This window comes from Pollicipes pollicipes, unplaced genomic scaffold, assembly GCF_011947565.3.
Source record: "Pollicipes pollicipes isolate AB1234 unplaced genomic scaffold, Ppol_2.1 Scaffold_1600;HRSCAF=1878_pilon_pilon_pilon, whole genome shotgun sequence".
NCBI classification, from domain to species: domain Eukaryota; kingdom Metazoa; phylum Arthropoda; class Thecostraca; order Pollicipedomorpha; family Pollicipedidae; genus Pollicipes; species Pollicipes pollicipes.
The window spans coordinates 21,475,400-21,529,790 of record NW_023595962.1 but is presented as its reverse complement, the minus strand read 5'-3'; the positions used below and the strand labels follow the sequence as shown (position 1 = coordinate 21,529,790).

General features: G+C 52.9%; 1 protein-coding gene and 1 non-coding gene across 3 annotated transcripts; both read right to left on the bottom strand.

Moving 5' to 3' along the window:
- Positions 1–2,574: 2,574 nt before the first annotated feature.
- On the bottom strand, positions 2,575–25,435 carry Cds (CDP-diacylglycerol synthase). 2 transcript variants are annotated; one of them, XM_037213634.1, is made up of 11 exons: positions 25,206–25,435; positions 19,886–19,906; positions 16,652–16,779; positions 15,863–15,959; positions 15,099–15,275; positions 13,567–13,769; positions 12,543–12,699; positions 7,365–7,517; positions 6,537–6,668; positions 4,596–4,730; positions 2,575–3,901 (listed from the first exon to the last, which is right to left on the bottom strand). In XM_037213634.1, the coding sequence occupies exons 1-11, from the start codon at positions 25,263–25,265 to the stop codon at positions 3,818–3,820; spliced, it is 1,347 nt and encodes a 448-aa protein (XP_037069529.1). In that variant the 5' UTR covers positions 25,266–25,435; the 3' UTR covers positions 2,575–3,817. The 2 variants fall into 2 exon arrangements, with proteins under 2 accessions (XP_037069529.1, XP_037069536.1); XM_037213641.1 differs by lacking the exon at positions 19,886–19,906.
- Positions 8,144–8,356, bottom strand: LOC119095027 (small nucleolar RNA U3). The gene has a single exon (XR_005093849.1). It is a non-coding gene; the product is annotated as a small nucleolar RNA U3 (small nucleolar RNA).
- Positions 25,436–54,391: the final 28,956 nt, after the last annotated feature.

Sequence of the window (54,391 nt, the reverse complement as noted above, 5' to 3'; positions counted from 1 at the left end):
GATACATATAAGTATAGTATATAAGTATATATACTTTCATAAATGTCTATACTCTATACCTATATTTATGTATATATAGGTTGTATAGGTATAGATATAAACATATATATATATATGTATATATATATATATATATATATATATATATATATATATATATATATATATATATATATATATATATATATATATATATATATATATATATATATATATATATATATATATATTCATATATATTCAGATATATTCATATATATTCATACATACACTTATGATTAGGAGCTTGAAATCGGCTCGTAAATTTTTGATGATAAATTGTTGACGTGGAATTCCCCGTCATCTGAGCCTGAGTCTGACCTTAAAGGATGTCCTTGAAAATATTCTGACGCTTGGGAATTTGAAGTCGGCCGGTAAGTTTGTTGGTAAGGATTTTTCCCTTTTGACCTTGAAGGTCACATGACATTGCAATATAATCATCATTTGTTATGTTCTCGTGCGATAATTGACCGTCTGCCTGAATTTTCTGAAAGAAAATTCAGATCTCGTCGCTGAGTAAGCCGATGAATAGATCACCAACTTTACGGACATCGTCACCCCTCCCCTATGCCAATTTCTCAGGTTTCTTAATCACGGGGACAAATCCAGTGAACTTCGAGAACTAAGTTCCCGAAGTCTTCAGACAAGTAAATGTCGGACAAAGTCTGCATCATAAAGAATGACGGCATACAAATACACGAGCTGGTAGCCTGGATGTGCTTGCACAGCTGGTCCAGACGTGGGGTGTTTGAGCCTTGCGTCTTACGTGACGCGGTCGCTAGGCGATCAGAAGTGGTCAACGGGTCAAGATCCAGCGCTTACGCACGGGCCAACTTGAGTAAGTATATCAGAAAGGAATTAAAATAACCTTGCAACGATTGCATACGTGATATTCGTTAATCAAGTTGTAGTTTTGTTGAATTTTCGGTGACTGGATTGCTCACTGTCAAAAATTGAAATACATTATTTTTCTACATTATTGCCATATTTTTACCCATTTTTATACTTGCCATGCCTCACATTGCACAAGCACCGCACCATATTCGAAATAAATGATGATAACTTTAACGGACATCCAGCTGCGAACTTTCATTTAAACATCAATCCTAACAACGTGCTCCTGCTCCTTCGAGCCCAAAACCCACCGTCTCGAAGATTTCTTTGGACTCAAGTGATGATAAATGACTTCTGTCCTTGTTCCAATTGGAACATATAAAGCTACGGCGGACACGGTGAGCATCACAGACATCGCAAACAAGTTTTGCGACGAGGGGCTAAAAAAGGCATGCTCAGCACTTGGCGGACATCCTCGGTCCAGAAACCGCATCAGATCGTTTTCAATCCTTCACCAGTGGGAACATGGGTGATTTTGTGACATAGTCCAAGATCAGACACTTTACACACGGCGAGAAAAAAGAAATAGGCGCAAAGGCAGGCAATTTAGATATCGGAACATGTGGCATCAATCGACGCGAAGCCTTCATGATTCTATGCGCTATACCCGATTCTCTCTTGCAGTTGCCAAAATAGTGAAACTGGATCATTAAGTAATCAGTTTTCACAAACGTCGAAATTCTTCCTCGTCGATAAATGTTGACAAAATACCAACAAGGCTTTAGAATCTATTGGTAACCTGACCTAAGGTCACCGTATTCGCATCTGCGACAGAAAATCGCCTACGGTGCATTAAATACTGAAGGTTCGGAAACAATCCAAACAATAGGCCCAAAGATGTGAGTTGTCTGCGAACAAAAATTGTATGACTTGCGATTACTTATGACTCTTTACCTGACCCGGTTACCGGATTCCCAACTGCAAGAAGAAACCACGTATAAGACTTCAAATGGCGAAAGGTCTGGCGGCGGTCGGAGCAATGACTTCCGAAGTCCGAGTTGTCTGCAACCCATATTATGTGGGAAAATTTGTAACTTCACCTGACCTGGGCTCACTGCACTCGGCACCGCGACAGGGGATAATGTGCGACAACAGGGGGATAATGGATAATGGATAATCAGATAATCAAGCCCCGTGCCGATCGGCAAACGCAGCATGTAGAGCGCCCGTCCGGTGCGACCGTGCATTGTTTGCCAGCCTCTTTCAGCAGGCGCCCAGTCCTTTTCACCGCGCCCAGTATCCTCACACGCCGTTTTGTCCCGAATTTCCGCAAAGTGTAGGCAACACGCCCCGACTGCCATTCGTGAGTCGGTCGCGCGGCCACCCAGGTCGGACTGGGGCGGTCGCGCGCTCACCAGTCGGGTCCCCGAGAATGTGGGCCTCGCCACAACACGTCCACGTAAACCCGAAGGCCACCAGAGGTGACTCGGTATGACGTCATCTCTTGCTTACCTCGCAGCGCCGAGGCTGTGAAGCAATCAATCATGGGCGAGATGGTTCTAAGGCAATGAAACTGACATTCACGCGCAATGCGTAAGCGTTGCGCTCGAATTTCAAGTTCGAAGAAAGGTTCGCACACTGCGTGTTCCGCACCGGCTTGCAGACCGAAGTCGAGCATCCCCGAATCCACCCAGACGGGGACGCCTCAAACAACTGTATTTCCACATAAAACACAGGGCCGCGGCCGCGCCAGCAGCCTCGCCGACAGTGCCATCCACCGCCTCAGTACCCACGGGTGACCTGGGCATACCGAGCTCCCTGGCGGCCACGCCGCTGCGGCGACGAACGGGCTCCCGGAGGTGAACATGCAGCAGCCCGCCCGGCGACGGCACGGCGAGGCCGATCGAGCCGCACGACATTGACGACCAATCAGGGACCCACGAACGCCGCGCGGCTGGGGACAACCGATGCGGCGGACAACGAATTACAGAGCCATCTAGTGAGGGAGCGAAGCACTGAAGCTTTGGACGGGCGTCCGACCTGTGGCTCCCCGGCCACGGATGGTTGTTCGGAAGCGGCTGGCCAGCAGAACAGGCATGGTGCGGCATGGATCCGAATGCGCAATCTGAGTGCGGTGTAATGACGTGTCGGCCATCGGACGAATTAAGAATCTTAATCTCACTGGCCTGACGCTTGCACTACGGAGAAATGAATTGAGCACAACAATGCGCACTGGCGTCTAAACTGATAAAATATTGCATTGCTTGTCAAGTGCTAACAAAGCAGCTAAGAGTTGGCCCGAGCATTCCGTGGCTGTGAATTGACACATCGCTTGCGCACGAACACAATATGAATGACATGAAGCTAGTCTAGAAACCGCTGCTGTCGGCGTCCAACAACATACACTACCGACCTGCAGAACTGATCTAGGGCCGTGACCACGGGCGGTGAACGCCACCTTCTTTGGACACGCACAACATCGATTGCTTGTTCGCTCGACAGATGGCTCTGGGGCCAGCCGATCTACCCTGATGTTCTGATTGCGCCCTCCCACGCGCCTGTACCCATCATTCCGTGGTCCACAGTCGCACAGCGCATAGGGAACAACGAACACGGCGCCGTCCTAAGCTACATACACGCGCGCGCGCTCGCGGCGGCCCAACAACCAACTATTATGAATTCTTCGCTTAAAACACAACGACAACCGGAGAGCGCGACCTTCGGCTTAGCGACGGCCCACCCTAGGAGCATCGGCCGGCGCTCGCTTCCTCGGCTGACCCGTGAGTGACGTCCTGTGGCCGCGGCGTCGGGCTGACTCTGCGCCGGACGTGCCCGGCATCCGCTGAGAGGCTCTGGCAGGGAGGGTCGCGCCCGGGCCCGGGCATCTGGCAGGCGGCGGTCGGCTGGGCGGCGCAGCCAGATGGGCGCTGGGCGAGGCGGGCGCTCAGCCGAGCAGCCCCCGCGCCGTCAGGCCGTCCCGCAGCATCGCGTACAGGTGCACCTGCTGGTCCGGCTTTAGCGTGTACACCTGGCGGCGGACGGTCAAAACTGAGGTTCCACTCGCGGCTGATAGATGATGTAGGGAGGGTTTGCGCATAACATACACCGCCTTAGCCCTTGTACACATTGTTAGGCTGCTTGATTCTTTCCCGCCGTTATGATGCCAGACAGATGCGTAGTTTCACAAAATGAGTGTGGGAGGGGGGCTGGGCAATGAAAACTGACTCAACCCCCCCCCCCCCGTCATATGCCAACCAACAGGTTTCTCGCCAAATCCAGATTTGGCCCGCTTTCTTCCCAAAGCCAAGGGCTGGAGCCCAAGTTGCATGAGGGGGAAGGGGGGGGGGGGGGAGGCGGGAAATCCAGCAAACTGAACAGGACGTCACATCCCTCATGCCTGATGTCAACAGCGGTGTGGATAAAAAACGGGGCATTGACGTTCAACGCAGCAACCGCAGCGTATACTAGGTGCAAACGCGCTAGCGTGTGATGTTTGCAAGCAAGCTGAACCTTCAACTACGTTATCTGACGCGCAGATTAAATCAAAGCACCACATTAATGACATTCCTAACATGTAATGACCCCACCTCCGCATAATCACACCACATGTCTCGCCTCAAGCCCTCGAATCGCACGTCTGCCTTTCCCACCTAAACAACGCGTCAACGCACAACGGCGCAGCTCCCTGTTCAACTGGGAGCGACGGTGGCGGCCCGACCAACCTGCTGCAGGATCTTATGAGCGGAGGGCGAGCGGACGAAGGTGGAGATGTAGACGTTGACGAAGGTGGCCATCAGGAACTGGCAGTCGAAGCGGTCCATGATGCCGCCATGACCCGGGATCAGGTCACCGAAGTCCTGCCAGAGGACGGTCGGCACGCGTCACCCCACCCGTGGACACGACACGCCGAGGCCCTCACTGGCGGCGCTACGCAGACAGCGTGCGGCACCACTGGACACGGTGTCGAGGCCCTCAGACTGGCGGCGCCACGCGGACGGCGTGCGGCACCACTGGACACGGAGCCGAGGCCCTCAGACTGGTGGCGCCACGCAGACGGCGTGCGGCACCACTGGACACGGCGCCCAGGCCCTCAGACTGGCGGCGCCACGCAGACGGCGTGCGGCACTACTGGACGCGGCGCCGAGGCCCTGGATTCGCGGTCCTAGAACACACCGCACTTTTCGTCTCACTTAGTCGACATTTGGTGCTTTTAGTATTTAGTATTTGTATTAATACGTTTTATGTACGCATGATCGTGATGTAATCTTTTAATGATTCTGCTAGCTCCTTTTTTAGTAGTAAGACTTGAGTCGAATTTCGTCCTTTAGGACACTGCAACATCGTCCAGGTCTTGCCCAAGTCCACGTCAACACATGCCAGCGTCACCATACACTCCACGTTCAGACTGAGCTCCCCCCCCCCTCATCTGCGCTTGTGACCTCTGGAGCGACGCAGATGAGCAGTCGTTCGAGCATCCAGGGCCATCACCGGGTCACCAGCCTCCGGAGACACAGTGGCGGCCCGACAGCTGTCTCTCTCCTTTGATCTTAATAGCGTCACTGATCTCCGTAGCAAAGGGTGGAGCAGCGCTCTTGAAGTTGGTGTGGACTGGTAACTGACACCACAAGTTGGTGTGGACCGGTAGTTGACACCACAAGTTGATGTGGACTGGTAACTGACACCACAAATTGGTGTGGACTGGTAGCTGACACCACAAGTTGGTGTGGACTGGTAAATGACACCACAAATTGGTGTGGACTGGTAACTGACACCATAAGTTGGTGTGGACTGGTAGCTGACACCACAAGTTGGTGTGGACTGCTGACACCATAAGTTGGTGTTGACTGGCAGCTGACACCACAAGTTGGTGTGGTTAGCTACCTGACGCCATAAGTTGGTGTGGACTGGTAACTGACACCACAATTTGGTGTGGACTGGTAACTGACACCATAAGTTGGTGTGGACCGGTAACTGACACCACAAGTTGGTGTGGACTGGCAGCTGAGGCCACAAGTTGGTGTGAACTGGTAACTGACAACACAAGTTGGTGTGGACTGCTTGCTGACACCATAAGTTGGTGGGACTGGTAACCGACACCACATGCTGGTGTGGACTGGTCACTGAGACCACAAGTTGGTGTGTGGAAAATCATCGTCAATCCCTTGAGGCTTTCATTGATTCTTAATGCCTTCTGTACGTGATTTGCACCCAAAATATGGTGCGATTTCACTACAAATATTTGGTTATTTCCACAATAAACATGCTGTTATTTTCCACAGAATGTGTAGGCATGACCACGACATGCCGTCTTAGTTGTGACCTGACATGCCGTGCACAATAGGGTACCTCCAAATGTTCCTTGCAACTGGTTATTTTACGTCAAAAGCAAGCAACAGGACAAACGCAATCAATAAAATGTACCAATATACTTCGACGTCTCTTGCAACTCATGGTATATTGTAGAATGTGACAGCTATTGCACTGGAGATATTGAAAAGCAAGTCATTAACAATCAACAACAGGTACATCCAAAGATTGGGATGGATTTCATACGCCAACTTAAGCCAGTGTAGAACTCTCTGCACCCACCCCACACAAAGTGGCGCCGATGTTCCCAGCGGCGTTAGCCTGATCGTCTCAAACGCGACGTGCGCAACTCTGACCTTGATCTTGAAGGCTCGCTTGAATCCGCTGGCGAAGAAGCCTCCGAACGGTCCGATGATGGAGCTGAAGAGGCCCATGACGAAGGCGTGGATCAGGAACGGCGAGAAGCGCAGAATCGGTGACACGCCCACCTGGGAGTCGGAGTCGAACGCCCCTGAGTCACTGTGACCCTCGAGCCAGAGTCGCACCCCGACTCTGAATCAGCCACGCCTGAGCGAGGATCGGACCCCTGCCTTGGTCGCGGGAGTTTGCCGACGAATAGTCACCCCGAGTCTGAGTCGTATCGGTCAGAGCATCTGTACCTGTCAGCGTAGCGTATCGGTGGTGTCTGTATGTCAGAGCGTCCGTTGCACCTGTATCGGTCGGAGGCTCAGCTGGCTCGGTCTGGGAACGCGCGGCCAGTGACCGCGCCTGGAGCCTGGCGGAGTCCTCGCCGGTGTGCGTGCGTGCGTGCGTGCGTGCGTGCGTGTGTGTGCACCGTTCATGGGTCAACCTCAAGTGGACTGCGAAGTGACAGACGGACTGCAAGGTGACATGACGCTGGGTCCACCAATAGCGCACCTATGCATGCACTCGTAAATACCTGCAAGGAGTCAATGTCGGCTTGTAAGGAGCCAATCATAACATACATTTCAACTGCGATTGAAACAGGCTGACAAGCAGCCATAACAATGTTGACGTCCGGAAATCTCGGCAGGGGTTGGCAGCCGCCTTGGCGGTCTTCTCCGAAAATGCCCTCGCGGTGATCGGATTCTAGACACCTTCCACACACCCACCTTCTGACTACCTGTCAATCTAGTGTCTACCAGCACGCGTTTAGTACCTACCAGGCGGCAGAGTGTTGCCAGGCAGGCTGGCAGCGCAAAGTCCTGCGATACGAACTGGGGCGGCTGCTCACACTGGAAACTGATGCCGTCCAAGGATTCGTTGTACTCCAGCGGACACGTGAAGTACGGGTAGCGCGCCAGCTGCTGCGACATCTGGAAACGACGACTGACGTCAGCAATGCCACAAATAACGTCACGGAGGACAAACATGGTAAATCGGCCCGCGAAGACGGCGATGTGTTGTAGCCCGCTCTTCGCACGCTTTTTTGGTAGCAAACACGCACAAGAATGACTGAATTATTAATACAGATGTACGTCCTCAAAGGGCGCTGAACAACAGCGATGCAACGGCAAGAAGACTACCTAGTAACACTCATTCGCAAAAAACCTCCACCAAACAGAACAATGTGAAGTCGCTGCTGGTACTTCCAGTTGCCCCAGTCAGGCAATGGCTGGGACAACTAGAAACTATGTCGAGATTTCAACCAACTAACAAAATCCTCCTAACCGAAGACAACTGACGCGTACCAGCTGTCGGCCAAATTATTTCTTCGGAACAAACCAACAGCTAATATTAGTTTCGTCACCCGCAGACACTACTAAAATCGCCAAGGCAGAGCTCTCAAACGCGTAGATGAGGCAAAACTAGAAATGAACCGTACGGAGATCACCGAAAAAAAGCGCCACGGGCGCCCGTCGCCGCTGCCAATACCCCACCGTGCACCCAAGCGCCGACCCCACCCGCGCTCTCTCGTTTTCAGTTCCGCATTTCAATTCAGACCACTCAGAACGTGATCTCTCCCCCGCTCCCTGCCTAGACAGGTAACGGAACGGTCTTCAACGGCTGGAACTCCTCGGTGAGGAGGAACTCCAGCCCACTTCCCGCTCAAGAGAGATCACCACAACTCCTCATCGTGGCTTGAGACACGCGAAAATTCGGGAGAATGATCGCGATAAGACCTATAGAAATGATCCTGTAGAAGTAAGGTCTTGCGCACGCGAATGATTGAGACAAGTATATGAATTCAATGCTTATACCACAGAGCGAGACACCTAACAGAATTTGCTCCATCCGAGCCTTGCCACGAATGTTCGCCACCAAAAGCAAACAGTAAATTAAGTGATTTTACGGCCAAAGACTTCCGTCAAACCATCGACTTAAAAACGACTCAAAAGGCCAAAAATTGAGCCAAATCGCACGCATTTTGTGGCGTTCACATCAGCGGCCTCTGTGAACACCAGTCCTCACCACTGGTTTCCTGGGCAGCACGTCCCGCACGCCACGGCCGTAGCCGCCGGCTTATCGGATAGACAGGGGCGCACTCAGGCAACTAGGAAATATGGACCGACCACTCGATAAGAGCAAAACATACTTTACACAATTTCCTTGCTGATGACAATCACAGGCTCGTGCGCACGTGTTCGACCTGCACAAGCCAGCACGCCACGCTCCAAACCCCGAACCCCCCCACCTGCCCGTCCCTGGCACCGCCGCTGCCACGCGGCTTAATCGATCCGTGACGTCACAGCGGCGGCGCGCCAGCTGTTGCCGGCCGGCCGGGGAGCGTCCAGTCACTCACTGGCGGACGCCCGGCGCGGCCGGCCTACATGGGGAGACGGGCGCGCGGCGGCGTAAAACCATGCAGTATGATATCGCACGACTTGTTTGATCGGTGTGCCTTTGAGCTCATTCGGCCAGCAAACGCATTGTCCTTGGAACTGGCACTATGTGATTTAACATGTGACAAACAGGGCTCAGAGAGGAGGCAAGACAGCGGCCACTGCGGGAGGTCTTCACAGACGCGCTCGGCGTGAGGCCCTTCTCTGGGGTCAGGGGAGGCCGCCGTGGGGAGGGGGGGGAGGGGGAGTCCTAACCGGGCGGCCGTCCAGCCGGCTGGCAGCTGACGGCCGCAGCTGACGCCAGCCAGACGGCCGTGTTGTCAGGAGATATCGGGTGGGAGTTATCTGGTGTTGTAAGGAGTTGTGATATGGGGAATCACATGGTGTTGTAAGGAGTTTCGTGTGGGAGTTTTATGGTGTGTCAGGACTTATGGTGCGGGAGTTCTCTTTGTCAGGAGTTATGATGTCGGAATTGTAGGGTGTTTAAGGAGTTTGGTGTGGGAGTTATATGGTGTGTCAGGACTTATGGTGCGGGCGTTGTCTTTGTCAGGAGTTGTGATGCCGGAATTATATGGTGTTTAAGGAGTTTGGTGTGGCATTTATATGGTCTCAGGACTTATAGTGCAGGAGTGATATGGTGTTGCCAGGGGTTATGCCATGGGATTTTATGGTGTTGTCAGGAGTTATAGCGTGTGGTTCATATGGTGTTGAAAGGAGTTACGGTGTGGGACTTGTGTGGTGTTGTAAGGAGTTATGTTTAGGCGAGGAGTGGGGGCAACGGGACGGGTGACGGCTCGGCAGTGCTTCATTGTGTAATGATAGTTTATGGTACCTGGCTTCCAACTGGAGATGATGGGAAAACTGACGAATATTGTGTCGGTATTCTAAGCAGGTTTTAGCTGGGAGACTGTCACTAAGTGTTCGTCTTATGCGGTACCGGGTAACCCCTCGCGAACGTCGACAAGACAGGTATCGAGCCAGGCCAGGCAGAGAGGTGCCAAAGCTGCCACAACACCTTGAGTACACAAGCTGCTCACCTGGAGTTCTACCAAAGAACTGGTGTCTCTAATAACTTCACTCGCCTTGCATCAGCAACCCCCCCCCCCGCCGTTCCCCAGCCAATCACTGTCTCTGCCGCAAGAGCAGCACGCGAAACGCTATCAGCTCACCCCATCCCCACATTGCCAAGCATGGCAGCCGTTCTAAGCGTGCACACGAGCATCGGCAGGCGAACCGAGGGTTTGAGCAGCCGCTGCCATCGACGAGAGAGATGTCCGTGACCTGTCCCGCGGGCCGGCGGCGGTGCTGCCAGACCGGCGCCACCGCGGGCACCGGCAGCAGGCTGCCACTCACTCAACAATCTACCACCACTCACGCCGGCACCACGCTGCCACTCACTCAGCAATCTACCACCACTCACGCCGGCACCACGCTGCCACTCACTCAACAATCTACCACCACTCACGCCGGCACCACGCTGCCACTCACTCAACAATCTACCACCACTCACGCCGGCACCACGCTGCCACTCACGCAACAATCTACCACCATTCTCTAATAGGAAGAACCGCCATTGTTCTCTGCCTATATACCGCCCCGTCCTCACGACCGCCCGTGCCATCGTGACGTCGCATCGCGTCGGCCGGTAGCCCAGTGTGCCAGCGCCCATGCGCCCTCCGCTCCGACCGTGCCCGCTCCGCAGCCCCGCCACGACACCTTCGCTCCGACCGTGCCCGCTCCGCAGCCCCGCCACGACGTCTCCGCTCCGACCGTGCCCGCTCCGCAGCCCCGCCACGACATCCCCGCTCCGACCGTGCCCACTCCGCAGCCCCGCCGCGACACCTTCGCTCCGACCGTGCCCGCTCCGCAGCCCCGCCACGACACCTTCGCTCCGACCGTGCCCGCTCCGCAGCCCCGCCACGACGTCTCCGCTCCGACCGTGCCCGCTCCGCAGCCCCGCCACGACATCCCCGCTCCGACCGTGCCCACTCCGCAGCCCCGCCGCGACACCTTCGCTCCGACCGTGCCCGCTCCGCAGCCCCGCCACGACGTCTCCGCTCCGACCGTGCCCGCTCCGCAGCCCCGCCACGACATCCCCGCTCCGACCGTGCCCACTCCGCAGCCCCGCCGCGACACCTTCGCTCCGACCGTGCCCGCTCCGCAGCCCCGCCACGACACCTTCGCTCCGACCGTGCCCGCTCCGCAGCCCCGCCGCGACACCTTCGCTCCGACCGTGCCCGCTCCGCAGCCCCGCCACGACACCTTCGCTCCGACCGTGCCCGCTCCGCAGCCCCGCCACGACGTCTCCGCTCCGACCGTGCCCGCTCCGCAGCCCCGCCACGACATCCCCGCTCCGACCGTGCCCACTCCGCAGCCCCGCCGCGACACCTTCGCTCCGACCGTGCCCGCTCCGCAGCCCCGCCACGACACCTTCGCTCCGACCGTGCCCGCTCCGCAGCCCCGCCACGACGTCTCCGCTCCGACCGTGCCCGCTCCGCAGCCCCGCCACGACATCCCCGCTCCGACCGTGCCCACTCCGCAGCCCCGCCGCGACACCCTTCGCTCCGACCGTGCCCGCTCCGCAGCCCCGCCACGACGTCTCCGCTCCGACCGTGCCCGCTCCGCAGCCCCGCCACGACATCCCCGCTCCGACCGTGCCCACTCCGCAGCCCCGCCGCGACACCTTCGCTCCGACCGTGCCCGCTCCGCAGCCCCGCCACGACATCCCCGCTCCGACCGTGCCCGCTCCGCAGCCCCGCCGCGACACCTTCGCTCCGACCGTGCCCGCTCCGCAGCCCCGCCACGACATCCCCGCTCCGACCGTGCCCGCTCCGCAGCCCCGCCACGACACCTCCGCTCCGACCGTGCCCGCTCCGCAGCCCCGCCACGACATCTCCGCTCCGACCGTGCCCGCTCCGCAGCCCCGCCACGACGTCTCCGCTCCGACCGTGCCCGCTCCGCAGCCCCGCCACGACATCTCCGCTCCGACCGTGCCCGCTCCGCAGCCCCGCCACGACATCCCCGCTCCGACCGTGCCCGCTCCGCAGCCCCGCCACGACATCCCCGCTCCGACCGTGCCCGCTCCGCAGCCCCGCCACGACATCTCCGCTCCGACCGTGCCCGCTCCGCAGCCCCGCCACGACATCTCCGCTCCGACCGTGCCCGCTCCGCAGCCCCGCCACGACATCTCCGCTCCGACCGTGCCCGCTCCGCAGCCCCGCCACGACATCTCCGCTCCGACCGTGCCCGCTCCGCAGCCCCGCCACGACATCCCCGCTCCGACCGTGCCCGCTCCGCAGCCCCGCCACGACACCTCCGCTCCGACCGTGCCCGCTCCGCAGCCCCGCCACGACATCTCCGCTCCGACCGTGCCCGCTCCGCAGCCCCGCCACGACACCTCCGCTCCGACCGTGCCCGCTCCGCAGCCCCGCCGCGGCACCTCCGTTCCGACCGTGCCCGCTCCGCAGCCCCGCCGCGGCACCTCCGCCCGGTACCCGCCTCCAGCAGCGCCCCCTGCCGAAGCGTTCTCCGCGCCCGCCGGCGGCGGCAGGCACTCACGAGCAGGCCCATGAGAACGGTGGCCACGCCGCCGCCAATGAAGCCCTCCCAGGTCTTCTTCGGCGACAGCTGGATCAGCGGCGTGCGTCCGAAGAAGAAGCCGAACATGTAGGCCATCACGTCGTTGATGATGATCATCGAGACCGGCACGATGAACCTGCGCGAGCGACGTCATGCCGTCAGCGGTGTGACGTCACCGTCGGCGGGAGGCGGTGTCGCGCGCGTGCGAGTGGCAGAGCTTGTACGAGCGGAATCGAAAATGGTGCAAATGCCGTGTGAATGGTCTGTTATTATGGAAGATTTGACTTTTATTTACTTTTATGTCCACCCAAGGCCTGCCCATCCACTGGCAAGTCAGTCGGCAGTATCAGGCCACTACTGTTATGCTTGGCGTTAGCAACTCACGTTAGATTCGGCCTGAATATACAACGAGCTGAATGTCACATGACCAAAGAAGCAAACCACATATACGCAAACACATCGCTCGTTCAACTGAGGCCATCGGTCTGGTCCTCTGCTGAGCATTGGGGCTCTACCGATCGAACTTCTCTCCTTCATCGATCTGGTCTTCCAAAACGAATTGATTTCCCGATCGGCTCGACCCCAGCCGCTTAACCGCAGCATTAACTCAAGCGTTTGACTGCGAGCAGCGCGCCGCAGTCGCCACTCGGGCGCGGGAGTATAACCTGAACACCTGAGCTACGCCCCCTCCCCCCCTCTCCATGGAGCAGTGGACTGATGGATGCAAGGCAAGGCAAGGCAAGGCAAGGCAAGGCAAGGCAAGGCAAGGCAAGGCAAGGCAAGGCAAGGCAAGGCAAGGCAAGGCAAGGCAAGGCAAGGCAAGGCAAGGCAAGGCAAGGCAAGGCAAGGCAAGGCAAGGCAAGGCAAGGCAAGGCAAGGCAAGGCAAGGCAAGGCAAGGCAAGGCAAGGCCAGGCATGGCCAGGCAAAGTGAGGCGAGGCCAGGCGAGGTGAGAAGAGGCAATGCGAGGCGAGGCGAGGCGAGGCGAGGCGAGAATCACGCACCAGATCATGCCCTCGAAGATGTTTTGGATGATGAGGTAGCTCTGGGTGACCACGATCAGCAGCGCCACGTGGGTCCAGGCGAACAGGCTGAACTGCTTCATGTAATACTTCTTCACCAGCGACAGCACGAACCAGACGAAGCCGATGATGTACAGCACGAAGGAGATCAGCCGGTGGTAAGTCACCAGCACGCGCAGGAACTCCTGGGAACACGGCCACAGACGGTCAGAGCAGGGCTGGGCGAAACGGGTGGGAGGGGTGGGAGGGGAGGGACGCGTGGAGGAGCGCGATAAACGGAACATAAAGTAGTCAAGAGCTACATGAGACATACTTGTGGGGCGGCACGAATCGCAACTGCCTCCCAAATCCAAAGTCACTCTCTTGTCTCTGCCCGTCTTTGTCTCTACTGAAAAACGCCGGTGCTACTGCAGGGACTATCCACCGCCTGTTTTTGTATGCCGACTGAACCGCGGCGGCATCTGTCTGCAGTCTCCACGTGCATTGTGCCCGCCTCCCCGTCTCATCGAATAAACGGGGCGGCATCGATCCCTGGAGCGACGTCATGCCGCCGGCCCGGCCAAGCACCGGCCAACGGAGCGCGGCACAGCTGACCATAACAACACCTGTTGCGCGCTCACGGATATACCGCACGGCCGGAGGGCTAACACGCGCCGACCAACGGGTCAGAACGTGGTCGGCGCGGCGTGCGGTCAGCGCCACGGTCACTGTCGGCGCCATGGTCACTGTCAGCGCCATGGTCACTGTCAACGCCGTGGTCACTGTCAGCACCATGGTCACTGTCCGCACCATGGTCACTGTCAGCGCCACGGTCACTGTAGCGCCATGGTCACTGTCAACAGGAGGAGCGACTGCTCTCATAGCTGAGGTCAGCGTCACATGAGTCGCGTTGTTCACAGTTTGAGTCAATATCAGACAAACGAGCGCGGCAAACGGTGGTGGCGGGCGAATGCATATTTGACCTGTGCGCAGATTGCAGGTCTATAAACGCTTTCAGTGTTTCAGAGGGTGCAGGCATCAGCTGAGGGGAGGTGCGCAAAGTCCGCGTCCTAAAGCGCTTCCACAGTCATCAGCAAGTGCGCTAAACCCCAAGACTACTGGGTCTGAAGCCGAGTTATATTTACCCAAGAGGCATTTACGTAGGCACCGCCATCTGCACCGCGGATTACAAACGACCGTTTTCAACGTCACACGCGAATGGCGCTGCACTGCCGTCCACTTGTTTGTTAACGTATTCGCTGTTTTGCTGCCGGGGATTTGTGCAGAGTCCGACAATAGAGCGGCATCCCGACCATTGGCCGGCAAGGCCGGACAAAGAACGCCTTGCCGTTAGATGATGGATTCGCGCCGTACTGACCTTAAACAAAACCCGCGAAAGAAGCTGGCCAGCTGGGCGTGTGTGGGCCACGGTGCACGGCGTAACACGCGGTGACCCCGATGTCCCCGCCCCCGAAGCCCTCCTCCCCAACGCCCCCCCCCCCCCCCCCCCCCGCCGCCGCCATCCCGCCACGCACCAGCTTGTTCACCAGGACGATGAAGTAGTCCACGAGACTCTCGCCGTAGAAGAAGTAGTTGGAGCAGAGCAGGAACCACCAGCTGAGAGACCGGAACCAGGGCAGGCCGTGGATGCGGTACACGGCGTAGCCGATGTTGATGATCTCCGAGAAGCACTTGACCTGCACCATCAGCGTCTGACGACGGCACGTGCGAGTGATCACACGGGATCATCACACGTGTCATCACACGGAGCTCCTCGCACGCACCCTCACAGGGTTACCACTCGAGCGTCACCATGCACAGGTCATCACCATGGCACAAGGGTCATCACACACGTTTCCACACGCGCTATTATGCGCCCGGGTGTCACCAGCCCTACGCGTTTTCACACAGAATGTCATCAGAGGCGAGTGCCAAACGGCGAAAGATTGCAGACAAGATGATCCCCTAAGGTCCTGCGCAATAGCATCCCCTCCTGGGCAGGTGAACTGACGCGCCATCAGATGTATATATATATATATATATATATATATATATATATATATATATACCTATGGCATGTGTAACCACGGACAACTAGGCACGAGGGTATCGATACAAAATGAGTTGATCTTTAACAGGTCACAGCATTCGATCAGGACCGGCCAGGAGCGACCTATGGACAACCTTTCCGTCCTCCTCCTCCCGTGCCGCCGCACGTGCCCACCTCAACACAGCTGCTGTAAAACCAACGGCTGTGGTTCTCATACCACATACCACAGAACTTAAACGGTGAACTCACGATGGCCATCAATGCTAGCGGTCCCATGTAGATGATCCAGCCGAAGCCGGCGATCATGACCCAGGTGAAGATGCCGCGGATCACCCAGTTGCGCCATCTGTCGAGGGCGGGCCAGACACAGCCGGTTACAGCCGGTTTCAGCCGGTCATAACCGGACATCGCCACCACAGCCCGTAGAACACTCACAGTCAGTTACAACCGAACACAGGCAGCTGCAGTCGAACGCAGACTCCAAACCGGCCGCAGATCAAGTGAACCCACAGTTTAACATCACGGCGACAGTATAACGTTGCAGGGATGATACGCAAATACTTATACCACACCCCTAATGAGTCAAATATAGGTTGAACTACACCCCTGTGTTTACGCCGAGCGCCGCGCAGCGAGCTGGCATGACGAGTCAAGTGTTTGTTTCTGCAGTTGGCGGGGCAGGATCGGCGTCGGGGCAAGGCTGAAGGCCGACCAGCTTTTGACCTCCTCCTAACCAGCTTCTGAAGTACCTAACCTGGGCTGGATGTTGCATTGGGTCCGGTGAGGTAAGGTCAGACCTGTTTGGGTCATATCAGGTCAGGTCAGGTCAGGTCCAGCGCGGGTGACTGACCCGGTGCCCAGGGCGGCGATTGGACCGGGCTGGGTCAGGTAAGGTCACGTCATGCCAGATCGGTCACAGCACGGGCCGCGGACTCAGGCAGGAGGGCGTGACTCAGCTGGGCGGCAGGGCGGAGATCAGATCGCGCCAGGTCAGGTCGAATCGGGTCAAATCGGACCGACTCCGGGTGGGAGGCTGACCTGGGCGGCAGGCCGGACAGCGCGCCGTCCAGCACCTCCGGGGTGCTGTCGGTGCCCTGGCCCACGGCCTTGGCCACATCCTCTGGCTCCGAGTCGGCCGCCTCCGGCACCGCGTCCGAGTCGGCTGTCTGTCGGCGGCGGCGGCGGCAGGTCACGAAAGGTCACAGGTCGGTCACGGTTGCGCAGGCTTACGAGGTTCACCCGGTGCCCCACTCGACCCCCGGCGAGACTGTGGCGCCGTTGGGGTCAATCCGTGGTGCCGCATCTCCAGCCGACTGCTGCCAGAAGCAACGGAAAAACAGGCTGGTGGCCAGGCTCGAACTAGAGACTAAAGCGAGCGCTGTTGTGAAAGAGCGCTTTGCCAGCTGCGCTACGACGCTCCCGGCTGCCGAGCTGGACAACAACGCCGAGCAGAACAGACATCGCACGGACCGCACAAGCAAGAACGACACCACACAGACCACACAGACCACAAAGACTACATGGAACCCAAGGACCACGCAAACCACACAGACACCCTTCGCTGAAGACATTTTGGCACATTGGTCACACCATTGTGATCCAAAGCTGCCAAACAAGGCGTCCCATGTGGACGCCACACAAGGCGTCCGGTGTGGCCGCCACACTTGGTGCTCTATGTGGCCGCCACACAAGGTGCCCCATGTGGCCGCCACACTTGGTGCCCTATGTGGTCACCATACTTGGGTGCCTTACGTGGCCGCCACACAAGGTGCCCCATGTGGGCGCCACACGAAGCTTTCCAAAATTCTTTCAGCAGGGCGTGCAGGATGTAAACATAAATTCATGCTGCCAAAATACTGGCTCTCCGGCGGCCCAGCACACCACTCGTTGGCGCTAATCCGTTGACCTTTCACCCCGAGCCCAGACATCTGACCTGCCCAGCTCGTTTGTCACGCCTGAGGAGCTTAGGTACTGGGGTTAACAGCCGCCCAGTTCGATGCTTATTGGCCGATTATGAACAGGAGAAGGGGCAATAGGCGGCGAGCCCCAAGCCGGGTTGTAATAGCATGAAAAATGTCGACATTCATGCCGCCCAAGAGGCCGAATATTATAACACTGGCCACACAGGGTGACCAATGTGGCCGCCACATACAGCCGTGCCTTCGTCCCGCGCATCACAAACCCGCCCCACCGGTCACACGCGACGATGAGGCGTAACGATCTGTCACATCTGTCACACCGAACGCTCAGTCACATCTGTCACAGCATTCGGGCGCGCTGCACAGCGGCGCGTATGGCACTCACGCCTCGCTGACGCAAGTGGTGCTAGCCAAACAGCACGATGCGATGTGACAGCTGTCGCACCAATACAACATCGGGAATAGCCTGGCGGGTCTGGTGAACAGCGTTTACTCAACGTGGAACAACATTTTGCTCAGCATCTAATGCGCTAAGCCCATCAGTAGAATTATTTGAACTTGTGTATTTTACAAAAACGTGTGTTCCCCGGTGTGTAGGCGAGCTGACCGGCTGTTTCTGTGTTGTCTGCGGATCCAGAACTCAGACCAAAGAGATCATGAACGGTACCTGGCCACAGCACTGACGCGTATGCTTTTACTCGGTAGCATTTAACGGGCACGCACTGATTCCCCGTCCCACAAGGCCGAATACGTCGCGTCGCAAAGGTGCAAATCACGGCAGGCGAGTTCTGGGCGGGCGCGACACGGGCAGAGACACCGTGGCTGCACGCCGGCTGCACGTGCAGCCGCACTTCAAACCACTTCATCTCAGCGAGACGCACAACACCCACAAACGCATGTGTCACGGAGGCGCGTCACACCAGCGCCACACACTTCCGCGTGCGGAGGGCGGAGGCGGAGGCGAGCCCGAGCCCCCGTGTACCGGCCGCCGCTGATGACGCCGGCCCCGCCGAGCCCCCGTGTACCGGCCGCCGCTGATGACGCCGGCCCCGCCGAGCCCCGTGTACCGGCCGCCGCTGATGACGCCGGTCCAACCGAGCCCCCGTGTACCGGCCGCCGCTGACGCCGGCCCAACCGAGCCCCCGTGTACGGGCCGCCGCTGACGACGCCGGTCCAACCGAGCCCCCGTGTACCTGCCGCCGCTGATGACGCCGGTCCAACCGAGCCCCCGTGTACCGGCCACCGCTGACGACGCCGGCCCCACCGAGCCCCGGTGTACCGGCCACCGCTGACGACGCCGGCCCCACCGAGCCCCGGTGTACCGGCCGCCGCTGATGGCGCCGGCCCCGTCGAGCCCCCGTGTACCGGCCGCCGCTGACGACGCCGGTCCAACCGAGCCCCCGTGTACCGGCCGCTGCTGATGACGGCGCAGACATGTGCCGAGACAAGCCGCGAATGGCGTGGCGGGGAATGCGACGGCGGCCTAGAGGTGCTGCTGTACATGTGGAGGACGTGAGAGCAGGGCGGTGATACCACAACAACAAACTGAGACTCAGAGGACAGGTGGTGACCGGCGAAAATCGCCAGATGTGCAAGTCGGCTGAGAAATCATACGAGTGTATCAGTTGTCGGGTGACTATACATTCGTAACACGAATCACACGAGGAAACTTCAGACATATTTCTAAGACCGAACACACAAAAGCCTTAGTACCTAGCGTACCAGCTTGTGGCAAATCTAGGCATCATGCTCATACTAACTTCTCATTCAACACGACGGCCACCGGAGGTAAACGCTATGTAAGTAATGAACACTAACTGAGCGGAAAAAATCAGTGGGCGAAAATCAAACCGAATTTCACACACCTAATGGGCGAAATACGCCTTCTATGAGCACGAAAAAATGGATTAAAAATTGGAGAAATCATACTTTAAAAAAGTTACGATTCGGGAACATTATGAACACTGGCACTGCCACAACTCGTGACGTCCAAAAGTTAGTGGTCTCCAAAGGGGCCTAGGCATCATGAATGCCAGCTTACGCAGCCTGACGCAAAGAACCGGCCACGAGGTCCGATCACCTAAAAACAAGACATAGAAAGATGGAAAACCAGACAGCAGAAGACGAGAACAGAGCAAGCGCAAAAAAGAGTGAGCCTTTAAACTGCGCTGCCCGATTACGGCGGGTCAGTCGATGCTACGGGCAGTGAGGGGTGGAACGACGAGTGTCCCACACACATTGCGCTAAGAGTGCTAGGAGCTCTAGTGCTCTAGTGCTAAGAGCTCTAGACACGCTGGGTTAAGAGTGCAGGAAGACGCGTAGACCACACAGCACAACACCAAGACTGCCTTACTTTTTCCTCGGCAATGTTCATCTGGAAGGCACGCATTGTCAACGGCGCAACCGGCAACCGACGTCCAATCCCGGCATACGCAAGAGGCAACAACGGAGGACACGTGCGTAAAAGCATCGCAAATACAAATCGCTGTTGGTTGACAGTGAGTTAGTCATCCGGCCACGGAGCCACGCCAGCTGACTTGCTGGTGAGCTGGCGCCCGTACACCACGGGTGGCTGAGAACGTCAGGGGTGACTGACAACACCAGGGGTGACTGACAACGCCAGGGGTGACTGACAACGCCAGGGGTGACTGATAACACCAGGGGTGACTGACAACGCCAGGGGTGACCGACAACGCCAGGGGTGACTGACAACACAAGGGGTGACTGACAACACCAGGGGTGACTGACAACGCCAGGGGTGACTGACAACGCCAGGGGTGACTGACAACACCAGGGGTGACTGACAACGCCAGGGGTGACTGACAACGCCAGGGGTGACTGACAACGCCAGGGGTGACTGACAACACCACGGGTGACTGACAACGCTAGGGTGACTGACAACGCTAGGGGCGACTGACAGCGCCAGGGGTGACTGACAACACCAAGGGTGACTGACAACGCTAGGGGCGACTTACAGCGCCAGGGGTGACTGACAACGCTAGGGGCGACTGACAGCGCCAGGGGTGACTGACAACGCTAGGGGCGACTGACAGCGCCAGGGGTGACTGACAACGCTAGGGGCGACTGACAGCGCCAGGGGTGACAGACATCACCACGGGTGACTGACAACACCACAGGCGACTAAAAACCCAGGGGTGACTGACAACACCAGGGGTGACTGACAACGCCAGGGTGACTGACAACGCCAGGATGACTGACAACACCAGGGGTGACTGACAACGCTAGGGGCGACTGACAGCGCCAGGGGTGACTGACAACACCACAGGCGACTAAAAACCCAGGGGTGAATGACAACACCAGGGGTGACTGACAACGCTAGGGGTGACTGACAACACCAGGGGTGACTGACAATACCACAGGCGACTAAAAACCCAGGGGTGACTGACAACGAAAGGGGCGACTGACAGCGCCAGGGGTGATTGCCAGGGGCGACTGACGACGACAGGGGTGACTAACAACGAACATGACACGCTTCACACGACACAGCGGCGTAAGGGGTAACACACGAGCTGAACACGAAACATCTGGTCTGCCCGCGAGCGCGCTGACGCCCAGCTTCCGTGAGGGAGGCGCGTTGATTGACCGTGTGACCCACATGGGCACACTCTCAGCACGTGTCCCGCGGTTTATTTTTGCACGCCAACTCCAGAACTCTACGGCAGTGAAAACAATCCAGCAGCGACGCCTTCGCCGTGCTTCAGTGAGTCCAAAAGGGCGAGATACCGCTCAAGGTCGGGTGGGTGCGGGTCACGCGCCTTTCCGGTCTCGTATCTCTCCGTAGCGCTAGTGTAGTACAACCGCAGAAGCTCCTGCAATGTCTAGCTTCAAATACCGCATTTGCTTTGTTTTCATCGGTCGTATAAACAATGGACCACAACACCTCTCCCTCCCCTCCTATCCCGTCTCCTCCCTTCCCCTCAGGCAGCCTGACAAGCGTTCCACCATCACTTCCATCTCTGCCTGCCAGATAAGTACCACTACAAGTCAAGCGTTTGTTATCCGTACAGCGCCTACCTCCCTCTGACCGAGAAGCACTGTGGATGCCCACCACAGGCCTATCTGGCCATGGCCTATCTGGCTGGCCATGACCTCGTCCCAAGCTGGTCAGCCCCACCTCGCCGACGGACCAGCGCGCTGACTCACAGGCCAGCCCCACCCCGCCGGCGGACCAGCGCGCTGACTCACAGCACAGCGCGGGGCCCATACTGATCAAGGTACGAAGCTAGGCGGACCAGGAACTGCTGACCAGGGACTGTGGACTGCGGACCAGGGGCTGTGGACCAGGGACCACGGGCCAGTGGTCTACGGTCCACGGACTACGGACCAATGTCCCTGGTGCGGTGAGTGCTGATAATCTAGGAGACCTGGCACAGTAAGACCTATCCGATCCGACAAAAAAAAGGCTGTGACAAAACTAATGCGCGGTAAGTTTGGTTTCGATGATTGCCACCGTCGTCAGTGCGGCTTTAGGACACGCGCAGCTGCTGGAACTTTATGGCGTGACTTGGCTCTCACGGGCCACGGCGCCCCCCCCCCCCCCCCCCCCCCCGCCCCAGGGCTGCTGCCGCACGACGTATTGACCCGCGGCCGACCTGGTGGCCCGTGAAGCCCGACGGACGGAGGGCGGCAGGCGGCGGGCTTCCTGCTGGGGAGCGGCGGCGAACGGGCCGCGGTGACGGGCCAGCGGCGCCCGCTGCCGGGTCAGGCGGTGAAATAATATTGCAGCGTGCAGGATTTGAACCCCTGTCGACTGACGCTATTCTTTTACTCCCATAGCGTAACGCATACCCTGGTATACATGATGTATCTGATATCTAACTGGCGAACGGCGGGGTGGGAGTGGGGGGGGGGGGGGGGTTGGCGGGGTCGCCACAGACACATCAGAAGTCAGCCCCCACGCCAGCACGTCACGCGACGCCAGGCCCAAACACCGCCTGCAGGCTCTGAGAACCATGCGGGCCCACTATGGCAGGCACGGCACGAGCCCCGACCGCAGTACTGGCGTGACTGACGGCGTACAACGGGCCGATGGTGCCGCACCCGCACTCGTGCTCGGTGACGATCAAGCGCGGTGTTGACCCCATTGTTATGAAATCTCATGGACCGCGATGGGAAGAAGGCAGAGGCATGGAACAGGCCAGAAGAGGTGCAAATTTTCCACACGGCAAAAAGTAAGCCGATTGCCAGAGGCTTAAACTGATGACCTGAACCGAACCCTTGCCCCTTCCCCTCCCCCCAAGCAGGGTGTGTGAAGAGCTGCACGGAGATATACACTTCATGTACATCAACGCGCATGACCCGACCCGACCCCAGCTGTCAGTTGTCGCCGGATCGGATCCCCAAAACACCAGTGGAGGCTCCCATCTCCCAGCTCCCAGCTCCCATCCCCTCCAACTTGGGCTCGAGCCTCCTTCCCCCCCCCCTTCTCAAAAGTGGGCCAAATGCGCGGGAGAAATCCGCGTGCTGGCGTATTCTAGGGATGGCTGCATCATGTTTTACTGCTCAGGTCACCCACAACTCATTTTGCGAAAATCCACCCCTGGGCAGACTACACTGTTGGAAGGGGACAGGCATCTGCAGACTATGCCCCTGTTAAGACGACATTGTTGGAAGGGAACAGGCACCTGCAAACCTTGCACCATCTCCATTTGTGGCTATAAATGAAGCATGTTGCATACCACATAGTTCCGTCCATGAAAAATAGAAAATAATGTTTCGCATGGTGTCATCATACATGAAAATCACATGGCAGATAATAAGACAGCATCTACAAGGCCAGTCAAACTGGCATATCGAGAAGCTGGTGGAACACATGGCCCATCCCACTCTCATTGCACCATGTGTTTGTGCATCAGTGCATCAAAGCATAATGAGAAGAGATCTTTGTATTACTTCCAAAATGTGTCTGTTAAAGTTGTGCATGCAAGTCTGGCAGCCTAGCTGATCTACACAGACACTTACGCTTGCATCTGACTCCTGGATAGCATCACTTGAAACCGAGTCTGACACACACAAAGCATCAGATGATACTGAGTCTGACCAATGCATAGCATCAGCTGATACTATCAGCCCCTTGCCATCTGCAACCACATCATGAAGGAAAAGGACAAGGTCAAACAAGGTCAAACAGGTGCCAAATCCGACATTTCCTTCAGGGGGAGGAGAAATCTCAAAAGGCCTCCAAACTATGCAAATTTAGACCAAATTACTAAGATATCAGCTGGTAGCTAGCATTAACAATATCTAAGGTCAGCAGAATATCATGCCCTTTGTGACCCTTGGCTATGCTGGTGAGCCCAACCCAACTCCCCTCCCCCAACCCCAGCCAACAAGTGCACACCATCACACAGAATTCATCACAGATTAATAACAAGCCGAAAATTTAGATGTCATCGAGCAATGAGTTGATGAGCACCATCCCATTCATGCCCAAGCATGTTCTAATGAGTCTGATCTCTGAAAACTACTAGGTTAAATAATCCTACTGCCATATAATGACAGGGATTGGCCAATTGCAGGAACATAAAAATAGAGCAAAAGTGAGCAGACTAAAGACAAGTTCATCATGAAGCAAAAGACCAATTGTGTGACTGTGGCCTGAGGCTGGAAAGCCTGGTTGAGTACAGTTCCTGCCTTCTCATCACCTGCCTGTGGTGGGCTGGATCCTCATCACTTTATATCACTTATCACCTTATATCACTTATCACTTTATATCACCCATCACTTTATATCACTTCTCACTTTAAATCACTTTAGAGATAAGAGTCAAGAGTTACCCTGAACTGGCATGGGCAAAAGTTAAGGTGGCATCACTGGGCAGGAATCACAGCACCAAACATTTTGGGATGTTAAACTCCCACCACAAAGTTCTACCTGCTGACCTGGAGTTGCATTATCAGATGATTGAATGGTAGTGGTTGGGACTTGCAAACAACAAGCACTGCTTTGAGTGAGCTATGACTCAACATACACATGCATCTAAAAGATTTACTTTATCTATGAAAAAGGCTGAAAATTTGTCACCTGTTTTGATCTTTATTCACATCTAAATTTCAATTGTTAATGCATGGCTGCTTTCCTTTAACATCATTGTGTAGAATGTCCACCCAAAATTATTTAAAAACCCTCCAAATATTCACTGAAAATATGCAATTTTTCAACATGGTATCTGGAGTATGTGCCTGATAACCTTACTGTGTTGGAGGTAGCAAATGTATGTGAGTGTCATAACCAAGATCATCAAGCTCACCCCACAGTCAACAAACTATCTGGATCATTAACCAGTGAATTCATGTCACTCTCTCATATTGCTATCAGCAGCCAAGGTTTTTACAAAAGGCATGTTGATACCCTCTGGAGTCTTCACACTATCTTCAGTCCTCGGTACATGATCACAATGAGGGAATATAAGTATGGGTCCAACGTTTCACAGCCAAGTGTGTTTGGCGGCCGTGGGGTTACGCCTCTGGGGTATCTCACGCAGTTTACAACACCTTTTGACACCTCACTGAGTATACAGATAGCATTACAGGAAATCATGCTGAGATTGTTGCCTGCAGACTAACTACAGAACCGACATGTGCCTATTCAATTAAGGCCACCTTGTTGAAACTGGAAGTGATGGCAAGTTCTTTTACAGCTAGAAATCTCACCTCACTATCTGGATCTCCTCTTTCACCCGGGTGACGCCTACGTACGTCCTGATCTGACATTTTCAGGATCTCTTCGTACTTGTCTGCGAATACTGAAGTTCGCTCCCTGACCAACGGCAGTAAAGAGGTAAGCAGTGCGACCTATTCTTTCCAAACAAATGCTCTATAGACTATGGTGCATACGTGACTGACAACGCATCGATCCGCCCACCACACTACGACCGCGACCCATCGACTGTTTGTTTTGATTAAACTGCGCCACATGTGCAACATTTCCATTCTGGCCATGGATCGCAATTTGTGTGTATCTAAAGTGCTGCACAATGTTGCGAAAAGCCCCATGCCGCGTCTGGAATGGTGCCAGAAATACATTTAGCGGATAGTTTTTTGCCTCACGTATTCAAACCAATCCTGTTTCATCGACGAGTGTCGCTAAGGTATCAAGAAGGTAAAATGCCAGGTCAAACGGTATTTTTAAGAAGTATTTTTGCCGATGCGTCAAATCGCTGAAATGTTGAAATATTCACCGAATGACAAGTTGTCAAAATGCTTTAGGCAGTGCGTATGCACCCTCCAAAACGGAGAGCGGTTACGCACCGGGCTTATACACCCTCCAAAACAGAGGGCGGTTACGCACCGGGCTTATACACCCTCCAAAAATCTTTCAGATAGTTGTACGTGTCAACCATACGCGTATTGGCAGCCTTGGAGGCAAGGAAGTGCAAAAATGCAGACTCCCGTGCGAGAGGTCGGTTCTATGCGTGATAAACATCAAACAATCACTGCGGCATTGTAGCGCAGCGAATTACGGCAGTGTTTCAACATGTTTCGCTGCGCCATTTGGAAATATAACCAACTCACGAGTGGATTGCGACGCGCCAAGCTATATGTGTGGGATTGTGCCTGAAAGCCTGCCCAGTCAACAAACTCCCATCGTTCTTCACTGAGCGTGTATGCAACAATCGCGAAATCCGTCAACTCACTCTGAACAATTTTTATTCTAATCAGAAATTTTCGGCCACCGGGCCCGCATCTCCAGTGGATGGATGGTTGGAGTCCTCGTCTCTCACGCGGTAAGCCCGGGCCCGAATCTCGACGACGGCCGCTGTTAAGTGGGTGGCTTCATGGTCTATCAGCGCGGCGTGATGATGCTAACTTGCCTCACTTTTAAGCGGAATGAATTCTAAGTAGGACTTTTCATATCGGACTGCACCGTAGTTTCCAATGCAATGGGGGGGGGGGGGGGGGGAGTCCACACCCTACGGAGATATTGAGGATCCCGTGAAGGTTCACCGTAAATCTAACTGAGTGTGACACACTGAATAGCCAGTGGAAATGGCGCATACGACGGCAGAGACATGTAGAATTACGTCCGGCAATTGCGCGTAAAAATTCATCGGCGCGTGTTCGACTGCTGCTCAAAGGCGAAGGCACCAAGGCCAATAGGGACGAAACCTGAGCAGTAATGGGTGCCGTAGACCAACACAGTGGCTCCCATCAACAAGTATACAGCCCTCAGAGCAAGCAAAAATAACTCAAGACCAACGTGGTGGGCGCCTAAACTATCGGTAGTGCCTCGACAGGCTGACCTATGAAGCCCCGGTCATAGCGCAGGGCCCTCCGAGGAAAGGGAAATTATTCAGGACCATAAATTAATACCCCTGTGCAATCAAGGGCGCACGGGCAGGTTAACGACACGAGTCTCGATAGGAGTGAAGTCAGCCGCAAATGAGACCGCAGGAAAAGATCCCTCGAACAAAGTAGAGGGCCCCTGAGCATCGAGCGTCTCCGTGCCTTACCTTATAAGAGCCCTAGCAACGGCACAAGGCCCTTCAAGCAAGTGGAAAGTACCTGAGATTTATATGAAGGACCCCTGGGCAACTGAATGTACTCTGGAATATACGGTCCCAGAAAAAGTGTATGCAGCCTTTCGGGTGAATGGGTAGAATCCGTGGAGGAAAACCCGATTGATCAACAGTGCTCAAGCATGGAGGCAGGTAGCGTCCAAACAGCACATTGGGCCCTGCGACAAAATGGGAAGAGGTCAAGGGTAACGTGGAAAGCTCCTTAGCGATCAGATTGGCGCAGCAAGTGGACATATAGAAACAGGCAGCCAACAGCCTAATGCCTCTAGACAGCGTAATGAGCCCCAAATTTCCCCCCAGCAACACTCAATCAGCGAAGAATGAACCTCGTTTACTTATGAACATTTTACTTTTGCTAGCAATGATTTTTGGTCATCTGTAGGCCCAAATGCTTCCAATTTTGTTGTGCATTTGTTGTAAGGAAACTGCGTCCGTCCAGCCGGTTACAGCCGGCCCTTCCCTTTCGCTTACAACTGTTCTTGGTCGCCTGAAAGTCCAGAGATACACAGTTTTGTTGCGTTTTGTGTTAAAAAAACTGCACGTGTTCGGCCGGCTGTCGGACCCCCCCCCCCCCGCCCGAGCCAATGGGCCCTTTCGTGGCCCAGGGGCGGGGGGCATAGTATACCCCGTGGCCCTCCTCCCCGGACCCGCCCCTGCTTGTTACCGTGTGTTTCGGGAGATACTTTTGTTATTTTCCACTTTTTTGCCCCTCCCCGAATTCAGTTTGCCCTTGATGTCGGACTGTCGTGATGTCGGACTGTCTTTGAGTCACAGCCTTCAGACTCTGCTCCAGATCAAGGCGTGGCTGGAGGTGTCTTCTCCTCAGGACCTTCTAGCCAGAGCGCAGCTGGAGATACCCGCCCCGTCTCCTCCGCAGGCAGCTCCAGGCAGGGTGTGGCTGCAGAGGTGCGCCCCGTCTCCTCAGAACCTTCTAGCCAGAGCGCAGCTGGAGACACCCGCCCCGTCTCCTCCGCGGGCAGCTCCAGGCAGGGTGTGGCCGCAGAGGCGCGCTCCGTTTTTTCCTCAGGAAATTCTAGCCAGGGTGAGGCCGAAGAGGGCCGCCAGGTCCCCTTCGCTGGCAGTTCCGAACAGGTCTCTTTTGGCGCTGGTTCTGTCTATGCCACAGATCGAGGCATGCGGAGGCGACTGGGGCATGTCGCCGAACTGGAACATCTGAAGGAACCTGCCAAGATCACCAAGAACAAGGGTCGACCGCGCGGAAGTACGGCAACCAACGTCATCGGACTGCCAAAACTAAGACGGAGAACTCTGAAGACCTTCCCAGATCTGCTTCTCCACAAAAAGCAGATTGGTAAGTTACGCAGTTTCGCTGCTGATGGCTCATCGCACTTGCGATAGCTGTGATGCGACGGCTTACAATTGGGATATTACATGTCAAGTGATAGTTTACACCTCTCTTTCGCTCTCTCGCCCTCGCAGTCTCGCCCTCGCTCTCTCGCCCTCTATCGCTCTCTATCGCTTTCTGTCGCTCTCTATCGCTCTATTGCTCTTTCGCCTTCTCTCTCCCTCTCTCTCTTTCGCCTTCTCTCCCTCCCTCCCTCTCTTCTTTCCTTCCTCCCTCCCTCCCTCCCTCCCTTTCTCTCTCTCCCTCCCTCCCTCCCTCCCTCCCCCTCTCTTTCTCTCTCTGCTTGTCAACAGTGAGTGTATTACCAAAAGTGCAGACCAATCTGTGGCTTCGAGTTGACCGCACTCGCCTGCGAGCTTAAAACATAACTGCGCCTTCTTCAGCGTATACGGATTTGTTCTCCAGGACCTACAGCGGACAGAAACGTGCGACGAAGCACCAGGTGAAGGTGTTTGCAAATTGGCATGTCAACCCGACACCGTCCGGCACGAAAGCCCATTAATTCGACGGGAAACGGACCATGTCACGATTCCTATGTATGCAATACGCTTTGGCTTCAAACGAGAAAGATTGAGCCGTGAAGAGCATAGAGATCGCAGCGAAGTGCACTGTAACCGGCATTGAGATGAAACACAGTCGCACTTTTCGTGGGCACCACTTTTGGGCACCATGTACTAAAAGTATGCACAGGTCCGAGGTCCCACATGTCGTCAATGATAATTCTCGGGCAGCCCATTTTGAGGTGAAGCTATTGAAACAGAAGCCCGCGCACGCTACATGTTTGTGCATTGCTGCCCGCAAAGAATCAGAAACTAATGCTGCAACGCAGTGAGGAAATCTAGTTGCACAATTTTACATGGGTTACTGGCTTCGTGTGTTTTAGTCTTGGGTCATCTCTTCCACCGTAACGTTCACTTCTGCTATCATCTCGCGCGTTCCATAGTGCAAAATGCGTCTTACTGACCCCTGTTGCGGCCATGCTACGCTGGATTCTCAGGAACTCATCGAAGGAAGGCCTGTTCGGTAAATGGGACGTACGGGCCTGGGATGTCATCCACCTCGGCAGGCTGAAAGCGAATCCAGATGTACTGCTATCTCTGGGACATCGCTTCACCCGATCTGCGTAGAAGATGCTCCTGGCTGGGGTGGACCAGTTCGATGAAGAACGTGATTGGTTGTATGGTTGTGGGGACCACCTGGTTGGCGCCTCCGTGCAATGTGTGTGTGAAATGTGGCTCAGCACGCGCTGTTCTGCTGGTTATGTTGGGGGTATGGGCGCATGTATATGTTCACTGTGCAAGTAGCGGTAGTTTCCCCCCAGAGCATAGGCTGCCTTGAGTGGCAAGTGAAAAGTTCAGCAGTCTTCTTTTGGACTTAAGAGAATTGCTACATTGTTTTAAGCTGGCCAAATCAGATGCAGTTCGACGACCTGCCTTAACCGTCGGTAGGTCCTCATAGATCTATGAATGCCATGACAGCATGGGTGCACCTGTGTTTTGGGCAACATATTGGTTAATTATGCGTAGCTGTACATAGTTACGTTGTAGCGGGTCGGTGAACAGTTGCTTTCTTTATGCGCCAAACATGATGCCGTTGCGTTCGGATGCGGAGTCATGTCGTTGTCCCTGACTTGCTGCGACATGGCTGACGAGCGACGGTGGATGCGTGGCTTTAGCCGTCATTTCCGTTTAATATACGTCTGCGTTTTATACATTATACTTTACATGCGGGTTTTATAAATTATTATTTACACATGCCTTTTATGTATTACATTTTATGCACATATGCAATAAACGATATGCAATAGATGTTTGTTGTGTCCATATTGTCACCCTACGATGAAGCACAGCCACTTTCTGGTAACAACAACATTGACATCCAGATAAACGCGGTGCATTCAGACGACAGATGATTTGGCTAGCTGTTGTGGCTGCAAGCCTAAGAGGAGCTACTGTTGGGCACTGTGGGACACTGACCGCCACAAGGGCTTCTCGTTGTCGCAGGGGTCCAGACCAATGCAATCCTCGGGCTCGGCCTCATCCATGCTTGGGAAGCGGGCTCTCAGGGCTCAGACCGGCACGAAAACAACTGTTCGGTGTTGGTGATGTCTTGCCGAAATAGGGGTCCACATTGCCCTACGGGTCCCCAATCGGTGGGAGAGACGTGACTGATGTTTGAGGTCACGGCGCTACCAGCGGAGGGTCATAACCTACAGTCAGCACTTCGGTCCTTCTGTCTTCTGCCCAGGCCCTTGAGCTTTGGTCCCAAGGTCTTCGGATCCCCTTGAACACGGCTCTTGACGGCCTCGGTACACCTTCCCAACGCGGAACCTTATGTCAGGCACTCGGGACGCTGGGCGACACAGGAACCCCGCCTTTTTCGTTGCTTTAGAAATGGGTCTTCAGACCTAGACTGCCGAGGACCCGGATGTTTGCTTCTGGTGGTGACCAACCGACCGATTGGCTCTTATCAACGCAGGGGTCCCCTGCAATCGATGCAAAGAGCCCTCTGACTGGTGTTTGCAAGCCCAGCCAGCAGCGTCAGGCACTTTAATGCGACCCCCAGTCAGACCTTTGGGCACCCAAAACGGGTCCTCTATCGTCGATACCAAGGGGTCTGAACAAGCCCTTGGGGATGCTAAGGGAGGGGGAGGGGCGTGCTATCCGTGCCGCCGGTGTCCGTGCCAAGGGGGTATTTTGTGTGTATTATCATTGTGTGAGATTATTCAAGTGGTATGCAGGTTTTACAAGTGATACTAAAAACTGCAGGGCAAGGCAAAAGCCCTCTGACTGGTATTTGTAAGCCCAGCCAGCAGCGTCAGACACCTTAATGCGACCCCCAGTCAGGCCTTTGGGCACTGAAAACGGGCCCTCAATCGTCGATACCAAGGGGTCTGATCGAGCCCTTGGGGATCCTAAGGGAGGGGGGGGGGGGGCGTGCTATCTGTGCCGCCGCTGTCTGTGCCACGGGGGTTTCATTGTGTGAGATTATTTAAGTGGTATGCGGGTCTTACAATTGTGATACTAAAAACTGCAGGGCAAGGCAATCCCCGGGCTCGGCCTCTGATGCCGCTGTTTCCCTTTTGTCCATTTCCCACGCAACCTATGGTGGGTTTCCCGTTGCGACGATGATGCGAGACTGTGCAGCATGGGTAAAAAGCGCATTTGTACCTGTCGACGTGCTGCGACAAATACCAGTGCATGGACTGTTAACAATTGATGACGTGGTGTTCATCTGTGATTTACGTGACACCGAAAGTGCTGCGCCGGATCACGCCTGCATGCCACCAGAGATGAAGGAGGACGTATGCAACATGCTTTCTACGTCGCCACTACAGATTCAGCGATAATAAATTGCCACTGTTACTTTCACCGACTATACTTTATTGTCAGCAACCATTGGCTGAGAAAACGCAAAATTTGGAATGTACTAACCTGCGCCTTATGGCACAGGTGCGGCTCTTGTACCTTCGGTGCCCAGCTGGCGTCGAGATGCTGTTATCTTGCATAACGGGTGATTGAAATGGGCCATTCTCTACCGATTTCGAGTCCCTAGATGCAACTGCTTGTCAGTTCGCTCGGAGAAACAAAATAGCTCTGCTGTGTTTCGATCGCGCCATACCTAAGTAGGGTGATATGAACTCAGCCAAATCAAGAACTTTGAGTTTGCATTTTCTCAAGATGCAAGCAATATACACAAAAGAACACATTAGAGGCGACGGCCTTGGTTAAATCATACACCTTCCCTCCAACAAGACTATAACAAGACTATTTCTTCTCCGAATAGGCCATAATATCAGCTGCAAGGTTTATCAATAATTAGTTGGCTGGCGTCCCATCCGAGCGCCCCGGGCTGGAAAGACGGGAGACACAACTCTCACAAAGCTGTTTCGGGAATTACTTGCCTAAGTTGGAAATATATATGCAAACCGAAAGAGTCCATGGGCGCATCTTAAAGAAACAATGAGAAATAATGCTGACATGAAAGGTCAAGGTCAGGGAAAAAGCCTGCAGACCCCCCATTACATGTTTGCAGGGGCATTGCATGCAGGGTTTGCAGTTTGCATTACATGTTTGCAATTGGAGTGTTTCATTTTCTCAAGAAGTATATGCTCTTTGGCTAAACGAGGATGCTGTGTCACAAACATGTAGATGTCACGATGGGGTCAGGTCTAGGTCATTCCGCAGGTTACCGTGATAATTTGCTGCATTCATGTGATATATGATTCAATATATTTTCACGTTCATTTTGCTCGCGTCATGCAGCTCAAACATCAGCTACAATTTGTTTCTGGTCATAACATAGTCAAGATGTAGGTAGAATGTCGAGACAAAGTCATGCGAGGCCAACATGACACACAGCATGCTAGTCATGTCATGCATGTTTCCGGATTGCTTATCCCACAGGAATCCAATACAATCACTTACAATCTTGCATCAGGTCATCTTAGTGTCTGAAGAGATCAAAACCTGTTGTTTGTTACAACTTACTATGACCTTTGAAAGGTATTCAATAGCCATGTACAGGTGAGGAAATTGATTTTGAAACTGCTGCATAAAAGCTACCATGCTCCTCATGTCTTATTTGAAATGCAGTCTTCATAATTTTCAAAGAGGTAGAAATTTCAATTTGTCAGCAATAGTAAAAAACAAATGTTTTTGTAACCATTAGACAATGCCTAGTACACAGCCTGCCTTTTATGCATGCATAACACACTCCAGTATGATTTTCTGAATACCAGGAGCAGCCATACAGTGTCCTTATTCAATGACAATGGGACATAAGTAAAAAAAACCTGGTCACAGCATTTCTTTTCTATACAGCATGTACAGTTCTCACTATTGGTGGCTTGGGGCACCAATGTATGTCCAATGTCTATCCATAGCAGCACAGTCTTGTGACAGCTCTTCTCACTGTAAGGACTGCATACACCCCTCTTTCCATGCCTCCCTCTTGGGGCTACCTGTCTCTGACCTGGCCTGTGCCTGTCTGACAATTTCATTCCAGGTCCCTGGCATATCTAAGTAAAAAAGTAGAGTGCTGTAGTTATCATCAGGTTTCAAGGGAAGAGCTAGCCTTTATGGTGCCTTTGATATAATTGGAATTATACAGCAAGTTATGAAGCCTGGACCCCAAAGCATGCAATGGAACAGCTACAAAAAATGGCATCTGACCACTGTCATGGAATTTATATATCCATGACATGTGTTTATGTACACTCATATACCTAAGGAAGATAACATGATGATGAAAAATTGATGCAACATGGGATTGAGTCCCCAAAACAACCAAAATATGTCACCAGATGAGATTGCAACCTAATCCTACACATAAATATCCACAGTATTATGTTTGCTAGCTGTCATTTGTACTGCTTATACTTGATGCCTCAAACTGACTTTTAAAAAATAAAAAAGATGCCAGTTATCTCAGCAGTGTCTGGATTAAATGAAGAGATGCATCAGCTTCACAGCATGCAATAACAATAATGTGGTATATTTTGCACCACCAGGTTCATACATGTCTTCAAAAATGCAGTAATAGCAACACAACACGCACAATCAAGCATAGTGCAGGACAGCAGGCAAGGCACTCAACTCCCTGCAACTAGCGGCCCAAAGCCGCCTTACACTAAAATCATGGAGAAAACCCTGTGCCTTTAGCATTACCAACATGTTAACAAATGGATACCGCACATACAAACAGTATCGCGTACAATACAATTTTTTGGCTTTTGTGCATACCACACAAAAGCTTCAAACACATCATAATTAAACCCAACATGCACCGCCCCGAGCCCCCCCCCCCCAAACATCAAAAACATGAACTGAGAAATAGCAAGCGACACGCAGCGACGTGAGTCAAGGTTGGTGAACTCATTTTGCCTCTTTCGCGCCACACACTTGGCACTTACCGAAAATGGACAAAAAAGAACGCAAAAATGAAATGGCGATACACAGGGAAGACAGGGGGCTGGATGTCTTCCAGGATTTGCAGTGTACGTAGGGGCGGTGCGCATATCCTTTTCGAGGTTTTTGGAGGGTGCGTAAGCCCGGTACGCAGCCACCTTCTATTTTGGAGGGTGTGTAAGCCCGGCGCGTGACAAATCTCCGTGTTGGAGGGTGTATGAGCCCGGTGCGTAACCACCCTCCGTTTTGGAGGGTGTATAAGCCCGGCGCGTAACCACCCTACGTTTTGGAGGGTGTATAAGCCCGGCGCGTAACCACCCTCCGTTTTGGAGGGTGTATAAGCCCGGTGCGTAACCACCCTACGTTTTGGAGGGTGTGTAAGCCCGGTTCGTAACCACCCTACGTTTTGGAGGGTGTATAAGCCCGGCGCGTAACCACCCTCCGTTTTGGAGGGTGTATAAGCCCGGCGCGTAACCACCCTCCGTTTTGGAGGGTGTATAAGCCCGGTGCGTAACTACCCTACGTTTTGGAGGGTGTATAAGCCCGGCGCGTAACCGCCCTCCGTTTTGGAGGGTGTATAAGCCCGGCGCGTAACCACCCTCCGTTTTGGAGGGTGTATAAGCCCGGTGCGTAACCGCCCTACGTTTTGGAGGGTGTATAAGCCCGGCGCGTAACCAACCTCCGTTTTGGAGGGTGTATAAGCCCGGTGCGTAGCCGCCCTACGTTTTGGAGGGTGTATAAGCCCGGCGCGTAACCACCCTCCGTTTTGGAGGGTGTATAAGCCCGGTGCGTAACCGCCCTACGTTTTGGAGGGTGTATAAGCCCGGCGCGTAACCACCCTCCGTTTTGGAGGGTGTATAAGCCCGGCGCGTAACCGCCCTACGTTTTGGAGGGTGTATACGCACAGCCTTTAGAGAGTGTGAGACGTAAGAGGGGAATACCCACCAGGGGCACTGTGACGACGGTAATGGGCGTGCCCGAAAGCCCAAGCCATCGGAAGTACTTAGCGGAAATACCCATTTATTTCGCTTATTGAAGTCATCGCCTTATTCCAATCGCACAAACAGGTTTCCCTCTTAATTCAGCACATACTTTTCCAGGATTCTTCAAGTACGTCACCTTTTTTAGAAGAAGAAAAATCTCCTCCGCGAGCGTTTTATGCGCAGTACGAAACGGACACAACCAGCTCAGGTTAGCAGAATTGCCCAGCTTGGAAATCATACAACCCAAACAACATCTTTAGCACCAAAAATGATCAGCAGGCAGTTAGCATTATTCATTTTGTTGTTTCGACCATTGCTACTCACAGTGCTTCCATGAGCGCCTATCATCTTCAAGAAATTGCCATCTGACAATATTATAATTTCGGCAACGAACCAGTAATGTGATTTTTAACGCGCAGGCAGCAGACGATTTATAACACGTGCTAGAAGGTCAACCTAAGCACCAAACCACGGACATACGAGAAACCAAGAATAGCATCCCAGTAATGCACATTCGTGTCTCGAATTATCTGTTGGTGCGCTGAGCCTTCGTACATAACGCTATTTTGATCATTGTTATCAAATATTTGATAACTTACGGCACATCACGAGCAAACCAGAATGGCGCCTACACTCACCTTATCATTGCACTTCTTTCGACTTCTGACTTAAGTATTGCACTCCTAATTTATTTCAAGTTGTGAAGCTTAAATTGATGTTTTCAAACACACAACACAGAGAAAGACCCAACAATGTCGGTTGAACTGAAGCACTTCCAGCAATCTTAAAAAACGGACCAAGCCACGGGAACCCAACACCCGAAGCCAAGCAAATGTTTTCGGTGTGGTACATGAACGTCTATTAGTGCACCTCATACACGAGTCTGAATGATGCGATTCGCACTTATTGGAACCAAACACATCGTGACGACAATGTCGCTTAAGCTACAACACTTGGATTCAATTAATATGAATACTCCGTTGCCGTGAGATGCTGCCATCATGTCGTGCGGGGGGACTGTCGTATCATCCCCTTAAAGTAGTGCACCTTTTGTACAATTCCAACGAGCGAGGCCTGAAATCGCTCTGACATCCAGAGACACACTCTGCCGAGGTAATATGCCAACAGCAATCCTAAGGAAACGGACCAAGCCCCGGGAAAATAGGACTGAGGCAAGGCCAGCGTTTTCGGTACGGTACATATACGTCTATTAGCGTAGCGCACCTCACACACGAGTCCGGATAATGCGATTCACACTTATTAGAACTTAACACATCGTGCTGACAATGTCGGTGGAACTGCAAGACTTCGGTCCGATGAAAAAAACTCATGCATTGCCGTGAGATGTTGCAATCATGTGCGGGCGGACTGCAGTAGCACCCTCTTCAAGTAGCACACCTCCTGTATCATTCCAATTGGCGCGACCTAAAAACCGCTCTGACATCCAAAGACATACTCTGCCGAGATAATATGCCAATAGCAATCCTACCGAAACGGACCAAGCCCCGGAAATCAAAGACCGAAGTGAATCGCACGTTTTCAGTACGATACATATGCTTTAATTGGCTCAGTGCACCTCATACACGGGTCCGGATAATGCAATAGTCATACCGTAGATCATCCAGCGCAGATTACAGCCCTGTACTTCTATTTCGTACGTGAGAATGTGCAGACTATTTCAAGGTGAACCAGACACCCATGACGCCGTAATAATTCCATTTAAATCCTGCCATTCCATTGGCCATGCAGTGCTCAAGGTCAATAAAAGTACAGTTGGGGAATCTCTCATATCTGGTGTTCGTGACCACGATTGTCAGATACAATGGCCGCCAATTGGCTGTTAACGAATGCCGTGCAAGCTACGCAGGATTCTAACACGAATTGCGCCTTTTGCTACATAATGTAAGAAGTTGGACTTAGGTACAAGTTTTTTACGAAAAGAGGGCTTATAATCGAATCAATTTTACGGGTTTCCCGCATTTATATGAAGTTTTCAACTGAAATAACAACGTTGAAGATCATTTCGCAAAGTTCGCACCTTCTTAAAGCCTAAGGCCCTCCAGCCCTGAGCTGCATGCCCGTGCAGGCTATTTCGTTCAAACTTGTTCAAGACTATCCAGGCGTGTATGACGCCACAGGAGCGTCATTCAAATCCCGCCCTGCCATAGGCCATGGGGTTTTGAAGGCCAGGACGAACATTGTTGTCGAGCCGTTCACATCTGGCGTCCGTGAATACGATTTCCAAAAATAGTCCATTGGCTGTCCATCAACGTCGATCAGGCTTTGCAATAATCAATAACGAATCACGTTTTGTGCGGCACAGTGTAAGAAGTTATGTCTTCTTCTTAGATATGACGGAAATGAAAGTTGTGATCAAATAGCTTAAGAATGGCACAATAACCGAGGAAATCAGCATCTTAAACTCAAATAGAAAGGTCCCTGGGGAATATTTCCTTAAGCTTCTAGCGGGCCCGGTGCTTTTTCCTTTTGTTTCTTTTTTATCCGGTTATTTCGGCTGATGTGTTCATTGACGGGTCCGTGGACTGGACCAGACCCAGTCCAGACCACTTACTTTTTTTCGTTCAAGCGGCGCCGTAGGTGGAACACTGTGGGCCACGGGCTGCTTACGGTGTAGCCTCCTGATGACATGGGGGCCGGGCCTCTTGATCAATTCGGAGGCCCTCTGAGGAATGCATGATGCATCGGTGCCTTCATGATGGAGGATGTCTTTTGGCCGAAGTAGTTGGCCCGGCTTGGCGTAGACGGCTCCATTAGCTCAGAGTGGTTTATTGCAGGCACAAGTTGCTCACTAAATGGCACGGGGACCTCATCTCACATAATCGGACTACTGGCGGAAGCAGAGTGAGGGACCCCTGGTTCGTGGTTAGCCCGCTGTCTGACATATGACTCTTCAATCTTACCATTGCGGGCCATTTTATTTTCTTATATCTTGTCTTCTTTCATTTTTGGAAGCCCCGGACAATGCAAGAAGCCCTCTGACATTTTGGGCTTGCCGCTGTCTCTGTCCAGCAAACTGGCCCGTGGCCCATTCGGATCCCCTTGTCAACACAGAACCCCTTGTCAGCCACTGTGGTCCATAGTAGACGCAGGTCTCTCCTCTTACGTCCGCCTAACCTCCGCGCCCACTTCAATTAGTTCGTGCCAACAATAGGGGCGCAGCCAGCATGTTCTAAACTGGGCGCCCGGGGAGGCTGTCCTTGGTGAGAAAGAATCACGCCGATTACGAATGTCCTCTGTCAAGAGCGAAGCATGGTAAAACAAGGAGTGAGTCGAAGGAGGCGCCCCTTTGCTGTGCCCCTGCGTGCCAATTAAACTGTGGTTACGCCACGGTGAAGACTGCTACCTTACATGTAGGGGCATCGATTTCGCTTGTGAGGACCATTGTGTGACAAACCCCGCCATATTAGTCGTCCAAATGTTCTGCTCCGAATTCGACTGAAAACGTTAACAAACTTACAGGGGCGTAGTTTCCTAAAAGGAATTGGGGGATGGGCTGCTAAACGGTGAAAATGCTTCAATCTACTCCCAGAATATGTCAACAAGCAGGTTTCTCCCCGGATTTTGCGCACTTTCTTCCCAAGGTTTGGGGGAGCTGCAGTCTCCCTCAAATGAATAGGAAAAACACTCCGAAAGCGTAGGAAAATGTGAATATCACAGCGACCCACTTCAGGCATTTACTTGCGGCCTGTTACTGTGTTACTCTGATAAAGGACTATATTACACGAAATGAAGAACAAATTGACTTTTGCACTGCGCTGCAGCGTGAGCACTGAGCGTAACACACGCGCTGTGACAATCACTGTACGCCCCATGTTCTCATTGATGTAAATATTGCTGAAATTATCCAGATAATGTGATGTTTTGATATGTACTATGTTACAAACTGTATCAAGTTATCACTTCTACTACCAAGTTATCAGCTCTGTTAGGTAACAATTGTCCAAGGCATTTATTACATTCCATGTTCCGCTAGAAATTCAAAACATTCTGGTCGAATCAAATGGTATGGGAAATGCTCCCCGATAAGTTGCTGTGAGAAGTGGACAATTGGTGCTTCATGTGTGTTCGTGGGCTATGTGCGAGAGGCTGCGAGCGCTTTTAGCAGGCTGAATTCTATTACTCTCCCGGTTTGGTTTCGTATTGTCATCTCGACAGCGCAGCGCAGCGATATCGCTCTCAAACTGAGGTGGGTCACATTAGAATGCATATATTTGTGCGTAATTTATTTGCAATTTATTTGTGCACGATGCCCGAAGCCTCGACGACAATGTCCAGAAACAATGGAACGGCCTCTCAAGCGCTAAAGCGCTCAGCCGGCACTGGGGTTCTAGCGACGCGAGCCATGCATATTTTCCGTGTACCGTTGTTGAAAAAGCTTTTTCGTCTTTTCAGATAACCTACTGCATCCGCACGATGGCGCAAGCACGATCGTCAGAGGCAAGCGGATGTGCAAAACTGATCGGAAAAGTCGTCAGAACGGTTAACAAAATGTGCAAGAAGGAATTCTGGCTTCAGCCCCCTCGTCCGCATGTTGGCTGGCTATCTTTAATCATGTGGTTCGTGCCTGTTGTCTTACACTGCGGCATATTCGGATGGAATGTCTGGCATCTTACAATTACGTCAGTATAAAAGATTGGACGTAACTTCTCCGTCCTCTTGGCGGCAATGGTGCTACCTCAAATACCCATCAGTCTATTTTCGTATTGGTGGTATCGCACAGACACGGATGGGCTCGTCTCATGGCCCATAACGATAGCCCATTGCCTGCTACAGGGCCTAGGTTTACGGATGGTCGATATCACCCGTCATTTTAAACAAACGTGGTCGTCGCATGAAGCGGGCGATTTTCACCGCTACTATCTAGCGCAGGCTGACCTGTCGTTTCTGCGGCTGGTGATCGTTTACACTGGCTCAGCTCCACAGCTTGTAGTGAGGATATATCGACTGATAGATCAATGGCAAAGCGGCAATGGTGAGACGACCGAGCTTGTCTTCGCGTGTTTGATTGTGGGTTCGCTGGCGTGGGCCACAATTTCTTACGGCTGTGCCAGCCGGTGTCATAGGTTTGACAAGCAGGAGTTATCGTACGCAAGTGCGATGCTGCAGGTGACGTTCAGGGCATGCTTTCTAGCGACAAAGGTTTTCGCCTTAGCGTGCTTGTTCCACCTGGGGTTTGTATGTGGACTGGTCACGTGCTTTTTCTTATGTGGAATTCTTTTCACCTGGTTCCGTTGCATGACGACTGATATCACTGAGAATCCCAAGCAGGAGATGTTTTGCCACTGTTTGTTATCAGTCGTTTACCTTTTTGGCATGCTCAATGTAAAGGACGCTGACGCCAGGTGTCGCTTTGCGTTCTGCTACTCGCTGAGCCTGATCGGAGAGGTTTTTGTCGTAGCGATTTTCATGAAAAATGGCCTAGGTGGGTACTGGCCAATCCTGTTCCTCCCGCGTTCTTCGCTGGCCTCATCTGCCACCGTCTGGAGACGGTGGCAGATGTTCCATCCCTGGTGGCACGCTCTACATTCCCCGCCATAAGGAAGACTGGGAACTCGCGTGTGCTGAATGCGAGAAAGCGATGAAATCGCAAAAGGCGACACGGGAGGAATTTTATGCCGCAGGTGCCTAATGTTCCAAACGTGTTGACACGTCCAGTCTGTCTTGAAAGCACGTGTGAAGCCCATTTGTAGGTGGAGCCACGGCCTCCCGGCGCAGGCCGGCCAGATTGAGAACCCCTGCATCGCACAGTCATTGGCAGCGACTTCTTTGACTAACCTTAGACTCGACAAACCCTACACAGCTTTATGTCCAAAGTGTCAACGGGGACCGGAAAACGACAGCAAAAAAATCATCAGATACGCCCATTCTCTTCCATATTTTTGGCTGTCCACGTATCGTTCTTCCTCTACTGGGAGTGCCACCCTGATGGAAATCGACGGAAAATGCTACAGCGATTCCGCGTCACTACTCCGAATATTCCGGGGAATATCGCCGTCTTGTGCTCACCGAATGGCCAGGTGTGAAACATTCGGCAGAATAACACGGAATGTATGCCTTCCGAGCGCACTCTCAAGCGGCTGCGACCCGCTGGCGCTTAGCGTCAGCTCGGACGGCGGTGCTCAACCCTCTGCGGTGATCCACACTGAGGCGGCCGACCCTGTCTTTTATGCCTCGCACCATCCGGGTGATATGCTGTACATGCGAACACGCTGTCACGAGTCGCGAATCCATTAACACCAACGAGACGGACCACGCGGACGCACGAGCCAGGTTGCGGTCACTGGGATCACGCCAGCTGACGCCAGCGTCACCTGGCCCGCCGTCCCAAAAGTGGTTTTGAATTCCCCGTACACTTTCACGATGATTAGGTGTATTCTAATAGCTGTCATCGTACGGTAAATACGTATCAAGCACGGTGAAAAATCCGTTGGGTGATGCGGAAGCACGAAATTCTTCCACAAGAAAGCGGGCATGTGTGATGACGGGCGTCGTATAGGGAAGCCGCATTGGTCTACTTCCGCTCAGGGTGCACTGCCGTGAGAACGGGAGGGTACGGTCTTGGCACCACCGCCCAACTTTTCCGAGTTTTCTGGTGTTCCCATTTGTCCCCAATCTTGGTTAAGTATTGTCTCAATTATGGGGATGGCAGGTGCAAAATTTGACATTTTTTATCGGACCACTGGCACGCTGAATGAATAAAAGCTGGGTTTTCGCCAACCCTGCACGGACTCTTGAAATTGTTCTCCGTGTAGATATGCGAGCATACATTCGTACCCGGTGTGCTAGAGCATAAGATGCAGAATGATATGATCATTACATCCTCGTTTGTATTTTTGGGTGGGCGGTCTCCTGAGGTGTACGACTTCGGCTGAACGGCAGCAGCCCTGCGACAAGACGCCGCCGGATCCGCGGCGAATGTAGCGCAGCGCCGCCGTTATGCATGCTTAGAGAACCCCGCCTCACTGTTCTAGCGTTGCTTATCGTTGCATTATTACCTCGTAGAGAGCCAGTTGTGGTTGCATGTTTTCACCCGCGTTTTGGTGGAAGCGTAACTTAGACACGTTCCCCTGGGTCAGAGTTTTCAGGTATCGAACCACCTGGCTATGCGGCCACATGTTTTCAAAGATTGTGGCCAGCTACATTTTTGCGGATATTGTATGCATATCGTATATCTTTGACCCGAAGCAAGGGCTACGAACAAATCTTTAAAAATTCACTTGCGGACATGCTGGCGTCGGTCAAAAAACGACCATGAACAACATATGAAAGCCTCGCACAACGCTGTCGAGCGTAATGTTTGATGTCCTGAATCCTTGGATTTTCCCCTTTCGACCTGTGGCCATGGGCAGAAAATTAACCACGACTGCGGAACTGTAAGCTCATGCTGCGGGATATGTTCATATTCATTCTCCGTGTGATACAGTATGTTACGAAGTTTTTATGGACATTTCGTGCAATCGCGATAGAACTTTTGATGCAGCACTTTTGTCGATGCACGCGTTGCAGCCTGCCACGTGGCCCATTGTCCGTAGTTGCTCGCATACAGCGCATGTGGCACGCTTTGCGCCGGCCATGTGTGTCGGGCTTCATTTTGGAGTGCGACCCCATTCTGTCTTGTTATGCCTGTACCGGTGCGTGGGTCAAAAATCCGTCCTTCAGCGTTTGGTGTGCGTTCATATGCCTGATGATACTGCCGTGTCAGCCGCGGTTACAACCGTTCGCGGCCCGCTCCGTGTAGCCATGTGTCGCATGTAACTTCCTGCAACTGTCGTCGAAAGTCGTCGAAACGCGTATGAATTGTGATGCCTTGTGCTAATCCCAAGAGCTATGATACGGGTTTTGGATACATTTGAGCGATATATGGATGCAATCAAATGTAGTTAGCATGCAAACATGACGTGTTTTCTTGCTCAACAGATTACCCGACAATTACGCTGGATATCTGCATCCGTCCAGTCATCATGAAATCATTGGCTAGCCACAAGTACACATCCAAATGATCCTTCAACAAGACAGCCGGACTATAATATCATCTCCGTCCTATCCATGCGTGCCAACGCAACAGGCTCAAAATCGCCGTCATCGCCACCAAACGCCGAGTAACGGGAGCAGCGTTGGTTTAGTCCGAGGTACCTTTAGGTCGCAAATAAATACCAGGAATCTCGACAATCAAATAAGTACCACAGATCTCGACAATCATACAAGCACTGACATCAGACGAAGCATGACTTGGAAAAGTGAACAACAAACACCGACAAACAGACATTATCTCACCTGGAAGTCCCAAATCTGCACACAATTTCTGTATATAAATCAAACCACCGTGTGCAAACAACGGACGACGCACAAGTATCACTACTATTGGGGGCGCGAGCGGAAAACGACCACCTCCGGACGATTCCCTTTTTTATAGGGGTGCTCGCCGTCAAAACGGCACGCGCCCGGCCAAGATCAAACTGTTCTAAATGGGCTGTAGACGGAAGCCCTGTGTCCGTGTTTTCACCGGAGCCTTACTAGTGGAGGATTCGGCAGCCTCCCTGATTTCGGAAACCAAGCAAGCTGAAACCACGGGGAAGACCATGTTGAAATGTGTTGTCAAGCTGTATCAGAGGCGTGCAACTCAAAAACGGTGAATATGACTTCTTGTAGCCTAAATCAAATCAGGTCCACCCGCTTATTACCCCGGGAGCTAAGTGTGTTAAGACACTACACAGAACAGCGTTGAATAGCACTCAAAACAGTCCGTTGCACGAAATTTAATTTATATCGACAGATGTGACTTGTCATGTGTCATGTCAGGCCAAAGGAGCAAAAGCTATTGTTCCATTGACCCGTCCAGCTATATAAAAACTAAGCGAGCGAAACTCGACCGAACTTCTCTTAATCCTTGCAAATATTGGTTACGCCTCATCAACGATGCTACCAATGTGTAAAGTGCTAATTTTATGGAGCACATTAACGGTCTTCTGGGCCTTTAGCCGATCCAGAGAAAATCCTATTGTCAAACTAAAATTGAGATGAAATGAATTGGGCCAACCGACCATTCGACAGACTTGCGTCCGTTTAATTGCCGCTTGTCAAATTCACATTCTGACGACAGTTTATTGGTTTCATTAATAATTTGGTGTTTTCCACTCGTTTAATTGCTGTTCGCCAAATTAACATTTCGACAAAAAGGCATTCGGCTTATTGACGATCGGATGATTTTCCGTTTGCCTCATGACCATTTGTCCAGACTCCCTTTCGGTATGTTGGCATTTGGCCAATTGGCATTCCGCTCCCTTAGTTTTCGGTTAATAAGCATTTCGATTTTTTCAGGTTTGGACAATTCGCGCTTTGTCTATAACACATGTCGTCAGTATGGTTTCGCCTTTTGCTTTTCGCCTTTAAACGTGACATCAAAAAGGACAGCGGCAAAGAACATTCAGGTTCCCCACACTAAATGAAATAGCATTCGATTTAACGCCATATGACAATATGTCCCGGGATGGAACTTTCACAAGCTTCAGCCTTGCTTAGTAAACTGCAGTCAATCCATGAACTGTTTGACATGAGGTTTTCATCTGGTCGCACCCACGAATAGAGTAGGGATACTCCATCAAAAATGAAAAGGTTCTCAAAGAATTTGTGAGTGATAAAACCCAAGCAAAACAAGTAAAAAAACAGGAACATTCCATTTGAACTCGAAAACCAGGAACTGTGCACGCATCCTGTTCCAACTTTTCAATACACAATGGAAAGTATTTAGTTTTCCGAGCCCTTCTAAAGCTATAGTGACTTCCGGCCACCACGTTAACCTTCCAAACAAAATAAATGACATGAGAGCATTGCAAGCAAGCAACGTGCATCCCCTGTGCACCCAAGCGTGCAGTCCCTGAGCTCAGTTGCATTTAAAAAGGAACAACGCATTTAAGATTGCATGATATGCCCTGAAATACCTGCAAATGCTTGGAATCCGTCAAACAGATGCCAAGTAAATGCTTGGGATCCGTCGAACGTACCTCCTGAAAACTGTTACAATCGATGACGCGTGCGCAATTTCACGAGGTTTTCTGACATGGTTGACTTCAGATCAGCCTGTTGATCTACTGAAAAAGCATATAAGGCGACTTGCACGACCACAGCCCAACGTAGCCTTTCCAACCTCAAGTATAATATATCCAACTACTTTATAATTACATCGCCTACGGTGCCCTCAGTAACTAATATTAACAGCCAAACCCAGCCCAGGGACGCAGTCAAGGGAAAGGTCAAAGAGCCGTGTCCCCCCCCCCCCCCTGAGGCAAGAGTTGTACTCTAGATACCAGAACTCTTATACTCTAGATACCAAAAACTGTCACAGGAACTTTGGTCCCAATTCGCGGGCTTTTAAAGTTACATTCGCCTCTCCTTTTAGGAATCTGTTTGCTGCGCGTCAGACCATCGAGTCTACAATTCAGGCTTTTTGATAACTAATAGCCTCAGGCCAACTCAGCCAACGTAAGATCTTTAAGAACGTATTCAGGGTTTTGGGATTTTGTAGCCAGTTCTGGAAATCTCTCGGAAACCAGAAAACAAATAACATGATCTACACAAAGTCTGCGGATAAATGTAGAGCACGTCATTGCATTGTCCGTGAGGAAGCTGCCTACCTTAGGTGAGCCTCTTGACGCTCAAACACCGCAATCAGCCTCTTTAGGGTTTGGCAGCCAAGAGGAAGATGCCCAGCCAATTTACTGTACAGGTTTACCAACGAACAGAGGGCCAATAACTCCTTCTGTTGTCTGTGATGCAGCCAAATACAGGGCCATGGTGGCCATATCTCTCTCTCCCCCAAGTCAAGCGGTTAGCGCCTATATCCAGCTTAAGTGTGAATTCGTAAGAATCTGGTGGTAATTCGCCGACTCCGGAGAAATTTTAATATTGCTCCCCAGCGAAATTTTTAACCACGAGCGTGTATGCCACACGTAGAGTGGCGTTTGGGTTCTCTTCACTAGGACTCTCCGGAACAAAGGATTTCAAAGGAACGTTCAAAGGAACGGTTTCAGCGCAGCACAGCCATAGACAGCAGATTCCAGAAGAAATGTTTGGGTAGCCGCCAGATTGCTGACCGATATTTCGGTCTGTTTATCAGTGTAGGCCCAATGTTAAAAGCTGACATTATTTGTGACCTGGACCCAAAAACTCCACCACACGGAACCATTGCGAGACATGTCCATTTACAGTTTTTTATGACTTGACATTGCGCATATAGCGCTGCATGCAGAGAAGCGTCTTACGCCCTCAACTCGACCCCCTCCTCCTTTGTCGTGACTGTGGTAAAATAAATAGGGAAGCCTCAATATTTTGGGTGAATTCTAGTCACCAAAGCCTGCGCTACGCGTCTATGCAGCCGGCATGGTCTGATCTGTTTCGGTTCGGATGTCTTGGGTGGCAGTTGCCTCTGCTGAGCCCTACCCCTGAAAAGGTGAACTTGGCTGCTCTCCGGTCCAAAACTGACGTATTTTTGAGCCAAACTGTGTCAGAGACACCGGAAGTTCTACCAACGTGGGGTGGTCGCTTGCCACTTTTGGTTATTTATTCCCAGCCCATGTCCATAGGCTCATTTTTAGCTTTTTTGGGATTTTTTTTGGGGGGGAGGGCGTCTCCTGGTCCTCCTGCCTGCTGCACCCCTGGGCAGAGCTGAGATTGTTTGACGCTTCGTAGGCGGTACGTGCGTCCCGTGCGTGTTGCCCACGATTGCACGTGATGACCTGCACTCGTGGACCCGGTTTGCATACGTCGTACGACCGTCTCTTCTCCTCTCCGTTAATGCGAGTCTCTTGTCGCTGTTGGCCCAGATCTGGGCTTGTTTCCGACTTTTGTCTATCAGTTTTATTTCGCGACTTGCAAATGATCGATTCCTTGTAATCGAATGAAGCGATGAAACAGTGGTGATACTGCCATCCTTCAAAAAGCCATCACCCGCATAAACAGCCGATATTTAAGTGCGCTTAAAACAATGCTATCGTCTTGAAACCTCCAGTCCCTCAATCCGCCGTCCGCATCACGGGCAACTGTGCAGATGCTCCACAGATTTCTGTCGCATTTAATGCTATCACACACTTCCTGGGTAACTCATATTGTACAGCATCAAAGCAGCTACGCACAGCTGACGGCGATTGTGGTTGGATCATAATGCGATTCACGGATTTCCGACGTGGAATCGAATCCATTTCGATCCTGTTCCAAAGTTTATGAATCAGCTCTGAGCCGAATTAACGGCTCTGAGCTCATTAAACAACGGAGTCGAATCTGAATCGGATTCCAGCCCTAAGAGAGCATCTCCAAGGTCGCATTGGATTCCGTGCGAGTCAAGCAGAAGTTCAGCGTCACGTGCCAAGCGCCAGCCTGGCTGGTTCCTCCGCTATGCGTCTCTCCCCTGGGAGCCAGACGCTGCCCTCAAATGCACGCCGTGCTCCACGTTAAGCTCCCCACCGACAACGCCGCTCAGTGCTTTCTTCCAACGTCCACCCCTCGCCAAGGAGCTTAACGGCGCGATGCCTGCTGCGCGTTCCCTGTTAATGAAAAAGATCGGACGCAGAAGAACAGGCGTATATTCGCTTCGATGTTGGTCTCATTAAGCGCGACGGCGGTGACCGTGCGCCGAGAAGCGGCGGCCCGGCTGGCCGTGGGAGACGTCCTCACAACCGGGCACCAGCAGGCTCTCACACATACACGCAGACATGCAGTCAGACCGGTTTACAAACAGAGCGCTCACGGCCGAACGGAGGCAGTGACGTCACTGGCGTCAACGAGTGACGTCACTGGTATATTTCCCTCGATCGGTGCGGCTCTCGCTGCCACGCCAGTCGAGTACAGTTGGCGAGCACGGTTGACGACCGTACTGTGGCCGTGCACGCCCGGTTAGCGCAGTGGGTAAGTAGGCTGACCTGGCCGGCGCCAACGCCATCGGCACATGGGGACATAGTCACGTACATTCACATGAGTACACCGGTTGGACACGGGAATGCGATCAAATGTCTGTAAACACGCAAGAGACACTAAGATACATTATACGCCTCGAGCCCGTGACGTCACGGATACGTGACGTAAGAGCGACGTCACATCACGCATCCGTCGAGTCCTCGCTCCGCGTCGCGCCCGCCACGTGGCCGGCACGTGGCCGCCACGGGGTGCGTCACAACTCGGTGGTCTCCACGTGCTTGCCGCGCGGGGCGTGGCGGCCGCTCTGGCTGAGGATGTTCTGCTGGTACCGATTCAGGTCGTTGGTGGTCTTGGGCCCGGCGTCCGGCCTGTTGAAGTTGACCGAGGAACGGGACGGCGACCTGTCGAACGGGCCCACAGCGGGTCAGGGGCGACGCCAGCGGTGGGAGAGCAGGAGGCACGCAATCCAATCGAGCGTACCTGCAGCGGGTCAGGAGCGAAGCAAGCAGTGGGATAAGGGGAGGCACGGGGAGGCAATCCAATCGAACGGGCCCGCAGCGAGTCAGGGGCGACGCCAACGGTGGGAAGAGTGGAAAGAACACAACCCAGTAGGGCGGGGATGAATAGGGAACAAGCGCGGATCAAACGTTAACCAAAAGAAACGTGTCGCATGAACCACAATGACGTGCCGCAACAAAATATATTCAGACTCTTGCGTGCCATAAACCAAACTGTCCTGGTTCCGATCGTCTCGTTTGTACGTGTCTGTGTAGATTCTTAGCTATCAAAATTTAGCCACGCACGTATTAAAGAGAACGTGTCGTCTTTAAAGACATTAAAGTACGCATCAGACAGGATGGAACAAGCTCACTTGTAACTATTGCCATACTTTTTAAACGGAAGAGACTGCTTTTGACAGCACGATTCTCTATTTCACAAATATGACCCTCAATGCGTCGTGATTTAATTACGTCATCGCACCCTGCACAACATTGAATGAGAGCCAATTGACAGCCGTTAGTTGTGGAAGTGGTGCTCACGAACACCAGCTATGAACACGCCGGCAATTATATTGTTCTTGGTCTTGATCGCCACATAAATATGGAATGGCAGGATTTGAATGAGATCATTGTGACGTTATAAATGCCAAGGTGACATTACAAAGCTCTCCCCGAAATACTCTCCCCAAATTCGCGGGGAGAAATTCGTGAGCAAATTCGTAAAGCTCAGAAACTAGGTGGCTTTGAATCTTAGGAAGGGCGGGATTGTAAATAGCGTCGAAGCAGTCAGTCTTTGCGTCTTCGAGTTTTCAGTGTTCGAGGTGCCTAATTCGATTCAAAACCTCATATAAATGTAGAGCACTCCCATTAAAGGGAGTTTACCACATTTGCATGGGATTTTGAACTGAAATAGCCACCTTGAAGATCAATCGGTACAGTCCACGGCCCTGCGATTCTTGAGACCTAGACCCCTCTAGTTTCTGAGCTAAACGCCCGCGAAGATATGCAGACTATTTCGGGAGACTAATTCAAAGTCACCCAGGCATTCATTAAGCCATAATATGGTCACTCAAACCCGGCCATTGCATTAGCCATGCTGCGACCAAAGCCTATAAAGCCATAATTATCGAGTCGTTCACATCTGGCGTTTGTGAGCATAATATCCAGACATTGCCGTCAGCTGGCTCTCAAGCAATTTTGTTCAAGGTACGACGATGTGGCGCAATGAACAGCATATTTACTAAACAGACAATTTGTGTTGTCAAGAGCAGCCTTTTCCATTTAAAAGTATACCAAAAGTCACAAATGAGCTTATTTCATCATACCTCACACTTGCTTTAATGCATTCAAATGAGGAACATTCCTTTTAATCCTTAACCTAAACTTGGTCAGGGGGAGGGAAACCACGCCCCGCGGTCTACTTTGCTCGTACGTCCCTGTTACTTCACATTTCAATAAAACACAAGGATGCCTTTTTAATCCTGGTCTGATGGAGTGACGCCATTTTCGAAGACATGCGTGAGAAACGGTCGTACGTCAAACATCAGCATTTATAATATCGTTGCCACCGTCATCATCAAATCACAACATCAGACTGTCATCACACAGCAGCCAGCCAACCCACCCGTGCTGGTGGGTGAACAGGTCCTGCTGCTGCTGGGCCGACAGAGTCAGACTGTCGCCGGTGAAGGCGTTCTCATCCAGACTGTCGCCCTCCACATACAGGCGGCTGTCGGCAGACAGACATGCAACACCAACCGGGCTCGACGGGCAGTGTATGGGCGCAAAATGACCATTCAAGTCGACGCGCCCTAAAACACCAGTGAACAATAACAAGACGGGCAGTGTACGGCAGGGTACGCCGGCGAAGCTACGGTCGCGGCGTGGCGAGCGTGCGCTTCGAAGGCCAAAAAACGTAAAGGGATGCAGTGTTCATGAGCTCAAGGGGCCATCGTGATGGCTTTTATGAGGTATGATGATGTGCTGGTGATGGTTTTTATGAGGTAGGCATGGTGTGCTGGTGATGGTTTTTATGAGGTATGCATGATGTGCTGGTGGGTTTATGACGAACCCTAGTCGCATGGTTCTTCGGATTTGATAAGCCCTGGATTAAGGCGTGATGAAAAAAAATTAAAGGCATTGAAGAGATCCGTAAGGTATTGAGGAGATATGTGAGGTGTTGAGGAGATCCGTGAGAATGTGTTGAGGGGATCTGTGAGGCGATTATCAGGAGATCCGTGAGGGTATGTTGATGAGATCCGCTACAGAGAGAGAGAGTTGAGAAGAGCCGTGAAGGGATACCGAGGAGATCCGTGAGGAGCTGTTGAGGAGATGCGCGAGGAGATGCTGAGGAGATCCATGAGGAACGAACAGGGCGCTCAATGTTATGGATCAAACGTTGCAATCTTTATGATATTTGATGCAGTGAGAACGTCGTAACTGGACTGCAACTTGGCCTTGAGGAGGCCGTAAGATGGTATTGAGGTATCGTGAGCCATCGTGATGGCTTTTATGAGGTATGATGATGTGCTGGTGATGGATTTTATGAGGTATGATGATGTGCTGGTGATGGCTTTTATGAGGCATGATGATGTGCTGGTGATGGATTTATGAGGTATGCATGATGTGCTGGTGGGTTTATGGCGAACCCTAGTCGCATGGTTCTTCGGATTTGATAAGCCCTGGATTAAGGCGTGATGAAAAAAAATTAAAAGGCATTGAAGAGATCCGTAAGGTGTTGAGGAGATATGTGAGGTGTTGAGGAGGTCCGTGAGAATGTGTTGAGGAGATCTGTGAGGCGATTATCAGGAGATCCGTGAGGGTATGTTGATGAGATCCGCTAGAGAGAGAGAGTTGAGAAGAGCCGTGAAGGGATACCGAGGAGATCCGTGAGGAGCTGTTGAGGAGATGCGCGAGGAGATGCTGAGGAGATCCATGAGGAACTAACAGGATGTTCAATGTTATGGATCAAACGTTGCAATCTTTATGATATTCGATGCAGTGAGAACGTCATAACTGGACTGCAACTTGGCCTTGAGGAGGTCGTAAGATGGTATTGAGGATGTTGTCATGCCGCTCTCGATAACTCGCTATGAGGCTGCGATGAAGCCGTGACATGGCGTGAGACTGATGACGTCTTCATCAAACCGGCTCGCAGTGGTGAGCAAGTGAGCCATGCGCCAAGCAAACGCCTCCTGAGCCACTGTGACCCGTTCTGACCTATCGGCTGGAAGCCCTGACCCCCTGACCTGCTGTGTGGACCCCTGACCCTATGACCTGCTATATGTATCTCTGACCCTCTGACTAACCTGCTGCGGGGATCTCTGACCCTCTGACTGACCTGCTGTGTGGATCCTTGGCCAGCTGACCTGATGTGTAGATCTCTGACCCTCTGCCCTGCTGTGTGATCCCTGACCCTCCAACTGACCTGCTGTGTGGACCCCTGACCCTCTGACTGACCTGCTGTGCGGTGCGCCGTCGGTGTCCGGCTTGTACCACTCGTTGTCAAAGGCGCCCGTCCACACGGGGTTGCTCCCTTCCACCGCGTGCACGTTGGTGTTGGGCACCGCCGACGACCTGCTGACGGTGGCCGTCGGAGAGCCTGGGGGCACGGACACAGTCAGTCTGGAGAGCCTGGGGGCACGGACAGAGTCAGTCTGGGGAGCCTGGGGGCACGGACAGAGTCAGTCTGGGGAGCCTAGGGGCACGGACACAGTCAGTCTGGAGAGCCTGGGGGCACGGACACAGTCAGTCTGGGGAGCCTGGGGGCACGGACAGAGTCAGTCTGGGGAGCCTGGGGGCACGGACACAGTCAGTCTGGGGAGCCTAGGGGCACGGACAGAGTCAGTCTGGGGAGCCTGGGGGCACGGACACAGTCAGTCTGGGGAGCCTAGGGGCACGGACAGAGTCAGTCTGGGGAGCCTGGGGGCACGGACACAGTCAGTCTGGGGAGCCTTGGGGCACGAACAGAGTCAGTCTGGGGAGCCTGAGGGCACGGACAGAGTCAGTCTGGGGAGCCTGGGGGCACGGACACAGTCAGTCTGGGGAGCCTGGGGGTACGGACACAGTCAGTCTGGGGAGCCTGGGGGCACGGACACAGTCAGTCTGGAGAGCCTGGGGGTACGGACAGAGTCAGTCTGGGGAGCCTGGGGGCACGGACAGAGTCAGTCTGGGGAGCCTGGGGGCGCGGACAGAGTCAGCCTGGAGAGCCTCGGGGCACGGACACAGTCAGTCTGGGGAGCCTGGGGGCACGGACGCAGTCAGTCGGGGAGCCCTCTCGACTCTCCGCTCTACGGCCCGCCGCTCACCAGGCCGGAGACCGGACCTACCGAAGGCGGTGGCGGTGGCGGCGCGCAGCTGGCGCCGGTAGCGCGCGCGCTGGCTCAGGCAGGCGCCGAGCACGGTGGCCAGCAGCAGCAGCAGGAAGGCGCAGCCGCCCAGCAGCCAGCTGAGAGCGGCACGACTCGGCTCTGCACGAGCCGGCGCCGCCGCCGCCGCCCGCGTCGACAACACGTTAAACTCCTGCAATAGGGGCAGTGGAATGTGTGCACTGCTGGCCTGCGTAATGACGATAATAGAAATGTAAGGCATAGGTTATATATATATATATATATATATATATATATATATATATATATATATATATGTAATGCACATCTAATATGTAATCAGGCTGAAGCACTGTTATCTGTAAGTGTGCCATGCAAACCAATGGGAGAGCGGTATGTTAATACTATAAGTGGTTTGAAGGGTAACGAAGAAACATAAATCTAAATATAGATCAGAGCAACAATAGCAACACTGCAACAATACCTATGTGCACGACCCTAAAATGCCGCAAGTGACGTATGGAACAATGCAAGATGCCTGCAAGTTTTTTTATTCTCGCAAACAATGTTGTTCCCAACTCGATGGGACTCCGCGGTGACCGGACACCGACCTTGAATAGCGGATCAAGCGTCTCCACATTCTGGTCCAGCAGCGACAGCGCCCTGTCCACCTCCAGGATGCTGTGGTCACGCCGGTCCACAAAGTGGAGGTACAGGTCCGTCTTCGTGCGGTCCACGTCGCCAGTGTTTGTCTCGTGAACTTTGAACTCGTCCACGTTGACGATGGCGTTGGACACATTCCCCAGGTAGCTGTAGAGGCGGGCAGACAGAGTTCGGAATGTTCACATTGCATGATGCATTTAACAAAACGTGAGTGTGTATGCTGACGGTTCCTCGGGATTGACGCAAAAGCGCGATTGCTTAAATCTGTCCGCGCCACCAAATATCCCGCTTGAATTTCCCACTGCACAATGCCAAATGTAAATTGCGGCCAAACACAAAATCTCCTGAAAATGCTGGCATACGCTCACGCACGCTCCCGTTACTTCGTACAGGGTACCCTGTTCCGTGACGATCGCCACTACTGCTGGCACCTTCTCACCTTCTGCAGGCGCCGTCTCACTCTGTTAACCACCACCGCTCAAAAGACGGTTAAGTTCCTGTGTAGCTGAAAACGTCGTATGAAAAGTGTCGAAGTGTCGAAAAATTGTGAAAGTGGAAGTGTCGCTAATGCTGGGTATATGCTCTGCAGTGCGTGACGCATTGCTTGCAGTGCTACGATAGAGCCACGGGGAGGCTGGCAATCCC

Bases quoted from the DNA above. Each gene is read 5' to 3' on its own strand.
- Cds (XM_037213634.1), bottom strand. From the start codon at position 25,265: ATGTCAGATCAGGACGTACGTAGGCGTCACCCGGGTGAAAGAGGAGAT. The intron at 19,907-25,205 runs GTGAGATTTCTA...CGTGCCTTCCAG, and splicing joins GAGGAGATCCAGATAGTGAG to ATGAACATTGCCGAGGAAAA. The intron at 6,669-7,364 runs GTAGGTACTAAA...TCCGACTCCCAG, and splicing joins TGGCAACACTCTGCCGCCTG to GTGGGCGTGTCACCGATTCT.